The 72,089-nt window shown below is 35.0% G+C and overlaps 1 protein-coding gene across 2 annotated transcripts; it reads left to right on the top strand.

Annotated features, from left to right (window-relative positions):
* The first annotated feature begins 28,482 nt into the window (after positions 1–28,482).
* LOC129227727 (uncharacterized) lies at positions 28,483–63,575 on the top strand. Of its 2 annotated transcripts, XM_054862331.1 has the most exons (3): positions 28,483–28,761; positions 30,335–30,416; positions 61,731–63,575. In XM_054862331.1, the coding sequence occupies exon 3, from the start codon at positions 61,761–61,763 to the stop codon at positions 62,811–62,813; it is 1,053 nt and encodes a 350-aa protein (XP_054718306.1). In that variant the 5' UTR covers positions 28,483–28,761; positions 30,335–30,416; positions 61,731–61,760; the 3' UTR covers positions 62,814–63,575. The 2 variants fall into 2 exon arrangements, with proteins under 2 accessions (XP_054718306.1, XP_054718305.1); XM_054862330.1 differs by lacking the exon at positions 30,335–30,416.
* Positions 63,576–72,089: the final 8,514 nt, after the last annotated feature.

The raw sequence follows: 72,089 nt of genomic DNA, 5'->3' as shown, positions 1-72,089 counted from the left end.
AACAAAGTTGGGACGGGCCTCTAGATAATATGGTTAGCTAGCGAAGAATTTTCAAATCTGTCGAAAATGAGTTGTCCTATTTTCGTAAGAAGGATCCTAATATATTAAACCTCAGAGCAGGATTTAAAATGGAGGGAGCAAGTCCAATCGTTGGCTTTGCAAAAGCTGACCCAAAGACCCCAAGTCACGTGACTCGACAACGACGAATGGAAGGCACGTTTTGCGTAAAACAAGCGAAAGAAACCTGATTTATTTCAATGCTTTGCTTTCAAACCTATCGCGTGACTTGGGCTCCTGACTTCATGAATGAAAGTCTTCACTCTCTCCATTAGGTTTTTTTTTTTTTTTTAATATCCTTTTTTTTTGTGTGTGTGTGTGTGTGTGTGTGTGTGTGGCAGGAAAAACTTTTTGAAGGTTGTAAAAATTAACCATTAATCATAATCATGACATCATGATATCATCTCCTATACGGTATAAGAAAAAATTTTTGGTTCGGCCACATACTTTACATTTTGACTACCAAATCTTTAAAAAAATAAATATTTCACAATTGCTTGAAAAAAGACTAAAAATATTTCTTATGCAATTAATGAAAACAAAATTACCCCAAGTATCACGCTTCGTTTTCTAAACGTGTTAAATAATTGCTAACGCTGTGCCAACCATTTTAGAATACGATTGCATTCTGGGAAATTTAAGTAGTTTTGAGGTGAAAAAAAGCATTCAAATATTAAACAGTTACTATTATCAGTTGATTAGTTAATAGAAGAGACGAAGATTGGAAAAAGAAACAAAAACCGGAATAAGTTGTAATTTGTAATGACATATTAAGCAACTTATCTTAAGTTGACGTTACAAGCTAATTTTGCCTTATTTATTTTATTTGCAACTTTGTGCAACAAGCCCTGTTGTTTATGAGTAGAAGATGATGTACACGTGCCAAAGAAAAGATATCACGAAGCACATTTAAAACAAAAAGACTAAAGAAGAACTATTTCCAGTATTCTTGAATTGATCTGTTGTAAAACTCCAGCACGTAAAGTTTAATACTTTATTTTAGGCCGATCGAATGATACGAGAAATGAATAAATAATTGCGTTTCCTCGTAAGTTCGTAAAAAGCTTTTTGGAGAAACCGTGTGGATTAATTTTTAAAAGCATAGAAGATAGGCAGGTAATAGAATTTAGTCTTTCCCTTTCTTAGACATTTTGTATTCTATCAGTTGATAAGTGATTAGTTTTACGTGATACGTGGTTATTTCTGTTAGCGATAAACTTTATTATTGAAGTAGAAAGTCGCCCGTAAGGTATGACGGGGGAAAATTTCCTTCTACATTTGAACGCAGCAATTGCCTGTTTGTGATATTTTGATAGTTGAAATTGTAAACCTAACTCCAGTGGATTAACCCTAAACTCCAGTAGGTAGCGTTCACTGTTGACCATTTTTTCGTTTCTTCATTCCCCTGAAATGACACCAGTAAAACAGTGAAGTAACCGGATCGAGTTCAGCCTAGTCACGATAGAGACCTTCCCTGCGTGTCAAACATTACCAAACCATATTATCAAATTATCATGTCGTGGCGCGAGTTTCATGGTTGAAACTCGCGTTACTCGATCATTGGCTATTATATATATATATATATATATATATATATATATGAGGATAAAATGTTTCGAAAAACAAAGTGTTTTTGAAAAAATGACGATTGTTGATTACTATAATGACAAAGGAAATGTCAATGCTAATAACCTACAAGTGAAGGTAATATTTAACGTTGAATCAATTCCCATCGAAACTCGAATTAATAAGGTAAAATTTGATTTGAAAATCATCAATAGAAGTCAATTTTGAAATTTTGAAACAATTGAATTATCACTTGAAACCGGCTACGTAGCGAGGGGGGGGGGGCTGCTCCTTCAGAGCACTTGGCTTTAACATTTATTACTAATCCTATATATATATATGTATTTTATGCACATGCATGCACGGTTATGACCAATCCCCAACCCCCCTTGAAGGTAACATCTAGCTTCGCTAGAATTTGAAATCCATGATTTTTTGAAGCTTTTCAACGTCGGTTCTTTTTCACGATTGTTTTTATAATTCTTTTTCCAAATTTAAAATCCTCCTTCAAAATTTCGAAAATGCTTTTTTTTTGTAAACACTTACTTGTTTCTGTAAAAAACAGCAGGCTAAAGAAATAATTCATAGACGGAGTAGTAAAGAAATACATTTTGGCGCCTTGTCTAGCGTTCAGTGAAGTCTGACACCACTAGGGAGGTCCCGGGTTCGAATCCCATGCTCGAGCATGGTTGTGCTTTCCCTCTCCTGTCCTTCTCCTTTCTTTGTGTGAATGTGTTGTAATGCTGTGAAGGGTTGCCTACCCTATAAACTTGTCCTTTTAGCATGTGTGTGCTGTCAGACTTCACACTAAATTACGGTACAGTTGAAAAAGTGAAGCAGCGCGCGCAGGGCCGCAGAAAGCCAAGACGAGCCCCTTGTCAATTATGTCGCCGGGCTCCTCCTCCTCCCCCCCCAAAAAAAAAGAAGAAAAAGACGAAAAAAAAGAAAAAGAAAAGAAAAGAAAAGGGGTGTGGAAGAAGGAAAAAGAGGAAAGAAAATCGAAGGGTAAAAAGAAAAACAGGGGGGAAGAAAAAAAATCAAAACTGCTTGCTAGAAAAGAATTAACTCTATTTTAAGTGTCACAACAGTGAATACCAAAATAGTAAATTTTTTGTAAACTTTTCGTTTTCTCTTATTCGGACTCCCCCCCCCCCTTTTTTTTTTTCTTTCTTCCATTCTTTTTTTTTTTTTTTGAGCAATCACATTGCTTATTGTTCTCATATGACTGTTTTTGGCGTCCTATGATTTTATTTCCCCCCCCCCCCCCGCTTTCCTCTGCAGCACCATCATCGACCGGCCCATCCCGATGCTGCTCATTTAGCGAAAACCGTCTCCAGGTTGCGTCCATATCCTACACACGCAAGCATACACACACACACATACACACACCTACACACACACTCATACACACACCTACACACACATACACACACGCACACACTTACACACACGCACACCCATACACACACTCATACACACACCTACACACATGCACACACTCACACACTTACGAGCACACACCCATACACACGCACACACATACCCACACACTCATGCCTGCACACAGACGCAAATACACACGCCTACATACACATCACACACACTTGTGATTGCGAAAAACATAATTTGAATTCAAGATGTCAAAATTCAAATTATTTTTTCTTTTTTTTTTCTTTCTTTTTTTTTGCATCAGTGCGCCCCCCCCCCCCCCAAGGGCCCGGGCCGCCCCTTGTTTTCGATTTGACTGACATTTCCTTCCGCCGGGTCTGAGCACACCCCAAATTGCCAGCCTAGTTGGAACAAGACAACAACAACTATATATGCATTGCAAAAATATATGCATTGGCGTTGTGTTAGAATAAAACAAACAATGTATTTAAAAATATTTTTGAGGGGAAAAAAATGATTGCAACCATTAAAACGAAAAGTACTATTTTCTAAAACATTTAGGGGTGATTAGTTGCAAAGATTGGATTTAACTTTTTCTAGATTTGCCGAACAAATTAACCTAAGATGAAGAGATTTAAGTCTCAAAAGTAAAAATATAGAAAATAGCGTAATCAAAAATTTCACAAACCTGTACTCGAGATTTGGAGTAGCTCATGGCGGAGCTGTTTCAGGGACGTCCGCTCTCAGCGAGAGCTGGCATCAGAATGACGACCTCATCCAGACATGATCAGACTCTAATAGACTTCGACTGAATCGTTCTTACTTACAGTTCTCACATAGTTTTAACCGTGGTTGTTCAAATGCATCTGGAGCTTTCTTGGTAAATCCGAAGGTTCAACTCAATTACATTAAACCAACCTATTTTTTCTAGAAGGTTCCCATGACATGACTGGCTTCAATGGAGGAGAATTCCCAATTCTTCCGAAAGTTTCAAGGTTAATTTCAGAAAGATTACTGGTTTTTTTAAGATACGTTACTGGCGGAAATTGGGCACATCAGCTGCCTATCATTTTCCAGGAACTTTTCTGAATCGTTTTTACAGGGTACTGCAAAACAATTCAGAAACGTTCCTGGAAAATAATGGGCAGCTAAGATGCCCAATTTCTGCCAGTAACATATCTTGCAAAAGCCAGGAACGTTTTCCGATAATATTCAGTAACTTTCCTGAAATTATCCTGGAGTCTTTCTGAAGAATTCAGAAACCTCCGCAGTTAAAGCCAGTCATGAAACCTTCAGAGAAAACTTAGGTAGACTTACTAAAGCCAGTCATGTCTCTGGAACCTTCAGAGAAAACTTAGGTAGGCTTACTAAAGCCAGTCACATGTTTCTGGAACCTTCAGAGAAAACTTAGGTAGGCTTACTAAAGCCAGTCAAATCTCTGGAACCTTTAGAGAAAACTTAGCTAGACTTACTAAAGCCAGTCATGTCTTTGGAACCTTTAGAGAAAACTTAGGCAGGCTTACAATAATAGCTTGTCACTTTCCATGGCCACAGCTGAGACAAAATTGCAAGCAGATTCATAGCGTTCCACTTGTCTGCAAACGTTACGCTCTTTCATTGAGCGCTTACTCAATCTGTGCCGTCAAAATGGCAGCACTCAATGTGAATCCGGTACAAATGCACGCATTTAATCTTTAAACTGGTAGCTAAACATTTTTTTCTCAATTGTGTAACTCTCATTTGTGTAACGTGTAGCAATTCAAGAAACTTTTTAAAACAAATACTTGATTTTCACAGGAAATTGATAAAAAGTTGTGAAATCTCGAGATGTCTCACGGAAGTAACCAGTGACGTTTCGGGTTTTTTTACGTGAATTTAACTCACCTACCACGCGAGAAATATCGGCATTTCGATATTTCTGCTCCTGCCCAGGGACTTTACGAACCTTTCCCTGGAAAAAGAGGAGTTGTTTTTCGAACATAAGTAATCATTCAACATATTTTTAAGGCGTTTAACATACTATTTTTAAGGAGAAAACTTGAAACACTGTAAAAACGATTCAGAAACGTTCCTTTAAAATAATGGGCAGTTGATGTGCCCAATTTCTGCCAATAAGGTACCTTATAAAAACCAGGAACGTTTTCCGCCAAAATTCAGTAACCTTCCTGTTATTATCCCGGAAGGCTTCTGAAAAATTCAGAAATCTTCCCGTTTGAAGCCAGTCGTCTTCCTGGAACTTAAGAGTAAACTTAGGTGGATTTAATGTGTCACACTGTAAAAACGATTCAGAAACGTTCCTTTAAAATAATGGGCAGTTGAAGTGAAAATTTCTGCGAATAAGGTACCTTATAAAAACCAGGAACGTTTTCCGCCAAAATTCAGTAACCTTCCTGATATTATCCCGGAAGGCTTCTGAAAAGTTCAGAAATCATCCCGTTTGAAGCCAGTCGTCTTCCTGGAACTTAAGAGTAAACTTAGGTGGATTTAATGTGTCACACTGTAAAAACGATTCAGAAACGTTCCTTTCAAATAATGGGCAGTTGATGTGCCCAATTTCTGCCAATAAGGTACAGTCATAGAAAAAAAAAAGAAACACTTTTAATTTTTCGGCCATTATACATGATAGAAAGGAAAGAAAGGTGTCATCTGACATGGTTTAAAGTCTTCTTTAAAACTACGTAGGTAAAATTTTGATAAGGGACCATATACAAAGTAAAATTAGCACTAAGTCTTGATTTTCAAATAGGGACCCCTATTTTTTGCTACATAATTATGTTTAGACAGCAAAATGCAGCCCGGGTACGAAATTTCATTGCATTCCGTGCAGTAGAATAGAAGTTATTAACGAAAAACGATTTAGGGACCGTAACCATATTTAAAACGCTTCTTTCAAGGTCACGGCTTATCAAGTAGCGGAATGTAAACTAAGAAAAGATCGAGATTATCCAGCTCAATTCATTATTTTTTAAGTTCACCTTTTCTTTTTTCGTAACTCGATACTTTTTGGCCGATAATGTTGCGCCGAGGCGATTTAGGGTCGAAATCTTTTTTTTTTTTTTTGAAAAATAGTAAAATATTTACTGATTTTTGTCTGTCTGGATTAACATTAGAAAGACGGATGGGAACTGGCGAGTCCGTCGTATAGATCGTTGTGTAATAAATAACATAATAACTAATTGAAAATAATGGAATTTTTTGACTTTTCATAATATGAACCTATTGGATTGCTTATTTAATCATTCAGCCATTAGCTTCATAGAAATGTAAATATTGAACCTTATACCTAGAAAAATTACGTAAATATGTTTGATAAATGTATTGCACCTATGCTACTGGTTTATTTTGAAATGAATAGAAGATCTTTTGATGTAAAATGAAATTCGCGTTTTTTATTTCGTAGAACATCGGAAGAAGTATTATACATCGCATACAAAAATATAAAAAATATAACGCACAACGTGGGAAAACGCAGCATTAAATAGATTGGTGACTCGAGCGAAGCAAGACCCATTTATGACGTGAAAATTTGCTTTCAATACATAGAATGAACCAAGTATCCATCTAAAAAATAAACCAGAAACAGGAGAATGTAAATACCCGTTAATGCGCAAACCTTTCATACTCGAACTTTATTTAGGAACGTTTGACTATTTGAATTAACACAGTAAATAAACACAGTAGCGGCTTTATTTTAATCAAAAAACGCCATTTTTATTTTTAATCCAAATTTGATGCGAAAGATCACAATGCTTGGTATTGTTAAAACAGCATAACACAATCGGCGGTTTGGGTTAAACATGTAATGTTTCTTAAAAGCAATTTAGGTAAGTAATTTTCCAATGCTGTTTGTAGGAACGAGATTCGGGATGTACCCAACCCGTAATTTAAAAAAACTAAAGTTATTTTAGCTTAAACTAAGGTGAACCGAAATCCGACTTCTTGTCATTTCTCCGATTTTGTAACTTTGCACTTGCAAACAAAGCTTAGCATTATATGATTCTGTTTTGCGCACCATATACTTGCAAGCGAACATCTTCCATAGTATCAAGCAATAGGCTGTCGCATCTATCGTAACACCACTCGCAGCATACTTGCAACCGGGTTAGGCTATCCAGAGATCGCAATTTCGTCCCTGTTGCAGACTTGAGAACCTGGGTTCGGAACTAATCGTGCTCGAGGCAGAAGTCATGTCATTGAAACTGAGAGTGCGAATAAACTGGTAGGTAAAGTAAATTTATCTGCTGCATTATTTACGGCTTCTAGATGGTGAGATAAATTTTCTTTATCCACCAGTTTGTTGGAACTCTCAGCCTCAATGACATGACATCTGCTTCCTTGCTCGATTAATTCCAGTTCAAGTCTGTCATGCCCGGTAAGAAGTAGAATCAGATGGTCTTTGGATGGGGGAATCGAGCCTATAGTAAGTAATTGGCACTAAATGCACGGGCGACATTCGGCTCCACGAGTCCGACGGGTCTGTGTGGCCCGTTCTATGCTTAAAGTGAAAGATCAGAGAGACCATTATTCAGAAATTCGTTTCTGAAAAGCATGCATATAATAAAATAGGTATCCAGTAGTTGATAACTTTTTTATTATAACTTTCTTTTTCTATATTTTTCCATGTTTTTTAAAAAAGAAGAAAATATTTTGAAAATTTATCTTTGGCTTGCGAGAAAGATTTTAACGTGAAATGCACAGACAATGACAGAAAAAGTAAATAGAAAAATAGTACATAAATTACAATTAAAAATAGACAAAAACTGGGCCTTATCTTGCGCCCAAATTAATGTTTTGTTAAATCTTTGACGAAGTCAAATAATAATAATAATAATAATAATAATAATATAATAATAATAATAATAAATAAAATAAAAATAAAAAAATAAATGAATTAATTAAATTAAATAAAAAAGTTCACAATTAGTCACAACAACTACTTTGTGTGCATAATTTGGGTTCAAAGCATGCGGCTCACCACCGCCACTCTGGTGACTGACATGTCCTCTCCTAGATCTTAACACATTGAAAAGAATTCAAACACTTTATAAAAAAAAAAAAAAATCCGTTAAAATCAGCAAACTGATCTAAGAGCAAATATTATTTATTGACCCAGATGGAAAGTGTTAAAGGAGAAATTTCACGCTGTCATAATTTTTCCTTTTAGCAAATTATCATTGAGACAAGGCATTCTACTCTACCTATTGCAACATGACAAGCAAGACAGTGAGGTTTTATTGTAGGTTTCTGTAAAAGAATTGTGTATCTTAATTTTTTTCTTTTCAGAATTATTTTTTTACAAAAGGCATTGGTCAACGCAGAAAAAAAAAGTATTTTACGTGTAGCTTTTAATTTAAAATGTTCTGTAAAATATTCTTTTATTAGGCAATGAAATAATGTTTCACATTATTAAACGTTTAAACGATATCCACAAAAAACTGACGATTGCAATATTGTGTTGTTCTTCTGCAGAGACAGCGAATAAATTTATGTAGTAAAAAAAATTCATAGCCGCAATTCTAATGTAGAAAAACCACGTTATAATTTGCTTGCTTATTTTGTTGAACAATTTTTTTCTTTTTTTTACGAAGAAACTTACTTTCATAATTTCTGTTTATAAAAGGTATACGGTCCCCTAAAATGAAAAAAAAAAATGAATTTTTAAGCATAGCGCGAAAACGACTGAATATTTTAAGCTCAAATTATAGATTCCCACATAAAAGCTCATCTAGATTGTTTTTCTATTAAAATTTAATATGGTTTCAGACCATTTTTTTTTTCAAAAAATATTATCATAATTCATAAAAAAATCTAAATTTACATTTTAGCTGTTGTAAATGATGTTTTTAGTATTGGGCCGATTCATATTTTAATATAAAAAAACAATCTTTGCCGTTCCTAGCCTAGTTTATGTGTTATGTGCAAAAATATCAAAATACGTTTTAACATTACGAGAGGGATTTTTCAAAACTCAATTCTGAAGTAACGGCTGGATAAAATTAAACAAAGTTTTGTATACAAAGTTAAAAATGGATGCTGATTACAAATATGTGATAAAAAAGGGGGATTCTTATTGAAAATTTTGAAGTTGATGCTCGTTTTAATATGAAGACGACCCCTTAACAACAATTTATCAACATAATTATGTAGAACACATTATTCCTGAAAAAATACCACCTTATACGTGTCTCTAGCGCCAATAGTCTTCGAATACGAACGAGTGTTTCGTTTTTTTTTTCTATGACTGTACCTTATAAAAATCAGGAACGTTTTCCGCCAAAATTCAGTAACCTTCCTGATATTATCCCGGAAGGCTTCTGAAAAATTCAGAAATCTTCCCGTTTGAAGCCAGTCGTCTTCCTGGATCTTAAGAGTAAACTTAGGTGGATTTAATGTGTCACACTGTAAAAACGATTCAGAAACGTTCCTGGGAAATAATGGGCAGCTGATGTGCCCAATTTCTGCCAGTAACATATCTTGCAAAAACCAGTGACGTTTTCCGATAAAATTCAGTAACCTTCCTGAAATTATCCTGGAAGCTTCCTGAAAAATTCAGAAATCTTCCCGTTGAAAGCCAGCCGTGTCTCTGGAAAATTAGAGTTAACTTAGAAAGGTATACTATACTAGTTTGACATCTTCCTAATTTATCAAGGAAGATCCAATAGCATTATTGAAAACATGGCCAAAACTAAGCCAGAATTGCAAGTGACGAGAATTTCACTCACCTGCAATTCGCGCAAAGCAACGTAGTCCATACTTATTTGCTCCCTTTGGGAGCTTAAGTAGCATGGAACGACCGTAAGTGATCTGAAGCCGATGCACTTTATAAGTACGCTCAGTTAATCTTGAAACTGGAAGCTAAACATATTTTTCACAACAGTGAGAAGTCTGTATTCATGTATCTTGTAGCAATTCAGGAAACTTTTTGACAATGATACTTGATTTTTCCAGGAAATAGATAAATACCACTGAAATCCCGAAGCGTGACACGGAAATATCCAGCAACGTTTCGGAATTTTTTTACAGTGCAGAAGGAAGTCGATGATATTTGAAAACTCTGTTATTACCATTCTAATTGAAACTTTAGGGAATGTTCTTCTTTCCGAAACGTGAAGTTTTTTGTACTATTGTCCTCATTGAAATATGAACTTAAAAAAAAAAAAAAACTGTTGTGCTCACTCTGATTTTAATGATATACTTTTACTCTGAACTTTTTGATATTTCAAACAGGTCCGTTGACGTTGTTTAGAAACAGTTGTTTTCCTTATGATGGGGATTTTAAAGATTTGATGTTCTCACTCTAAAGGGACATTATTAGAAAATCAGTATTTGTAGTGACTGTTGACCCTATTTTGGGACGATTGCCATTTTATGCGTAATTCTCCTTAATTATTCAGGAGGGACATTCGTCACCTGAGCTCCGTTCCTTTCTCCGGCAAGAAGAATGTGCAATAATTTAGATAGCCGGCGTAGCGCTGGACACCATTTGACGGTGATCGGGATTATAAGGGAAATGTTTGACTTTATTTAAGAATAGTTGACCTCACTCGAATTAGAATTTTTTTTTAAAGAATTATCCTTACTAACATTTAGTACTTCTATACGTTTTCCTGATTTATACTGTGTAATTTTTGGTTGTCTTCCCAGTTTCGATGATATCCCCCCCCCCCCGCTTGGTTTTCAATTTTAATCATACCTTTTGATATATTGAGGGGGGCAGGAAATTTGAAATGTCGCCGAAACTGGGGACAAACCCATTTTTAGTAATTATTTGACCCTTGCTCTTTTGACCATTAACCTGAATCGATTAAAAAAATCTAGATCAACGGGAGCGAAACCGCGGGTAAAAGCTAGTACATACTAAAACACGAGAACAATGTAAATTATTGTGCTGATGCACAATGGGAATTGTGTATTATCAACAGTGTGACATTAATATGGTTCAAAGTATTATTTCTACAAAGAGAAGAGAAGAGAAGGATCAACCTTGTTCTTGAGCGTGTTTCAGTTGGAGCTGCAGTGCTGGTAAAAAAAATGCATCGCCCTAGCATTTTCACAGCAATGAGACTATGTGAGACGTTTTGGTCGACCGATTAACGATGAATGTATGTGAAATTCTGCAAAACTTATGAAATAGACATTAAACAGCAGGAATCCGATAATTGTTTACGTAGATCGGGGCTGTTTCCGGGCCAAGGCAGACTGCTGACCCCATGCTCCTTTTTTTTTTCATTTCTCAACCTGCGTGTGAGTTGAGAGAAAAAAAAATACTTAGCCCCATGTCAATTTAAGTCTAATGGCAGGATAAAGGTTTTTAAATTGTTACTTACCAGTTTTGCCCTATGGCACGGAGCAGAATCATCCTTTAAAATGACGTTTGGAACTGAAGTAAAGTGATCCCGGATAGTAGAAAGCAATGTGTCCTCCAAAATGCCAATATACACCTAAGCGCTTACTGTTCTTTGCACAAAGTGAAGCCCACCAACTCCTTGATCAGAAATACATCCCCAAATCATCTGGGATACGGGATGCTTGACTGTATGTTGAATGCAGCTGGGATGCTATTCCTCTCCTTTGCGGCGCGAGTGATGCAATTTTTTTTATCACCACTGTACTACATAATGCTGTTCCATGTTAAAATAAATTTTGTTTTTTAAAAAAATGTATTCATAGATTTTTTTTTTAATCTATGGGCCAAACGGGACCTTTTTTAGTATATTTCGTTTTATAAATACAAATATAACAAGCTAGAAATTTTATTTTTGATAGCTATTGTGAGGATTTGTCATAAGAATCCCGTTAAACATTTAACTTATCTTTTTAAATGAAATAATTGATGTATACCGTTCCGTTACGGTCATTTTATTGCATGTCGTTCAATTACTTTTTTCAAACTGACTAACGCTTGATGCTTCACATAGCTCCTATTACATATATTACTATTGCCATCAAAAATAAAATTTCTAGCTTGTATGATTTGTATTTATGAAGCAAAATCTTGAGACAAAAATACTTAAAATGTCCCGTTTCGTCACATAAAATCAGGGGCGTACGCAGAAATTTTGGGACCCGTCACAAATGACTTTTACGGACCTCGCTCCATGTTGTTTACCCTACATTTCACCCATCATTTTTTTAAAAATTTGATCTCCTTCAGGAACTGGCCCGAGACAACAGGTGTCCCTTCTCCCCCCCCCCCCCCGTACACGTCCCTGAATAGAATGGCCCATATATAGGTATTTACTTACCGCACAGCCCTCGCAAGTAAGTTGAATTAGCTGCAAAAAATGCAGTCTGCTACGCTACCAGTGCAGGTAAAAACGCCTATTAATACTAAGAAATATAATAGTAGTTCAAACGTAAAGCAGGTCTTTTTACACTTCTGCTCATGAATGGCCTTTGCAAATAAAGGGCTGACTATTCGTTCTTAGTATGCGAATTCGGTAGGGCTGAGGCCACTATATAAGGAGAGCTTACTCATCCGACATTTCATTCCAAATTTGTGGGGGCAGAAATTGTTTTTTGTAACAAAGCCTCGTTGCCGAAAACTGGTGCTTGAGCTTTAGTTGAGTTGCTTGATTGATGTTTGATCATTTTGTGTTGTAAATGAAAAAGATTTAATTAATACAAGTTAAAAATAAATTAGATGGGGAAATAACGTTCATTACAGTGAACATTTCTTATGAATTTGTGAATTAAGTTATCTTTCTAGATTGACCTTATAAGCGACATTTTACTCAACTAAACATTGTTTTACAACATAGCAACCAGCAAATGTTATAACGTATTTATAAATACGAGAAACGGGGCTGGAACAAAGCTGTCTTGGAACCGTAATGTCGGATAATTCATCCTCTCCTCTTAAAGGGGTGCTAGGTACGGTCTTCTATCGCGGTTTTTACGTAGAAGCGCCATGGGGAGTATTCCGACTTGTTGGAAGTTCCGAACTTCAAAAGACGCGCCGACTTGTTCAACACTTGGGTTTTGAAGTTGTCGAGGAGAAATAATAATATTTGTACAAAAGCTTCGTTGCAGAAAACTGGTGACCAAGCTTTAGATGTGTTGCCTGAATGATATTTGATTATTATATTCTGCAAATGAAAAAGATTTAATTAATACGAGATAAAAACAAATAAGCTGTGAACATAAAGTTCATTACAGTAAACATTTCCCGAAAACCTTCTGCTGAATTTTTGAACAAAATTATCTTTCTAGATTTACCTTAAGTCACTTTATACTCAACTTATCATCGTTTTACGATGATAAGTTGAGCGAATATTATAACGTATTTACCTAGAAACAAAGTACTCAATGTTTATCCGGAGACCAAGGATTTTTGTCAAAAAATTACGTGGATCTGCAAGAGGCCGAAAGATTTTGCCAACAACGCTGTGGATCATCCACGCTAATTCCGTAATTCTTTTTAATTGCTCAGGGCTTTCAAAATTAAAGGCGATATTCCAATAATTTTGTTGTATAACTTTAATTTGCCTAACCTATGCACTGGAATTAGATCCCAATTTAAATCAGTAAGGAATAATATGATTCAGAGTATCCTTATATATTATTTCTGTAGCTCGATTTTTGTTTCTACGCGAGATCTTCTTCAATTCTTAAACGATTGCTTTGATTTACACCTTATTTTAAAGCTTATCGTGCAGGCTAATGACGAAAAATAGATCCACGGTCTATTTTTTCTTTCTGTCAAAAAAAAAAAAATCTGTTTTAAAGAACCAGAATGAGGTTTTCGGTTAAATTTATAACTTTAACTTGCACTGTACCCGACAGAGCTCAATAGCTCGATCGGCAGAGCGTTCGACTGGTAACCAGAAGAATGAGTGTTCCGGCCCATGTCCGGACAATCTGCATCAAAAAATTAGAGAAATATCGCGCATTACATGAACACTTAATACCAATGAATAACAAATATCAGGGAATAGATGAGATAGGAACGCTCCTTGCTGTTTCGTGAACTTGATGCCCAACATGTAGCTTAATAGATTCTTCATTGTAAGGTTTGTTTTTGTTTTGTTTTGTTTTTAAAGCTTCGGCTCCGGTCAGAAAAATAAAGCACGGTGTAAGAGAAAATACAAGTATCAGGTTTAAGATTTCAGATTACAATGGAATAATTTTTGTTCAGAAAAAAATCGTATACTAAAATGTGGATCTATACTAAATGACTTTTTTTTTTTTTTTTTTTTTTTTGACCCTTTAGACGAATTAAAAAATTACTACCCCAAACTGAAATTACGCTTTTCACTTAGTTTACCTATGAATATTTATTAGAATACGAAGTAAAACATTAAAATTACTAACAACTTGATGGGTACAATATCGTTTTTTTCTTCTTTCAACAAAAAACAAATAGCCAGTCACATTTTTACTACGTTCGAATAGCTGCGCTTAGAAAACGAAGATAGTTCAACTGATTTTGTATTTTAACCGTTCGGTTAAATGATGAACACGTGCTGCCATCTAAGTCATAACAGTTCAAGCAGCCAGCGATAACAAATTGTATAAATTTCTCAAAATAAAAACAGTTCTCTTCAATATCTTATCTTATATACTATTTCTGTGGATTATTTTTCTGTCGGTATGCGAGTTTTTATTTCTTGAAGAAATTCCCCCTCATTTGAAAGCTTATCGAGCCGGCTAATGACAAAAATAGACCTACAGTCGAAAAATCAATTTTTCGGAAACGCTCCTTGCTCTTGCATAACCTTGATGCAGGCAGTAGTTCTTATGCAGATTTTTTTTATTCAAACTTTCAATACAATTTCAAAAATTTTTGCACCGCTTTCGGCGAAAAAAAATTCACAATGAAACCTGATTATTATTTATTATATATATATATATATATATATATAAAGCTCAAAAGCACTGGGCTTAGTTGTTCGGTTTTATTGATAAGTTTTTTTTTTTTTGGTAGAGCTTTCGGCTATAAATTAGCTGAACTTCGGGTCCGCCATTATAGCTAATTTAGATTATTATTTGCATTACAGATTAATATTACCATTACATGTATAGTGCAGCTCTGGTTAGTTGAGCTGTGACCTTGACCATGTTCACCTGTTTTAGGGAAATTTAGTGAAAAATAGACGTGTTATTGGTTTGGATTTTAGTTGGAATATTTTAGAAAAACAACTAAGAAAGTTTCTCAACTCAATTTAGTCCCAATTACCGCTCCCTAGTTACCGAAACAGAGGTAAACATTCTCATAGTCGGAGCTCAACTTTTCAGAGCCTCACGATACTCATTACAACAGATAACACACGTAAGGGAATAACATAAATGCGACGGGAATGCTCCTTGGCGTTCCAATTCTTTTATACAGGCTACAGTTACAGTGCTGGTAAAAAAAATTGCATCACCCTCGCATTTTCAAACAATGGGATTATGCGAGAAGTTTTGGTCGACCGATTAACGATGAATGTATGCGAAGTTCTGCAAAGCTTATGAAATAAACATTTAACTGCAGGAATTCGATAATTGTTTACGTAGATCGGGACTGTTTCCAGGCCAAGGCAAACTGACTCATTTTTCCATTTCTGAACCTGCGTGTGAGTTTAGAGAAAAAAAATGTACTTAACCCCATGTCAATTTAAGTCTAATGGCATTATAAAGGTTTTTAAATTGTTACTTACCAGTTTTGCCCTATGGCACGGAGCAGAATCATCCTGGAAAATGGCGTTTGGAACTGAAGTAAAGTAATCCCGGATAGTAGGAAGCAATTTCACCTCCAAAATGCCAATATACACCCGAGCGTTTACTGTTCCTTGCACAAAAAGAAGCCTACCAACTCCTGGATCAGAAATACATCTCCAAATCATGTGGGATACGGGATGCTTGAATGTGTGTTGAATGCAACCGGGATGATATTCCTCTCCTTTGTGACGCGAGTGATGCAGTTTTTTACCACCACTGTATTATTCAGATAAATTGACTATTAATGGAAGGATGTTCTTTCTATTTTAATCTTCGACTCCGTTTCAGATTACTAAGCATAATGGAAGCGTAGAAAAATATTAGATTTAAAAATTCAGACTTCAAGGGGTTCAAATTTCCTTTTGTATAAATAAAAAACTACTATGCCAAAGTGAAATTACGAGTCTCATCCAGTAAACCTTTAACTATTTATTCGAATACGAAGTAAAACATTAAATTTATTATTAACTTCAAAAGTAAGAAATCCTTTTCTTCAACTCTGCTTTTGGCGAAAAAAAAAGGCATATTTTCTACGTTCGTAAAATTACACTTAAACTAGTATGTTGTGGCCATCACGAAACTTTCTTCTATATTTTTCCTTTTTCTGATCCCTCCCCATGCTTGACGAGGAAGCAATATTCCCAACAAAAACAAAATTACACATGCAAAAACTTGACGACTATCCCAATGTCTGAATTATTGCAAAAGCAAAGCAAAGAGCGAAAATTGAAAGTTATTTTAAAAGCGTTGCTTGAATTAATTACAAATATTTTATTTGTTAACAAACATAAGATGGCAACAGTTAAAAATTTTAAATCATTGAGATAATATTTCCTATCATTTCCATACAATTAAAATCACGAGAAATACGCAGACGACAATCTATTACGATTTATCTTTCTTATTGTTGCATTAATAAAAATATTTTTATTCGCAAAAAAAAAAAAAAAAAAAATCAACACCTCTTGGAGCGATCGGCGTCAAAATAGAACCAAAGCCTGTTTACATATGGATTCACATATATTCCAAATTTCAACCAGAACGTAGCATTACTTCTTGAGATAGGGCACTCAAAATGGAAAAAAAGAACGGGTGATTGCGCTACCCCCCCCCCTTTTAGCTGTTGACACAAAACTAAAATCAGTTCTTATACCCACTAAGGGCTACTTGCCGATAAATTTTTCTTTCATTCCGTTCATTATTTCTTGAGATACAGCAGTCACAATTGACGACAAAAAACGTTCTACAGCTCAACCCCCGTTTGAGTTATTGACACCAAAATTGAATCAGCACCTGTTCCTGTTAATACCAACATATGGACCAAATTTTGTTTGATTCCGCCAGTAACTTCCTGAGGAATAGCAAGCACGCGTAACTCGAAAAACGTCCCATTGCTCCACCCCCCTTGGAGGAATTCGCGCCAAAAACTAATGGGCACAAGTTCACATAGGGGCACATATGTGTACTAAATTTCGTTCGATTTCATGCGGTAGTTTTTGTTGTAGAGCGGCCACAAAAAACTGGTCACACACAGACGTGACACACATACATACACACACACACACACACACACACACATACATACACACACACAGACAGACAGACATTTTCCAAAAATGGTCGAAATGGACTCAGCACACCTCAAAACGTTCGAATCCGTCAAAATTCGAAATTCGAAAATTTGCACGAATCCAATACTTTCTTCTATATATTAGATATAGAAGAAAGTAAAAACGTATTCAGTTCAACTGATTATGGTTTTTAATTTTAAGTGTTCGTAAGAGCCATTAATTCTACACTGTCTACTGCAACATGACTATCAAGACAATGAGGTTTTATTGTATGTTTCTGTGAAAATGTAGTGCATGTTATTTTTACTTTCTTCTATATCTAATACATAGAAAAAAGTATTGGATTCGTGCAAATTTTCGAATTTCGAATTTTGACGGATTCGAACGTTTTGAGGTGTGCTGAGTCCATTTCGACTATTTTTGGAAAATGTCTGTCTGTCTGTGTGTGTGTATGTATGTGTGTGTGTGTATGTATGTATGTGTGTGTGTATGTACGTATGTGTGTGTGTATGTGTGTGTGTGTGTCACGTCTGTGTGTGACCAGTTTTTTGTGGCCGCGCTACAGCAAAAACTACCGCATGAAATCGAACGAAACTTGCTACACATATGTGCCCCTATGTGAACTTGTGCCCATTGGTTTTTGGCGCGAATTCCTCCAAGGGGGGTGGAGCAATGGGATGTTTTTTGAGTTACGCGTGATTGCTATTCCTCAGGAAGTAATTGGCGGAATCAAACAAAATTTGGTCCATATGTTGCCATTAACAGGAACAGGTGCTGATTTAATTTTGGTGTCAATAACTCAAACGGGGGTTGAGCTATAGAACGTTTTTTGTCGTCAATTGTGACTGCTGTATCTCAAGAAATAATGAACAGAATGAAAGAAAAATTTAGTGGGTATAAGAGCTGATTTTATTTTGGTGTCAACAGCTAAAAAGGGGGTAGCGCAATCGCCCGTTCTTTTTTTCCATTGTGAGTGCCCTATCTCAAGAAGTAATGCTACGTTCTGGTTGAAATTTGGAATATATGTGAATCCATATGTAAACAGGCTTTGGTTCAATTTTGACGCCAATCGCTCCAAGAGGTGTTGATTTTTTTTTTTTTTTTTTTTTTTTTTTTGCGAATAAAAATAGCTTTATTAATGCAACAATAAGAAAGATAAATCGTAATAGATTGTCGTCTGCGCATTTCTCGTGATTTTAATTGTATGGAAATGATCGGAAATATTATCTCAATGATTTAAAACTTTTAACTGTTGCCATCTTATGTTTGTTAACAAATAAAATATTTGTAATTAATTCAAGCAAGGCTTTTAAAATAACTTTCAATTTTCGCTCTTAGCTTTGCTTTTGCAATAATTCAGACATTGGGATGGTCGTCAAGCTTTTGCATGTGTAATTTTGTTTTTGTTAGGAATATTGCTTCTTCTTCAAGCATGGCGAGGGATCTGAAAAAGGAAAAATATAGAAGAAAGTTTCGTAATGGCCACAACATACTAGTTTTTTTTTTTTTTTTTTCATAATTATTGTTTTACGAAAGGCAATTTGGCTAAACACAGGAAAAAAAAGTATTTTGTGTAGCTTTTAATTTTAAAAAATTATTTTATTAGACAATGAAATAGTCTTTCGCATTATTTACATATTGACGTTTAAACGATATCCCCAAAAAAACTGACGGTTGCAATATAGTGTTGTTCTTCCGCAGAGACAGCGAATAAATTTATATGTTTAAAAAATTCATAGACGTAACTTTAATGTAGAAAAACCGAGTTGTAATTAGTTTGCTTATTTTGTTAAACAATTTTGTTCTTTTTTTTACGAAGAAATCAGCTTTCATAATTTCTGTTTTAAAAAGGTATACGGTCCCCTAAATTGTGAAAAAATGAATTTTTAAGCATAGCGCGAAAACTATAGAATATTTTGAGTGCAAATTTTGCATTCCCACATAAATGCTCTTCTAGATTGATTTTCTATTAAAATTTCATATGGTTTCAGATCATATTTTTTCAAAAAATATTATCATAATTCATTAAAAAAATCTAAATTTACATTTTAGCTGTTGTAAATGATGTTTTTATTATTGGGTAGATTCACATTTTGATATAAAAAAACAATCTTTGCCGTACCTACTCTAGTTTATGTGTTACGTGTAAAAATATCCAAATACGTTTTAACATTACGAGAGGTATTTTTCAAAACTCAATTCTGAAGTAACGGCTGGATCAAATTGAACAAAATTTCGTATAAAGTTAAAAAAGGATGTTGATCACAAATATGTGATAAAAAGGGGGGGGGGGTGTCTCATTGGAAAATTTGAAGTTGATGCTCGTTTTAATATGAAGACGATCGCTTAACAACAGTTTATTAGTATAAGTATTTAGAACACATTATTCCTGAAAAAATAACTTCTTACACGTGTCTCTAGTGTCAGTAGTCTTTGAATACAAACGATTGTTTAGGTTTTTTTTTCTATGACTGTACCTATTTCTCATATAGATAGCTTTATGTTACTTGCTCAAAGTTGGGTAATTCTTCTTGCTGCTGGGAGGGGGATTAAGAACATTATTTAGGAGTAAGTTTTGAGTTAAGTTTATGGAATAGAAAAGTTTGAATTATTTCACTTTTAAATTTTTAGACTACGTTTCGAAACGAGGAAATACATTTGTGTGCTTTTAAGCTGTGGATAAGGGGAACAAAATATGCAACAAGCTTCTGTAAAATATAAACAAAAGATTTGTCAATTATACAGCTGTAAGTACAAACAAGATTTTTTTTTTTTTTTTAATTTCCTCGCCTGCAAATAATTTCAAAAAAAAAAAACTAACACGGATAGTGACCAAAATGCGCACGCCTACTTCTTTCTCTATAACGCAGTTTAGTTGACGGTTTTTAAATAGATCGTTCCATAAATTTGCTTCCACCTACTTCCATTTTCAATGTTTTACGAACCTAAAGTAATAACTGTAATACAGTCAGTGGACCCATTCCTATCTCTCACGACGAAAGTGTTTATATAAATTAAAATTTCGATGTTCTCTCTGAAATACTCTGTCTAGAGAAACAAACTTAAATACGTGCGCTCTCTACCTGCATCAGTGTGAGATATCATGAACAACATTTACGGTAAGTATTAGGTTTGGAAAATTTGAAATAGCCGGTGAAAAAGAAAAATTCGCTAAATCGCGAAATTCGTTAAATAGAGGTTCGTTAAATCGGGTTCCGACTGTACATTGAAACGGAATAGGCACACGAAAAATCTCTTTAGTAAACTGATTTACTTTTTTTTTCTTTTCGGAAAAATATTGAAATTTTAAATTGCACGGTAAGGAATAGGTAAGGGTGGTTTTTTCTCCCAAATAACAGTTATTAAACTTGCTGAAACAAATAAAGTTTCACGTCTATAATTAACAGATCATAAATAATTACCCAATTAAAGTATTCAAATAGCGGGGAAAATGTTTTTTTAATTTGAATTCGAATGTACCTTTTATCGCATTTGAAAACAACAACTTGCTTTTAGTGAAGAGAAATCGGTTTTTTATTCTGTTCTTCAAACAGTCGCCCTCTTCCTAATTTCCCTCTCTTAGAGACGTGTTTATTTTTTATTTTATTTATTTTTTTTAGTTAAATTATTTTTATGGTTTTAATTAGAGAACGAGAATGATTATGTTAAAGAAAAATTATCTTTTTCCAAGCAGGACTTTTTTTGGGAAAGTTTGAAGTCAGGTTTTCAAGGCGGGATATTTTTCAATACTTTGCAAAAAAAAAAAATAAATGATTATATTCATAGAAAATAATTTGAAAGAAATAATAATAATAATCCGCAATGGAATGGACGTTCGAATATTTTAATGTGAACTTGATTAAGTTTTAGTTCATTCAGTTCATTAGTCAGCGTAAAAGAAATCTCTTTTAAAGGGTGATAGCCCAGCTGTATTTTGTTGCTAACTTTGGCCTAATCAGGTGCTCATCAACAAGGGGGGGGGGAGGGGGGATCCTGGCACAGACTGCGCCATTGAAAAATTTTGGGGGGTTGTTTTGAGGGGAATTTTTCCTTTGGGGGGCCCTTGCTCTTAGGGGGGAGAGAGCACCCCTGGGATGCCTCGCTTTTATTCCTTTCAAGCCGCACGATTTCATATACCACACTAGTATAACCGAGCTTTCGTTTCAACTAATATATTAGTGCTCGATTTACTAGTATTATTCCACTGTAAAACATTTGGTGTAATCTTACTCCATAAAGTCGGTGGTAGCCTAATTTCTGCGTATGAATTTTCTGGCGCACTTTCAAGGGAAATTCGGTTGGTTGAATGTAAATGATTAGAACAAATTGTTGTAGACAAATTAGAATTTTTTCCCCAAAACTTTTTGTAGTTCACTTTTAATTAACTGATATTTTTCAGCACCGTTTTCATTTTGAAAATGTGATTGTCAGCAAACTAGTTTAATAACTTATATTCTATTGTATTTAGTAATTTTTCACCTGGCATTAGTTCATATGAATGCTAATTGTAAAAAGTAAATGAATAGGATGAAAATAATTCTTTTAATACTCTTTTTATGAATTCAGTTCTGAAATATTTTTTAGCGAAGGTGAATGAATACTTTCATCAGTTGAGGTCACTTTAACTTTTTTATCCGGAGGAATAATTTTACATCCTCCAAAACAATTCCCGAGATCGTTCAATATTTGTTATTTATTTCGTCCAATTTTTAACTACTCTTTTCATGAATCGTAGACCTTACATAATCTAAGTCTATTCCATGCAAATGCGCATTCTTTTTATTCAGACTAACCGAAATAAAAAAAACGTTAAACAATGCTACTTCTTTACTCTTGTCTCATTGAGAATTTTTATTATTACTATCAAATATAATCAATTAGAATTTTATCATATTTATGTATTGAAGAATTAAAAAAAAAAATTATTCAGCCATTTTTCTATGTGTAACCAAAAATAATACATTCATATCTTTCCTTTATAAGATTGCGCTATCTGAAGTAAATAATCATGTATGTAAATGAAAAAGTCTACTTTTTTTTTTTTTTTTTGCACCGTAAACAATATCTATTTAATTATTTAAATATTTATATTATTGATAATTATAAAGAACAAATGAATACAAAAAAAGAATGAAAAAAAAAAAGAGAACCTTACGTCAAGATGGCTTTCCAAACTTTTATTTTTATATATATTATTCTTTAATACTCACACAGTTGTTCACTAGATGGCAGCACAAACAAGAAGAAAATTAGGTCAAAAAAGCGGAGAGATATTGCACTATCTCTCCTGACATTGTTTGGCCCTTGACCAAACGTTTAAAATGTGTCGTTTAAAAAAACGAAACCATAAAGATCCGCACTGAAAGAAAAATACATTACGTGGCGCCATCTCTGAAGAAGTCATATATTTAGTAACATTAACGGAACTTTCAAATTAATTAAATCACAAACTTCCACTCTGGAAAGAAACTACATAACGTATCGCCATCTCTGAAGAAGTCGTATACTTAATTACAAATTTTGCGAATCAGAAAAATATTGAACTCTTCAATGTTTATAGAATGCCAAATCAATCCTTCCACAATATCTGCAGCAATCACGTTTGTTTATATTTTGTTCGCCTTATATTTAGTATCATATTATAAGTTTAAACATAATCTTCCTATAATTACATTTGAAATGGATCAATTACTTTTTAAACCAGTGCGCCTTTAGAATTGAGTTAACATGTGATGAAAATTATTTCTTCTGTTTTAGCTCTTTACTCCATAGAAGAGAAAATATTTCTTTATCCTAAGGTCCTAGAATCCAGTGTAGTCAGTGAATACTTTTTAAATACCGATTTTTAAAAATTTAAATGAGATTCTTTTTTTCATTTGCATCAAGATTCTTTTTATTTTAATAATTAAAATTTTTGCAACAAAAATAAATAAAAAATGGTCAGATAGGTAAATGGAAAACATGAGAGCATTGGAAAAAAATTTATCTCCCATTAGCTATCCTTTAAGCGTGAGGCCTTAGGAAGATCATGCATTTTCATAAAATGAGGGGGGGAGGCAAATCATATTGAAAAAAACTGTTCTGCCACACATATGGTGATGTTTAAATCGAAATCGTTGAAAGGGAACGTTATCAGAGAGGGATAGAGAAAACATTATCAGTGTTTAACCAAAATGAAAAAACGTTTAATAATGCTCCCTATTCTTGTCTCTTTGAATAATTTCATTATTACAAACAAATGTAAGCAATTTGAACTTTTCATGTTTATTTAAAACTGAATTTGAATATTTATTTCTTCATCCATTTATACCAAGTGCAACCAAAAATAATACATTCTTCTTCTATTTCCTTTATAAGATTGAGCTGTCTAATGTAAATAATCATGTATGTAAATGAAAAGCTCTTTTTTTTCCATTGTAAACGATAAATTTGACTTCTTTTTTTTAAATTTGTACATAATTGCAAATTATCTTTACAAATAATAAAGCTGAAAGCCTCCTCTGTCCGGATCTCTGTGATGCGCATAGCGCCTAAACCGTTCGGCCGATTTTCATGAAATTCGGCACAGAATTAATTTGTAGCATGGGAGTGGGCACCTCGAAGCGATTTTTCAAAAATTCTATTTTTTTTCCATTTCAATTTTAAGAATATCTTCCCGAGCAAAAATTATAAGATCGACGAGTAAATTAGCAAATTAATCTAACGTGGAACCGTAACATGGGCAAGCCAATTGGCGAGAAATGCACCATACATTATTTGTAAATATACAGGCGAACCAAAAGACCTTTTAATTTTCTACTACGCGCAAAGCAGTGCGGGTGCCACAAGTCATACATAAAGTGAAAACATTTAAATGTAATTCATCTTTCACAGGGTTGATTACAACTCGCAGAAGCGATTATAAAAATCATCGCCCCCCCCCCCCCTTTTTTTAGAGCGACTAACGCCGAAGTTGAATCAGCGATGCTTAAACTTTAGTACATTTAGATATTACTTTAGCACTACAGTAAGTAACTTGGATCAGCGGCAGTTTCGTTTCTACTACGGGCAAAGTCGTGCTAGTAAAAAATAAACGAATACAAAAAAAAAGAGAGAGAGAGAGAACCTTCATTAGGGAGTGCAACCTTATTCATTCTAAATGTCCGGAGTGATGTTTTAAGCGGGGTTCCTCAGGGATCAGTTTTAGGGTCTCTTCGTCTGTTATTATTTTTATGAATGACATTAAGATATTTCTGGAAACATAAATTGTTTAACTGATGATGTAAAAATTATGGAGATTGTAGGGAATGAAGATCAAGTAAAACAATTTCAAAAGGATTTAGATCATATTACTAAGTGGATGGCAATTAATGTAGGGAAATGTCAAGTGCTACACTTAGGTCATGGAAAAGCGTACAAGTTATTATTTATAGGGTTCGGTCATTAGTCAGGCAGAAAACGTTATTGATCTGGGTATCTTAATAAATCAGGATTTCAAGTTTAATCAACAGTGAAGCATTGCAAGATTGCAAGTAACAAAGCCAACAAAATGCTTGGGTTTATCAGTAGCTCTATTTCAAACAATTCAAAGAAGGTTCTTCTGCCTTTACATAGGAGTTTAGTAAGTCCTCATTTGGAGTATGCTGTTCAGTTTTGGTCTCCTTATCTCAGTAAATATATTTCTTCATTGGAAAGGGTTCAAAGAAGAATTACTAGACTAGTAAGAGGTCTTTCAGATTTAGACTATGATAACAGACTTAATAAGCTTAATATGTATAACATGGAGCAAAGGAGAGCCAGAGGGGACATGATTCAGTAGTTTAAATTCATCAAAATGAAAGATGGTTAAAGGATTAAATTTTCTCACGGAACGTAAGACAAGGGGACATTGTTTTAAGCTATTTAAATCTCAGGCTAACCTGGAAATAAGGAAAAATTACTTATTTAGTAGGGTCGTGTTCACTTGGAACAGCTTACCGGAAGAGGCGGTAATGAGCAAGGGGGTGGATAGCTTTAAGAGGGCCATTGATCTTCATTGGGGACTTATAAACTGGCTAGGACCAGCCTAGCTGGGCCCAGAGCTTGTTGCTGTTCGTCACATTTGTATTTGTATTTATATTTATTTTTGACTAATACTCGTTCTGCTATCCACTAGATGGAAGCATGAACGGCAAGAAAATCAAGCAGAAAAAGCACTAGCCAAGATATTGCACTATTTAACCTAACGTCGTTTCGGTCCCTAACCGGACGTTCTAGATCAATTCCCTCCTCAAATCCTCCGTTTTAGTACTAATGCCAAGCCCATAATCCCAATATGGTATTTCATTAATATATATTCAATTCACAAGTTAAAAATGCTTCTCAAATAATCTTGAAAAATTCTCTAGTGATAGCAGTATCAGTCCCAATATTGGCAGACCTTTTAGCAATGGGCCGTGTGACAATGTGTTTAATTTTGCAGGTGTTGCATGCAATTTCATAACTGTCTTCTTCACATGAAAAAACATTTTAAACTAACTAATAAGCTGTACCTTAAAGCTGAAAACTGTTACACGAAGATTCGAGTAAATAAATGATACTATTAATTTCTTTTATTGAAGTAAAAAATTTTTATTTTTGCAAGTTCCTGAGGTAGATGATGGGGCACTTGTGAACAGTACCCCTATGCTTTCCTTAATGTGAATGTCAGTGTAGGGTGTTAAAAGTATTAGGTAATATTTCTAAGGGTATCGTTCACAAAAATGTGCAAACATTTTCAATTGTTGTTTCGCAATGGTCATTCCATGAATGTATTGTTGATTCATTTTTAAACTATGACTATTTATCTTTTTTAAATATTGTATTCACTTGCTTTTTGTTAACAAATAGTTGGTGAATAATTTAGTATCAAAGAATAGTTACAGGAAAAAACACACACACACAACGTATTTAACTACAATTAAAAACTTACATTTAAATAGTTATAAATACATTTTCGTACCCTAAAGGAAGCATTAAAAGCAACATATAATGAAAAAAATCTTTACATTATAATATGTTCTTTGCAGATCTTTTTTTTCCCCCTGTCTTGTCAGAAAATGCTTCAAAACTTCAAAATTCAACAGTAAGCAGGATTATATATATGTTTCAGAGAAAAAAAATCTTACTGGCACATTACTGTACAATTTAAACTGGCACAGAATAGGTTACAAACCATTCGGTGTACAGGGTGTCCTGAAATAACCTGACAGATTTCAAAAATTTATAACAGTAAAACGGTTAATGATAAAAGACAAATTCTTGCAGAAAATCAGAAAATGATTTTTTTTCCTTCAGTCAAAAGAAGTACTTTTTGTCACTGAAATTGATAGAATAAGCAAAAAAAAAAAAAAAAAAAAAACATGAACCCAGAAAATACTTTCATTTTCCCAACAGTTATTCTTTAATTAATTTTTTAAAATGTCGATCTTTCAAACAAGGCGTGATCTTGATGACGTCACAAATGATGCTCCTTGGCACGTCTTCCTACTGCGTTTACACGTTATGATAATCAAGAAGCGAATTAAAATTGCTCTCTACGCTTGCTATCAACCATATCGTTGCCAACACACGTAAGTAAAGATGTGAATTACATATTTTTCTCTGTGAATGGCAACACGGAATGGCATTTCATCATTTGTGATGTCATCGGCAGAAGCTTAAACAATGAAAGCGCACCGATTTATGTAATTCTTTAAAACTATTAAACTTAAACAAATTATTTAAAAAATGGTCAGATCCTACGTATCTAAACGTGGTTTTTCAGAAAAAAATACTTTTAAATTTTTGAAAAATACCCCATTCATGTGACGGGCCGCAAATTTTTTCCCTACGAGTTCCAATTTTTAATTCAAAAATTTTTCAACAGAAGCCGTTTTAAATAGTAAGCTCGTAAATCAAAGAAGAATTTCACCATTTTTTTTCTCTGATTGCCACATGTATAGTACAGCTCTGGTTAGTTGAGCTGTGACCTTGACTATGTTTACCTGTTTTAGGGGAGTTTAGTGATAAATAGACGTGCTATTGGCTCGGATTTTAGTTGGAATATTTTTGAAAAACTACTAAAAAAGTTTCTCAACTCAACTTAGCGCCAATTACCAATCCCCATTTACCGAAACAGAGGTAAACATTGTCAGAGCGGAGCTCAACTTCTCAGAGCCTCACAATAATTGTAACCGACTACAGACGAAAGACGTTTTGAAAATCTTGTGAAGTAATTTTGTTCATTAAGTACTCTGTTTAAAAATGTATGATGAAATTTTCTATCTTTCTTTGATTTAAAGGGTATCTATCTGTAGCGCCATCTATTTGAAATTTTTTTAACGAAAACTTTCAACCAAGAAAAAAAAAATATGCAGTCCACCACATGAATTTTCTGTTGGAATTATTTTTTTTTATCATTTACCGGTTTCCTGTTATGAATTTTTGAAAACAGTCATTCTATTCAGGACGTATCTGTTTCATTTTACAAAGTTTTTTTTTTCTTTGAAGTATGATGATTGTCCTGTTTTTATATCCTGTTTATATGTGCCCTAGGCTTATGTGAACAATTGAGCTCTTTTATTTTCTTTAATGTACCTAAATTGAAAAAATATTTTACTTTTTTTTTTAATCTCAAAAAGTTCTATGACACAAAGAAAAATGTATTTAATTTTGGAGACATTTCTACTGGGAGAAATCAATAATGTTTTTCGAAAAATAAAGAAATAGAAAAAAAAATGTTCACATGTAGCCTCATTTCCCCTACTTCTAATTAAGTCAAATTTTAAAATAGTAGTTCTATAACTCCTGAATTAATCCTCATATTTTCCAAAAACCGTGGAAAAACTTTAATTTTTTGAGTTTTGCGAGAAGCAAAATTAAAAAAAAAAAAACTGAACTCTATACCTAATTCTTTTATTCACCGCACGAAATATTGTGCTGATGACAGTGCAATGACACAACGTGTTAATGAATCACGTTTCGTGCACCTGGGTTGTGACAAATAAAGAAAATTCTGTTTTTGATCCCAAACTCGCGCAGGATCCATTGTTTCAACTTCACAACAACACAACAACAGAAGCAGTTTGCAACAAACAGCTTGGGAAAAAAAATCTTTCGTGGCAATAAAAATTAACTACACGAGGAAACGAAAAAACCCAGCAATTCCATGCTGCAGACGATTATTTCCATTCCATTCCCTCCTGGAATTGAGACCGCATCAACAGGACCTTCACACGTGATCTTGAGGTTTGACGGACAAAAAGGAAACTAGTGAAACATTATAGAATTTCTATTAACTTTGGAATATAGAACAGTTGTTGTTGAAGCTGAGGAAACCGGTTTTTCTTTATGAGGACACTGCCTCATCGATGCCTTTTGGAGAAACAAACACGCTGTGAAGTAGTGCAATGAGGTTCTGTTTTGCTTTTTGTCCGAAGATGAAGTCCCGGTCATCGTGAAAAATCTTGGCGCAGTCTTGGGATCTAAGTCAAACTCTGTAAGTATAAAATTGAAATACAGTGGAATTCCACGAAAAGCACACATTTTTGTCCGGAACAGGACAAATGTATGTGTCGTTTCAAAACGTGTAATATGACAAATTTTTTTGCCTAAAAAATGACACGTGTATGTGTGGTTTCTTAGGCAAAAAATCTATGTTTGTTCTATTTTTAAAATATTATTTCTGGTATAAATTATAGAGCTGTCATGAGACAAAATATCTAATTTCCTGTGGAATGGCCCACTACTTTTATCTTTTCGAAATTATCGCTAGAAAGTAATTAGTAGGAAAGAAAAGGATATATGTAATATATTTTCAAAATTGAAATACAGTTGAATTCTACGAAAAGCAGACATTTTGTCCGGAACGTGACAAATACATATTTCGTTTCAAAACGTGTAATATGCAAAAATTTTTTGCCTAAAAAATGACACGTGTATGTATGGTTTCTTTGGCAAAAAATCTATGTTTGTTATATTTTTAAAATATTATTTTTGGTATAAATTATAAAGCTGTCACGAGACGAAATACCTAATTTCCAGTGGAATGGCCCACTACTTGTAACTTTTCGAAATTATCACTAGAAAGAAATTAGTAGGAAAGAAAATGATATATGTAATATATTTTCAACAACAGAATCGAAGGATATATTGCTGGAATCAAGATCTCTGAAGTTGATGTCCGAAATTATATGCCACGCATGACAGATAAACTTTATTGTAAAAAAACAATTAAAAAAATTATAAAAAGAAATTGCTTAGCAAATAGCACGAGTCAAGCAATTTCAAGTAGGTCAACAAATTTTTAAATGCCAGTCCTTACTAATTTGTGTGTAGATGAAATTATAAGGAAATTTTAGTCCAAACTGCCCCACATGGGACTGCGGACTTACCCTGCACTGAAATTCCGCCACAACAAACTTCAAGGGACCAACAAATTACGTTCGTTGTAGTTGTAACAAAATTTATTCGAAATGGAATTCAATGAATGTAACGGATATCAAATCGGTAATGAAATTTTATCTCGTTGAAACGTATTTTCATGGTATTGGTATTCGTTGAAACGGGATTTCACTCTATTGATTTTCAATTGAATTCTTATGTAATGTAGTTTGTTTAATACGATAAAAGCGTTTCAATACCTTATGAAGGGGCCACCAAAAATCGTGTTATAAATTAATTGCCGCGTCTAAAAATGTTTGGTCTGAAAAACAAATAAAAAATTGCAGTATCGCCTCAAGGAACAAAAAACAGATAATGTGTTTAATTAATTTTAATCACTGAGCAATTAATTAAATCATGAAGTAGTCAATGGGATGATTGTTATTGCTGAGTTCTAACCATTTGTTTAATATTAGGTGCAATGGAAGCCAACTCGCATTAACTGTACTTACAGTTTTAAATTTTTGTGATGCCTTAACTTTTTTAATTGTTATTTACATAAATATTTTCTGTTTTTACTAATTACTAAAGATTACCAATTAGGTAGTTGGACTTGATGCACAAGATTTCGTGAATAATTTTGTTTTTTAACTGAACAATGAGCCAATAATTGTATACTTATTTTACAGCTTGGAAAATCCCACTTACTTTGGGGGTTATCACTCCTCAAGTTCAGAGCGCTGTGTCGAATATTAAATCCACATGAATTAGGTAAAAACATCAAATTAATACTTTTTTAAAATAGTATAAAGGGTTTTTATTATTATTATTATTTTATTTTTTATTTTTTTTAGCGCAAAGCTGTTGACAATTTCAAGCTAACTTAAAAAGATAATTCACTAAGCTCAGCATAACATTGCCCATCTCTAAGGGTAATAGAAGCTTCAAAATGAAGCTGTGGAAATTTTTAGTATAGTCTTGGAATCTAAAATATTATTAGCATAAGCAAATTTTTTTAACCGAGAATCTTCAAAAATACATTTTGTCTCTTATGAGCTCCGTTAAAACTATTTTAAACTGAACAGTAAATAATTTTATAATGTTTTGAAATATTTATAGAATGACAAAAATTCTGGTTGTCCTAATATTTATTAAATTAAATTCAGTCCAGCATTACATGTTTTTTAATTAGCCACCAGTTTATATTTATAATCTACTGCTTATTTATTAAGCAAAACGATTTTTCGGGTATTTGCATTAAAGGCATTGATGACTGTTCATGCAAATCCCTATAGATAGTAAATAAAAGAGACTAGGTCCTTTGTTTAAAATGATATTTTTTAACACAAATAGTTATTTTAAGAAAATTGAATTATACAGTAAAACCTGTGAAGTTGACCACCTGTCTATGTTGACCGCTTTTGTCAGGAACGGAACTAGTCCTATCTTGTATAATGAAAGAAAACCTCTTTAACTTGACCACCTTTTTATCTTGACCACCTGTCTATCTTGACCACTAATGTACCCCAAATTTGGTTTGAAGTATTGTAAAAAACCCTTTGTAAGTTGACCACTTGGTTTATTTTTTAAAACTTAATTCAGCAAATTATTTTATCTTATTATTTTTTTATAGCTTTCCAAAAAAATTTTTGATGCCAGACCAGCATTTTACCAACTAAATAAAACAGCAGCATAACAAAACCTCCTTGTAAGTTTAACTACATTGGAAAATTACTAAGAACCCTTTTATTCTCCAAACTTGTTTTTCTTTTGTTGTTCTATTTGAGATTACCTTTTGTACTCTCTGTTCAATGAAAACATGTGTCAGTAGAAAAGTACAAAGTATTTTTTCCAGTTGCAATATTTTGTGGCAACACTAGAATTGTGCTGGAGTAAAAGTTACTTGCATTGCAGTATTTCTGGTGCAAGGGATTAAGAAATAGGATATTTTCATTTTCAACTGCCTTTTAGAACTATGAGAGTCCAGCTTGTTGCTCTTTGTATTATAGTTTTACATAAAATGGCTTCAAAAAGAAAGTTAGCTGAACTTGAGATTGATAAAAAGTATGAAGTATTAAAATTAATTGAAAAAAGAAAAATCCAGAGAAAATTAGCTGAGACATATGGAATTTCCAAAACTAGTATCTAATAAGTGCGCCAAACTTCAGTAAGGAGTTATTTTGTTGAAAAGTAGATCATCATGGTTATAAATGTATTAAATATATATGAGAAAAAAAATAAGCGAAAAATTTGTTATTTTTGATTCGCTATGAATTTTGAATAACTATTAATATCAAATAATTTTTTATAAACAATGAATCAATTGACTGAAATTTTAAATTTACATGACACATTATACGTCATTCTGAGAAAATAACCTCTAAAAATATTTGAAAAACATTTTAAATTATTGTTTCAAAGAAATGTTAAACAATGAAAGTGAGTTGAACGGAAAGAGTAAGTGTCAAATAGTCAAAAAATGAATACATGGTGCAAGAAATAACAAAAAAAAAAAAAAAAAAAATCATTACCCCCTTTATAAGTTGACCACCAATGTACTGTACCGCAAGTGGTCAACTTACACAGGTTTCGCTGTATAAGAAAACTATTTTTAAAAAAATTCAAAAACCGGAGGGGGGGGCGGGAGTGCACCTATAATCCGGCCCCTCACTTATTCACTGCACGAACCGCCACTGTGTAGCTTCAATGCTGCATTAGTTACTATTTTAAAATGCGACATGAATTTGTTTTCCAAATATAAACTTTTCAGCAACATCTAATGTTACTATATACATATGTAAGTTTTCACTGAAATTACCTGAGTTATCCCAGAAATCTGTCTGGCTTTGATTGCGAAGGTTTCTGAATTTTCCAGAAAGATTTCAGGTCTCTTTAGGAAGTCTACTAACTTTTAGTAAGAAACTTTCATGGTTTTCACCAGATATGTTATTGGCAGAAGTTAGGCACATTGGGTGCCCATTAGGGTGGTTCAAAAATGCATGTAAAAAAAGTTTCTGCTAGATAACGGGACACCCCTCAGTATTTTTAGACTTATGGATAGTAATATACTGGAAGAATTTTTGCTTCCTATTTCAACTGAAAGAGGGTGCTCAACCCCTTCCCCCAAACTTCATAAGTTTGGGGAAGGGGGTAAAAAAAATACTTTGAACGGAAAAATCAATGCTACACATTATAATATACGCTAGTAATATGCATTACATTGTAATGAAATAATTATTTACCAAAAAACAGTTGAGGAAACTAAATGTTTCTAAATTAGGGGCATTTTCTATGCTACGGCTAATGTTAAATTAAGGGGTCATTGAGCACCCTCTTAAAATTTGAGGAAGAAGCTAAAGTGAGCAAAGATATTTAGCGTAGTAATGATACCATCGTGTTGTGAACCATTTTTTTTTCTCTTTATTCCAGAACATTACCAACAAGATACGAACCAGTCGACCTTCAACCTGCCAGTGGTTTTTTTTTTTTTTTTGAAAGATTAAAAGCATGGGGAACTTTCTGACATTGATTGATTAACTGATTTAGAGAATAACACTTATTCTGAGCGTTATTTTCTGGTATTCAAATAGGGTTTCCAATCCTGCGCCGAATTCAATCCCGTGGGATTTCGAGATTGCAAGGAGCCAATTACGCGGGATTGACTTTACTTTTGCAAAAATTTAATTTTAATGTCAAATAGTATAAGCTGTGCTGTTTAGGAAGGACTTGTTGCTTGAATTAATAGTTTTTCCGAATTCCGTAAATCAATTGTCGAGTTGAGCATTTCAAAGTCAGATCCCAATTAGCAATTTCATTTGGTACGCAAACGTGTGACCGAAAACAGTCCAACGCGTGGAAACAGACTATTGCTCGTATGGAATGAGAAAGGATTTTTGCCCCCCCCCCCCAAAAAAAATGCGCTTGATGAAAACACGCGTATCTAGTGCAGTTGGTTTTACTGAGATTAAATAACTCTGGACATTTAGCAAAAGATTCCCATTAACTTCATCACCTAAAGTAGATTTTTCTTTTCTTATGCTTGGTTTTTGCTAAAAAAAACAGCAAATTTTGGACTAAACCGATGTCTATTGGACTTTTTTTTTTTTTTTTTTGCTATATCCAATTTCACTTGCACTGAGAAAACCCTTGAGCCTTCATTAACGTTTGTCATTGTATCAGTGCATTTGATTCATTACAGCAAGAGGTGAGTGCTCAGTCTCAGTAAAAGTTTTTGGATAACTTCTCTAATTGTACCTCACAATTTAAAAAGACATTCAAAAACTTGAGCAGCTTAATTTACTGCATAGTCAAGCGACTCATCCTGTGTTTCACCTAAGTTTCTGACGCCTCTTTTAGAGTCATGCTGAATATATAAATTAGAACCCATTGAAAAGGACAGGCTGACTTATCCGACATTTTATTTCCAAGACAGAATTAGATCCAAACTCGTTTCCAGTATTTAAAAATACGTTATAATATTTTTTGGTTGCTATGTCGTAAAAAAATTGAAAAAAGTTGAGTAAAATGTCATTTAAGGTGAATCTAGAAAGATAATTTAGTTCACAAATTCAACAAAAATGTATCGGGTAATGTTTCCTATAATAAACCTCATTTTCAAACTTATTCGTTTTAATTTGTATTAATTAACTCGTCTTCATCTACAGAATAAAATAATCAAACATCAATCAGGCAACGCATCTAAAGCTTGACCACCAGTTTTCTGCAATGAGACTTTTGTACAAATGCTATTTTTTCGACCCAAAAGTTTCGAAACCAAAATGTCAGAAAAGTCAGCTCCCCTTATATAGGAAGCTCAATATAAATAATGTCAGGTTTCTCATTGCTTTCTTCTTTGAAGAAAAATATTGCGCACTTTATGTAAGTTAACACTATAAAGAACACTGTGTAATTCAGAAACGTTACTGGAAAATAACGAGCAGCTGATGTGCCCAATTTCTTCCAGTAACATATCTTGCAAAAACCAGGAACGTTTTCCACTAAACATCAGTAACCTTCCTGAAATTATCCTGGAAGCCTTTTGAAATATTTAGAAATCTTCCTGCTTAAAGCCAGTCGTGTCTCTGGATTTTCAGAGTAAGCTTAGGTAGGTATAACTAGAGCCTTAGGTATAACATAACAGCTCGGCACTTTCCTACGTTTTCAACTCCAAAAGCAGTATTCTTAACATGACCAAACCTAAGACAGAATTGCAAGCAAGTATCAAAAATTTTACTCGCCTGCAGTTATTGCTAAGCCACGTAGTCCATGATTTGATTTGCACCCTTTGGACGCCTTATCTCTCTGGACCGGCCGCGCTCGAACTTAAGCTGATACACATTATGAATACGCTTAGTTAATCTTTAAACTGGGAGCTAAAAATATTTTTCACAGCAGTGAGAAGTTTGCATTCGGGCGAGTTGTGTCAACTCAGGAAACTTTTTGACAATGGTACTTAATTTTTCCAGGAAGTGGGGTAAAAAACCACTGAAATCCCAGAACGTTGCACGGAAATATTCAGTAACGTTTCAGAATTTTTTTAGTGAATGGTTATGAGTTCATTTCTTAAGCTTACAGAAGTGTTTCAACTCTGCATCCAGGCTACTGCAGCAGGTTTTACAATCAGTAATACACTTCCCTATTTTTTTAAAGCGTAATTTTCTGAACTTTAATGATGGTTTTCAAAACTGTTTTTAAAATTTATAAGCATTTTCGCAATCTCTGAGCGTATGGAAATTGAAACCTCGAATGGGAATACCAATTTATTCTTTTTTTGTTGTGTTTTTAGATGGTAAATCCACAGTTCATCATATGAAAGAGTTTTTTTTTTGCTCTTTCAGATAGACAGCCAGGTAGTTCAAACTTTGGACGATGCTTGTGAAAATAGTCGTTTTATGAGCGGCAAAAGTTTTAAAACGTTTAATGGAAAAAAATATCGAGATTGGTAATCCGCGGGATTTTACTAACAATCCCGCTAAAGATCATGCGGGATTCAGGATCGGGATTTCGGGATTGGAAACCCTATATCCAAAGCTTGTGGTAGTAACATGCCAACACATACATTGGCATCGCTAAAGAGTGGCAAAACGTAAGGAGCCACACATTCTTGCTGGTGATATGTAGCGTTTAAATTTTTATGCTGACATATATGTTTTGTCAACGTACTTACTATTTTCAGGTGGTTAATTTGTGAAGAAAATTGCAGAGGATTCTCATTTTGATCTCATAGATGAAGATTTGCTTGTTCTAAGCAAGTTTTCGTTTATGCATCCTATGTTATGCACAAATTAATTTGAATTGGATTAGATACATTCTGCCCTCCCCCCCCCCCCCCCCCCCCTTTTTTTTAAATTTGTTCTTATTTTATTATAAAAAGTATCAGTTGCTCATGTGAAAAAAAAATCAAAATTAGATGAAACAAATTTTTTTTCATGATGTTCGTGCTATGAACCAACAACTGTCAACTATGAAAGTCATTCAACGATTAAAGAAAAAAAAAAGAGCCATGTAATTTCTCAGAACGCTTTTGAAATAAAGACCGAACATTATAAAGCATTCCTACAATAAAGTATGATTTTACATAACGCATGGAGTTTTTGCTTTAAAAAAAAGTTCTCTTCTTTACTAATAATAAAGCTGGAAGTCTCTTTGTCTGGATCTCTCTATATCAGAATCTCTGTGACGCGCATAGCGCCTAGACCGTTCGGCCAATTTTCGTGAGATTTGGCACAAAATTAGTTTGTAGCATGGGAGTGTGCACCACGAAGCGATTTTTCGAAAATTCGATTTCGTTCCTTTTCTATTTCAATTTTAAGAACAGTTTTCCCCAGCAAAATTATCATAAGATGAACGAGTAAACTATAATGTGACTAGATTTTTCAAGCTAAAAATCAGCACACATAGTACAGTAAAAATAGGGGTCGGACCCAAACATCCAAAAAAAAAAAAGCTAAACCTGGTGCAAATTGTTTATTACCCTCCCAATAAGAACAGGTAAAAAGTCCCACCCCATTGTGCGTCGGGTTTCGGAATAGGGGGCATCTAAAAATTGCTGTTTTGGGTATTTTTCCAGAGGTTTTAGAGAAAATTTAAAGTGAGAATTTTACGTTATACTAAATTTAAAAGCATAAAATTAAAGGTGTTTGCCCCCCCCCCCCGAGAGGGATGACATAACCCACCAATGCTACAGAGCCCCCTATCCCCGTAAAACGAAGCAGTACCCCCGAACCCCCCTCCATACATTTCATATGGAAATATTATTTTACGCAAAGTTAAAGTTATAAATCAAACGTGTCCATCCTCCAAGTGCGATGGTGCACTTCTTCCCAAAGCTACAGCACCCCCCCCCCCCTCCGCCAAATAAAATAATACTTCAATCCCCCCCCCCCCCCTTCCATTTCAAGTAGAAGTATTATTTCATGCAAATCTAAAATGCATTAAATCAGGACTGTCCACCCCATAAGTACAGTAGCTCACCTCCCAAAACGAACTTGTATACTAAAAGACCCCCCCCCCCTCTGATGGCGCACATTTCATTAAATAGTCAAAAAAATTACACTGAACTTTTTTTTGGCTTTTAAATGATTTCTCCTAAGATTGTAACAAAAAATCTTCGTTATCAAGATCTTTTTTGGAATCTAGAAAGTGGAAAAATTAAAAATTTGGAGATAACCAGTACAAATGGTAGGTGAACCTCTCCTCTCTATTCGGGCAAGAGATGGTACTAGTAGATTTGGTAGTTGAGGCTATACAGCATGATTTCGAAAAAAAATCAATGAAAACCTACCTAGGAGCGTTTTAAAACGCGTTTTACTCAAAACTTGAAAATGTCCACTTACACCTCTTTGCTTCTCACTGACTCAGATATGACACCAGCTGTTTGTTCTGTGATGGTGGATGAATCTTTTGCTTCAAATAATAGCATTTTAACGATACAGGATATTTTTCCCTTCTGAAACCAGTCATCGAATATTGATGGAGGATCAGCGCATAACTCATACTAGAAGTTTTTAGCAATTTGTTATTACATCTTTACTGTTGATATCATTCGGTGTAAAAGATGGTTTGGGCTTACACATCTTTACAGATAGTAACTACTCCCGTAACAGAAGCTAAAGACATAACTGTTTACCTCCTTTACAAAGAAATGCCTCCAAATTGTTTGCATTCCATATCCTTTAATGTTATTACCCCAACGTTAAAGGCCTCGTCACAACTCACCTTATCATCAGCTACCGACCAGTATCAACGAGCAATACCAGTACCAACTTGAGTCAATACACATAGAGAGGGAAGAAACTTCTGGCGGCTTTAGAAACGGATTGTGATCTCCAAACTGGGAGTCAAAAAGGTGTAAATATTTAGCATTCTACTGTTGTATTGCTCATTGCTCTCATCAAGACTTGTTCTATCGTTGAATCACTACAGGTTCCGGACCACCTGAATTTGTCACTTCGTTAGATCGTTGGATAACTGATGTTTTAGCTGATGTTTGATGTGATCAAATTTTTTTTATCGCATAATGTACTCTAAAGTTTCAGATAGTGTTGCAAGTACATGCGCGCATATTTAGCATAATTCACATAACCTGCTGCGTAAAAGAGAGGCAGCTAGATGTTTGCAAATGAGAACCCCCACCGACTTAGAGGGTGCAGAATGGCAGCATTGCCCGTCTCACTATTGGCAATTTCGGTTTGTCCCCCCTTACGATGATGACAAAACATTGTAGAAAAATTGAAGCTAATTATTCAAGAAGTAGAGAAACTTTACTCAAATTTGGACTTTTTTATGCAGCACAGGAATTTGGTGTTCCAGCGCTCCAAACAGTTTTAACTCCAGTCACAAATAATTTGGTTACTGAGCTCGCTTAGATCCTTTAAAATTATCCTTCTGACATTACTATATCATTGTGCGGCATTTTGTACTTCGGAAAAGTTGAAATCAGGGAAATTGTTTCGTAAACTTAACTGCAATCGTTGATTTTAGAATGCAAATTCAGGGTCCCCCCCCAAAAAAAAAGCGATCTCGCACCCCTTAAATGTGACGTAGTACCCATCCAGAATAAAAGCCCTCAAAAAAGAAAGAAATACCCCTTGAAAAAACTGCCTTAAAAATTCCAATGACGCAAATCTGCTGGATGCCCCCTCCCCATTCCTCCCCCCCCCACACCTGTGCACTCCTGTTAATTAGAATTTTTTTCTGTGAGAGTTTATTATTTTACTATTATAGAGTGGTTTCTGCGAGGTTTGAGAATTTTTTTTTAAGTAATAGAAATTATTTTTATTAAAATAGAGGTTTATTTCGTCCCCCCCCCCCCAAACCCAACGCGCAAAGTGCTGGGACTTTTTACTCCTTCTTGCTGGAAGGGTAAGAAATAGTTTGAAACAGGTTTCACTTTTTTTTTTTTTTTTTTTTTTTGAATGTTTGGGTTTGGCCATTTTTTGGCCTAATTTTACTGTACTAACATGACGGGGGGGGGGGGGGATAGAGTAATTTTTTTTTCCATAGCCTTAATATTTTACGTAATAGAAAAATGCCAAGAAATAACTTAAATGTACCAATAAAGAACTCAAGTTGAAAATAATTTAATAGTATTAATGTAAAGAATATTGCATCACACAACAAATTTATTAATCAAAATTATTATTTTCAGTTGTACTTGCTGTTAGAAGCAATTTTAAGAAGCAAATTCTTGTTGCCTTTCAGAAAATCAAGGAATTCCTTGATTTACTAGCAAAAAATCGAAAAAAAAGCGTTAAAAAAAATCTAGATTGTATGTTATATTTCTTGTGTGAAGGAATTTAAACAAAAAAAAAACGGGACTTTTTCGACAAAGCGGGACACTTTGGCGGGACGTTTCCGCAGCGGGACAGTAAAACAAAAAGCGGGACGTCTGGTCACATTAGTAAACTACCAAGTTATCATAACAAGGAACCGTTACATGGACAAGCCAATTGGCGAGAAATTTATCCTACATTATTTGAAAATATACAGACGAATCAAAAGACCTTCTAATTTTCTACTACGGGCAAAGCCGTGCGGGTGCCACTAGTTTGAAATAATACAAAAGACCGATTATTCTAAAGCCTTCCTGCAACAAATTATATTTTTACGTAATTAATTATTCCGTATTACTACCATACTGTTTTAGAAATTATTGACAAAAGTATTACATTTGATGCATTTGGAAGTAATGCGTAGACTAAGAAAATTCCGAAACGTCGCCAATTATTTCCGGACAATGTTCCCGGATTTCGTAGCTTCTCACTTGTTTCCTATGAAAATCAAATATATTTACGAAAACACTTCCTCAATTGCCACAAATTTCACAAATGAAGATTTCGCAGTATTAGGAAAAATATGTTTAGCTACCAGTGTCAAAATATACTCAGAGTTCTAAAAAAGGGTATCGTCTTACATGATGAACTTATTTTGAAAGTGATAAAAAAAAGTAAAAAGAAAGGAAAAAACATGTTTCAGGCGTCTTAAGACTCTAACTACATGTCGCCAAGTCAAACTGACAAGCGAGATCTACTTCTGCTGCAAACAACACAGGTCTGATGGTAATTGAAACAATTACAGAAAAACTGAGCTTCCTACAATTTGAGCATGAACTTACGGATTTGGATAGCATTGTCCATGAAAGCAGTGCCAGCTACGTTTTCAACTTTTCCCAGTTGATTTTATCTCATATATTTAATCTTACCCTCTTTAATAAGATCAACTACCCGCTTTGGGTCTCCCCCACGGGGAAAGCGAGTTTTCGCGAAGGTTAAGTTTTTTAATGACTTTGTATTAAATACAAGTATTTGCCTGACTTTGTTCTTTAAAATATAAACTGGAAAGCCGCCCGTCAAGGTATGACCGGGCAAAATTGCTACTACATTTGTACGAAGCCATTGCCTGCTTTGAGATTTTTTGTTAGTTGAAATTGTAACCCTAACTCCAGTAGCTAGCGTTCATTGTTGACTTTTTTTCATTTCTTCATTCTCTTGAAATGACAGTCTTACCAGTAAAACCGTTAAGTTGCCGGATCGAGTTCAGCTTTGTCACAATCAGTGGCGTAGCTACACTTTCTGCCGCCCGGGGCGATTCCTCAATTTGCCGCCCTTTTGATGGGAAGTAGTTAATACATTAAAAAGTCAAAAGTATTTAATAAGATTTTTAAAAAGAAAAAAAGAAACGTATCTTTTTTCTTTCGTATTTTTCCTGCAGAAGAAAAAAAAAAGGAATTCAGATCCCCAACGAAATCTTCCAAACGTTAAGTGAAATTTGGAATTTTAAGCAATTTTAAGTAACGCTTATAGAAAAGGGGCTTGGAGCTCAATAAAGATTTTTTTTTTTAAATAAAAATCAGTTTTATGCTTTCTTTGGTGACGTTAGGGGGTCGGGACTTCTCAAGCAAATTTTCCGAAATTGAGATGTTAAAAAAAGCAATTTTAGGCTGTTTATAAATTCTTGAAGATACTGAGGAAGGTTCGGGGGCGCTGTACAGAAAGCTTTTTAACTAAACTGAAAAACGCGTAACTGTAGGCTGTATCTAGTGGTGTAACAGCCTCCCCAAACTCCAACAAAGATTGGACTTTTCCCCCGAAATATTTTGAACTTGAAATCACTTTTAGTCTATCTTTGATGGCGTTAAAGAGAATAGGGAACGTTCGGAAGCTCTCGGGAATTCTCCGATGCGGAAGCTTCAAAAACGCAAAGGCTATCTTTGTCGACATAAGTTCTCAAATGTTGGGAAGTCAAATGGTTTTCCCGTCTCCCCTTGAAACGTTTTGAAAATGACGTCCTAAAAACGAGATTTTAGCCGTTGTTTGGCGAACAACGTTATAAGAGAGAGTTCGGAGGGGGGTTTCTCACCCAAAATCTTTTTCGAAACTTGCTCATTTTTAACTCTTTATCAGTGAGAAAAAAAAGCTTTGTGGTCTTCCCTCAGAAATTTCTATAAAACGAAGTTTGAAGCCAACTGTGGTGACGTTAGGTGACTTCGTGCGCATTTCGGGTCCCTACCTTAGAATTTTTCTGAAATTTAACTTTCAAAACCCCTACTTTAAGCTATTTTTGGAGACAATGGATGAGCTGGGGATTTTAAAGTTCGAAGTTGATGTCCTAAATACACATTTCAGATTATCTTTACTCACGTTACAGAAGCTTCAGAGCTTGACCGCCCTCAGGAATTTGCTGGTATTGAAGTTTTAAAAACTCAATAATAGGCTAAAAGATGAGATGGGAAGGGATGAGGTGGGCATTATCCGTTGGAAATGTTTCGAGGCTCAAGGCCTAAAACTGCACTTTTTGGCTGCTTGGTGACGTTAAGAGATAGGAAGGTTCGGTTGCTCTTCCCGAAAAATTTGACATTTTTTGAGGGTTTAAGAAAACAATTTTAAGCTGTTTTTGGTGGGTCAAAACTCTCCGGCCTTAAAACACATTTTAAAGCTTTTTTTGGCAACGTTAGACAGCGAAAATGGGGAGGATTGAAAATGGAGCCCCACAAAACGCTGTTTTAGGCTATGTTTGGCCAAGTTATCGGAGAATGGGATGGTTAGTGGCTCTCTTCTGGAAAGTTTTCAAAATTCAAGTCCTGAAAATACATTTTAAGCTTTGTGACAGTATAAGAAAGATCTTAAACGTCGGGGAAATTTTCCAAATTTTAAGTTTTAGAAACGCTAATTCAGTTTCAATTTGGTTTTTTCAGGGGGAGTTATAATTCTCTTTTGGATCCGTGCTTCAGCAAATCACTTAATATTGACAAACTCAGAAGTTACCACCCAGGGTACGAGCAAGACTCATCCCCTCCTCCTTCCCTAGATCCGGTACTGTTATATTGCCAAATTTGGATGATTCTATTTTTCACTGATTGAGGACGATAAGATAAAGAGACCCTTTACATTCGATTCATCATACTGTGATTCATGAGAAGAAAAAGTTGAGCATCAAAAATCATTGCTTTCGATGTAAATGTGAAAGCCTTTGCCTAGATTACTGATTAAAAACCTTTTCTTAAAATGAATGACCAAATGAGTTTCTCACTGAAACTCATTTAACTCATTTGTTTAAAGGATTTTGCTGATATAAAACAGTAATACAAGCAATTATTATTCGAGTTGCGAATAAGTGTTTTTTTAAATGAACATAAAATTCATTCTGTCTTAATGAAAATTTTGTAATCAATGACCAATCAAAGCAATTGTTGAAACATATAATGCTTTCTTCAAAATAAGCGAGAAATCGCCCACCATTTGAGACCTCTCTCCTTTTATTCTTGTTGTCACTTTCCTTTTTTTTTTTAAATAAAGTGGTTTCTCCCGGGAACTTTCTTAGAATAAAGTGATAGCTTCATCATATAACGAAACGTTATGAAGTGTATTGTTTCTTTCGCAATAGTGAACTCTAACAGTAAAAGGAAAAAATCATGGTCCCTTGACTTTACACTACCACCTCCCTCAGTCTGTAGCTTCAGATGAAGGAAGAGAAAAAACAAATAATAGTGCGGAGATGTCCACAAGAAAAGCACATGTTTTGTATAAGAGTAATTTAATTATCATAGCTGTACCAAAACCTTACAATTTAAAGATTTTTTTTTTTTTTTTTGCCTCCAGTTATAGATCATAGGCATGATTTTCTTATTGAAAAAAGCGTTAAATTTTTTCGCATCATAAGTGTGAAATTGCCGCCCCCCAAAAAGTGCCGCCCGGGGCGGACCGCCCCCTCCGCCCCTCCCTAGCTACGCCACTGGTCACAATAAAACTTTTCCCTGCATGCTAAACATTACCAAAACATATTATTAAACTATCATGCCGTGGAGCAAGTTTCATTGTTGAAGCAGCGGGTTATTCGATGATCGGCAATTATTTATATGATGATAATGATTACTAAAGAAATTCATGAATGCTAGAAAACGTGCCTTATGCAAACAGAAAACTTTTTTTTTTACTATCAAAATTAACGCATCCACTTTGGGCTTACTTCCTCTACGTACATTTTTGAACCATTCTGTACATCTCGATATTCATTTTCATCAAAAAATAAAGTAGTATAATTATTTCTTCTTTGCGTTGAAACAAAAGTTTTAATTGTTGAAAAAATCAATGAATCCATTACTTAACAAATTTATCGATGACCTTTTAATAATTTTTTGAAGCAAAAAACTAAGTAAATGTTTCTAGCAGTAACATGTCTAAGGTTTTTTTTTTTTGTAATAAAGAAAATTTTTGAATGTTATTCTTTTTTAGATCAATTTGAAAGTTCTCCCGTAAATGCTAAAATCTCAACAAATTCTTAGTTTCTTGAAAATCACTCAAAAACTTATCGAATCATTTATGTCACTAGTTCTACATCAAAAATTCTTTCCGAAAAACTCTCATTCGAAAAAAAAAAAAAAACAAATATTACTTCAGGTGTTGAGGACTTATACAGGGTGTTCCAAAATGACCGCACAGACTTGGCACAGCTCGATTCCTCCTTGGAAGTTCATAAAAACAGCCTGAAGAAGCGTTTCTGTACGATCCATATTTTACGAGAAAAATACGAAAAACAAAGTATGGCGTCACTGCCGGTGCAAGAAAAAACACTTTATTGAACATATCAAAAGCAGTATACGTACATTACGTATAACAACCAATACGTATGTAATGACGTTTAAAACATTAGCGGCGAGAAAGCAAACTTCGCACGTCAAGCGCAGTTGCTGTGGCAAACTTGTGACATCCTCGATTTAACATCTAGACAACTTCTATCGCTATATTTTGCAAAAAATAATTATTGTTCGAGTTTTTAAATATTGATTTAGTTTAAGAAGAAACAAACTTCAACAGCAGTAGAAAAACTAAAAGTTTAAGTAGTATATTAAATCAATTTTAGACTTTCAGGGTTTACGTTTCAACTAACTACCAGTTTTATCCGTGAGTTTCTAGTTAGATATCATAAAAATGTCGAGACACGTGGTGAGTATAAAATGACTTTCCTGTTATCCGGTAAATCCTTTTTGCAATGAGCTAAGAGGGTTTAAGAGTAAATTTTGAAGTAAAAAATTAAGTAAATGTTTCTAGCAGTAACATGCCTAAGGGGTTTTTTTTTTTGCAATAAAGAAAATTTTTTAATGTTATTTTTTTAGACACAATTTTAAAGTTCTTCTATAAATGCTAAAATTTCAACAAATTCTTAGTTTCTTGAAAATCACTCAAAAACTTATGGAATCATTTAAGTCACTAGTTCTACATCAAAAATTCTTTCCGAAAAACTTTCGTTCGAACAAAAACAAATGTTACTTCAGGTGTTGAGGACTTATACAGGGTGTTTCAAAATGACCGCATAAACTTTAAACAGCTAGATTCCTCGTTGGAAGTACATAAAAACAGCCCGAAGAAGCGTTTCTGTACGATCCATATTTTACAAGAAAAATACGAAAAACAAAGTATGGCGTCACTGCCGGTGAAATAAAAAACACTTTATTAAACATATCAAAAGCAGTATACGTACATGACGTATAACAACAAATAACGACGTTTTAAACATTATCGGCTAGAAAGATATGCAAATACTGTTTGATGTTCTGCTTATATAAACAAACAACATGGAATCTTAAAACAGAAAAGCCCAATGAGCTAACTCACGCGCAGCTGCTGTAGTAAACTTGTGATACCCTCGATTTAACGTCTAGTCTACTTCTGTCGCTATATTTTTCAATAAATAATTATTGTCCGATTTTTTAAATATTGATTTCGTTCATGAAATAAATAACTTCAACAGCAATAGAAAAACTAATAGTTTGTGTAGTATATTAACTCAACTTTAGTCTTTAAGTGTTTATATTTCAACTAACTACCAGTTTTATCCATGAGTTTTTAGTTTGATATTATAAAAATGTCGACGAAGATGCTGTCTTCAGGATCTATATTTTGCACGTATTTAATCGCGAAAGACCCTCCTGTGATGAGCTAAGAGGGTTTAAGAGTAAATACGGTTTTAAACGGGTACACACGCCTGGGTCATTGGTCGTGTCTTAGAATAATCTTGCATCGTGACCAACGTAACTTTCTGAGACTCCTTTTCCCTGCAGAATTAGAGTTAATGCTAGAGAAATACACCGCCGGCGGTGTATTTCGTGTATTTCTGCCTTAGCCCTGGCTATAGGGTGGTAACTTACTGAAACGGTGATATTAATTAAAAACTCAGTTAAACGTCCACATGAACATACGTCAATGTCAAGAAATGATCCGATTTTTTCGGTTTTTGTACCGTTGGAAAGCCCATAAAAAATAATCATTTCGAAAATATCCGCAAGGACTAAGCCGCGGACATCGAAAAATGACTACAAAAAAGTTATAAGCGTTTGAAGTAAAAATTAATTTGTTTCAAAAAGAAATTTCTTCCTCCATTTTTTGCGTGAGATTAATTTTATCTTGAAGGCTGAACAATATTATTTGTTGCCATTTCTTGCTTTAGTATCTAGAAACAAAATTTCTTGCAATTGATTTTTAGTAAATTGGACCTTTGTCTGTAGCAGGACATTTGAAATATATTTCTCTTTTGATTAGGTTTTCGTAAGTCGATGTTTTCATGTACGAATTTAATATTGACCGTTGCAACAGAGAGCGCAGTAACGTTTTAATGGATGTGTAGTCTTCAAAAAAATCTGACTCTTCCTTTTTTTAACATTATTTTTAATGGTGAATGATATGTTTGTTTTAATGGCGATATTGAGAAATATTTCACTTATTTGAAAGGATGTTTTTTATGCTAGTAGACCCATTCCAATAAATATTTTCAAAACTATTCCAGCTGAGGATTTTAAAGAGGGCGATTGATGCTCTTTGAAAACTGCTACCTTTATTATATCTGAGACACGATTTTTCCTATTATAGGTACGTTACGGCACATTATTAATCTTGGCGATTATTTTTGTTTAGCTTATTGTTTGATTAAACCTACGTAGAATCTACTTATTTGGCAAAAGCATGCATTGTTTTGTCGGTGTCCTTTTTTTTTTTGAGCAATCACGATTGCTAATTGCTTTCATTTGACTGTTTTTGATGTTAGCTGATTTTTCCCACCGCCACCCTCTGCACCATCACCGTGGACAGGCGGGCTCCTCACGCTGCTGCTCCTATAGCGAAAGCCGTCTCCAGGTTGCATCCATGTCCTACACACACGCGCATACATACACAACTACACACACACACACACACACACAAACACATATACATACAGACACTTACACATATACACACACAAAAACCTACACACACACACACAAAACTACCCACACTTTCATGCCTGCACACAGACACAAACACACATATCCCCCCCCCCCCCCCACACACACTCGTGATTGCGAAAAACATAATTTGAATTCAAGATGTCGAAATTCAAATTAATTTTTTATATTTCCTTTTTTTTTTTTTTTTGAACAGGAAACAAGACTCGAAACAAGACTAATAAAATGAAAAGTAATTTTCCAAGTAGTTTAACCAAGCCATTTAAAGTTAAAAAGTCCGCCAAATGAAAAACCCAAATCTCCAAATAGGCTTTAAATGATCCTTTAACATGTAAAATTATTTGCTAAATGAAAATATCGAGTCATAAATAAATGTGAACGTTCCATGAAAATAGAAATTATAAAAGATGGAGCAAACATGTCAACGATGTAAGCATATTTTTAAACATTTCTTACATTTATGGGATTTCCTTTTTGTCCCAGGTGTACCGTGCTTTATAATTACGTTGTTTTTCTGCTAATGAAATTTCGTTTAAACTTTTTCTTTAGAAAACGTTTACGGCGGTTTTTTTTTCTTTTTTTTTGAGCAATCACGATTGCTTATTGCTTTCATTTGACTGTTTTGATGTCCTTTGATTTTATTTTCCCGCCAGCACCCTCTGCAGCATCACCGTCGACCGGCTTCTCACGATGCTGCTCCTCTAGCGAAAACCGTCTCCAGGTTTCGTCAAAATCCTACACTTACACGCATACATACACGCACCTACACACACACATACACACACACATACATACTCCTACACACATGTACACCTACACACACATACATACTCCTACACACATGTACACCTACACACACATACATACTCCTACACACATATACACCTACACACACACACACACACATACATACACCTACACACATATACACCTACACATACACACACATACATACACCTACACACATGCACAAACACATACATACACAAACACACACCTACACACTGACATACACACAACTACCCACACACTCATGCCTGCACACAGACACAAACACATATGCCAACACACATACACATACCCCCCCACACACACCTACACACATACCCCCCACACACAAACACACATACCCCCACACACAAACACACACACGCCTACATACACACACACACTCGTGATTGCGAAAAACATAATTTGAATTCAAGATGACAAAATTCAATTTTTTTTTTTGAGCAATCACGATTGCTTATTGTTCTCACTTGACTGTTTTTGGCGTCCGTTCCTTTTTCAGCTGGGACCAGGGCTGCAGCACCACCGTCCACCGGCGGCGGCGCGGCTGGTCCTGACCACTGTCCCCCGGAATCCACTTTTGCTGGGCGGTGGCGTCCATGTCCTACACACGCATGTCGCATGCTCATACACACTACACAGTCGCCTACGCGCGCACGCCTTTACACACATACACACGCCTACGTGCACACACGTAAGCCTACACACACACGCACACAACTATATACACGTAAGCACCCAGGAGGAGGGACATGCTTGGGCGGGGGAGCCATTTCTAGAAACAATGACTCTAACCAGTAGAGTCTTGTCGCAACTCGTGATTGCGAAAAACATAATTTGAATTCAAAGTTTCGGAATTCAAATTAGAGTTAATTTTTGAGCAATCACGATTGCTTATTGTTCTCATTTGACCGTTTTTGGCGTCCGTGCCTTTTTCAACTTGGACCAGAAGCCTTTGCAGCACCACCGCCCACCGTCTGCTGGCGGCGCGGCGCGGCTGCTCCGGTTTTGAGTTATCCGCTTCTCCTGGTCGGAGGCGTCCATGTCCTACACACACGCACGCACGTTCACACACATACACACGCACGACTTCACACACATCCACTCACACACGCCTACGTGCATACACACAGGTCTACGCACACACACAACTATGCACAAGTAACCGCCCAGGAGGAGAGGCAGACTTGGGGGGGGGGGACAGGAGCCGTTTCTAGAAACAATAACTCCAATCAGTAGGGTCCTGTCTCAGTTCTTGATTGCGAAAAACATAATTTGAATTCAAAATTTTAGAATTCAAATTAATTTTCTTTTCTTTTTTTTTTTTTTTTTTGTTTTTTATTCAACGGACTTTCCGCTTCACTCGCAAACGGGCTGGGTTCCAGTTGCGTGGTCCTTGGCGCGTTCGCGATGAATAATACAGTGAGAGGATTATTTTAAGGTTTAAAGCAGCAGTAAATCTAATTTAATGTTTTTGCGAATAGTTTTAAGTTCAAAAGAAACTTTAATAGTTTTTTTTTTTTTTGAAAAGGTTGGTATGCATTTTAGTTAAAGAAAAATGATCACTTCACATCAGTGGGAGGGGGGAAGGGGGCGTGAATTTTTTTTTTTTTTTTTTTAATTGAACGGACTTCCTTTAAATTCTTAGTCTGTATAGACAAAATAGCTTGTCCTGACTGGCAATCAACGCACAGCCAAAACTACTGATACGATTAGAAAGCTGAAATTTGGAACATAGGTTAATTTTATAATGTAAGCGCGTGCTAAGAAAGGATTTTTTGAAATTTCAATTTTAGGGGGGTGAAACGGGATGGAGAATGTTATGCACTCATATGCAAAATTCTCAAGAACGGGCTCAAGTTCAGGGTCGAACCAGGTATTAAAAAATTCGAAAGTTTACGAGGGTTACAAATATTCCAGACTCATCCACGTAGGATGCTAATTAACGGAGATACTAATTAAAAACTCAATTTTATGTCCACTTGCACATACGTCTATGCCAAGAAATGACCCGATTTTTTCGGTTTTTGTACCGTTGGAAAGCTCGTAAAAAATAATCATTTCGAAAATATCCGCAAGGACTATGTGGCGGACATCGGAAAATGACAACAAAGAAAGTTATAAGCGTCTGAAGTAAACATTAATTTATTTCAAAAAGAAATTTCTTCCTCCATTTTTTGCGCGAGATTAATTTTAGCTTGAAAAAAAGCTGAACAATATTATTTGTTGCCATTTCTTGCTTGAGTATCAAAAATTAAAATTTCTTGCAATTGGTTTTTAACGCATTGGGGTTTTGTCTGTGTGTGTGCGTGTGTGTCTGTATGTGTGTGCAGCATGCCATTTAAAATATATTTCATTTTGGTTAGGTTTTCGCAAGGCAAGAGGATATTTCGGTAATTCGGAATCTGGCGCGGTCGTCGCATTTTTGGCGTAAATGATTTTATTTTGGTAATTCTGCTGATTTATAGTAACCATATGTGAATTGATGTTTCCGATCTCTTTGTTTTGATTTGCAAGAAAACTATCTCGCGCAGGCGCAAGAGCCAAAAATTGACGCCTAAGAAGAAAGATCACCAGATTCCCAATGGGGTCTTTTCCAAAAGTTTAAAAGTTCTTTTTTTTTCTTCAGAAAGTACATGCGTAAAAACATAGGATTTGACCATTTTTTTAAATAATTTGTTTAAGTTTAATATTTTTAAAAAAATACGTAAATCGGAGCGCTTTTATTGCTTACTTTTCTTGCCGATGGCATCACAAATGATGAAATACCATTCTGTGTTGCCATTCACACAGCACAATATTTAATTCGCATCTTTACTCACGTGTATTGGCAACGATATGGTTGATAGCAAGCGTAGAGCGCAATTTTAATTCGCTTCTTGGTTATCATAGCGTGGAAACCCGGCACAAAATGCGCCAAAAAGCATCATTTGTGACGTCATCAAGACCACGCTTTGTTTGTAAAATCGAACATTTAAAAAAAATAATTAAAGAATAACTGTTGGGAAAATGAAAGAATATTCTGGGTCCATGTTATTTTCTTTGCTTATTCCATCAATTTCGGTGACTAAGTATTACTTTTGATTGAAGAAAACAAGTCCATTATCGAAATATCCCCCAAGGGAATATTTTCATGTACGATTTTAATGGATGCGTAGTCTTTAAAACAACTTGACTCTTACTGGTCTTGTTTACGTTATTTTTAAGGGTAAATGATATGTTCTGTTCTAATGGCGATATTAAGGAATATTTCTCTTATTTGAAAGGTGTTTTGGGGGATATTTCTATAATTGGGAATCTGGCGCGGTCGTCTCATTTTTGGCGTAAATAATTTTACTGTGGTAACCCTGCTGATTTATAGTAACCCTATGTGAATAGATGTTTCGGTTCTCTTTATTTAGATTTGCTACGAAACATACCTCTCGCGCAGGCACTAAAGCCGAAAACTGACGCCAATGATGAAAAAACGCCAGATTCCCTTTTTTTTTTTTTTTTTTTGAGCAATCGCGATTGCTTATAGTTCTCATTTGACTGTTTTTGATGTTACGCTGATTTTATTTTCCCGCCAGCAAACCCTGCAGCATCACCGTCGACCGGCCGCCTCACGATGCTGCTCCTCTTGCGAAAACGGTGTCCAGGTTGCGTCCATATCCTACACACACACGCATACACACACCTACACACGCACACACACACACACTCCTACACACACATACACACACTCATGCCTGCACACAGACACAAACACACATGCATACATACACACACACACGAACGCCTACACGTACACGCGCGTACACAACACTCACTCACACACATGCATACCTACACTCACACGCACACACACCCACACACACACGCATACACACGCTCGTGATTGCGAAAAACATAATTTGAATTCAAGATGCCAAAAATTCAAATTAATATAATTTTTTTCGTTATAGGTACTTTTCGGCACATTATTAATCTTGGCGATTGTTTTTGTGTAGCTTATTATTAACATGTTTGATTAAACCTACGTAGAAACTATTTATTTGGCGAAACCGTGCATTATTTTGTCACTTTTTTTTTTTTTGAGCAATCACGATTGCTAATTGTTTTCATTTGACCGTCCTTGGCATTGTGGTTCCTTTTTCAGCTTGATCCGTGCCTCTGCAGGCACGACTCCTCTGGTCCTGACCACTGTCCCCCGAAATCTGCTTCTCCTGGACGGTGGCGTCCATGTCCTACACACGCACACGCTCATACACACACACACACACATGCCTATGTGCATACACACAGGTCTACGCACACACACAAGCCTACACATGCACAAACGCGCGCCTACACACACACAACTTTACACACGTAACCACCCAGGAGGAGAGGCAGACCTAGAGGGACAGGAGCCGTTTCCAGAAACAATAACCCCAATGCATAGGGTCAAGTCGCAACTCGTGATTGCGAAAAACATAACTTAAATTTAAAATGTCAGAATTCAAATTAATTTTTCACTTTTTCTTAAAATTATTTCATTTATAACTTTTTTTTTTGAGCAAACACGATTGCTTATTGTTCTCACTTGACCATCCTTGATGTTCCGGTTCCTTTTTCAGCTTGGACCAGGGGCCTGCTGCAGCACCACCGCCCGCCGTCCTCCAGGCGCGGCTGTCCCCCGGTCCTGAGCTATCGGCTTCTCCTGGTCGGAGGCGTCCATGTCCTACACACACGCACGCTCACACACATACAAACACACGACTTCACACACTCCTACACACGCACATACACACACTCATGCCTGCACACAGACACAAACACACATGCCTACATACACACACACGAACGCCCACACACACACACGAACGCCTACACGCACACGCGCGTACACAACACTCACTCACACACATGCATACATACGCTTACACACACACGCACCCACACACATACACATGCGCTTACACAAACACACACGCGCATACACACGCTCGTGATTGCGAAAAACATAATTTGAATTCAAGATGCCAAAAATTCAAATTAATATATTTTTTTCTTTTTTTTTTTTGAGCAAAAAGCAAGAATTGAAACAAAAATAATACAATGAAAAGTAATTTTCCAAATAATTAAACCAAGCCACTTAAATTAAAAAAGTCCACCAAATGAGAAATCCCAGTAATTCGCCAAATAGACTTGAAATGATCCAGTTACATGTAAAATTATTTGCTAAATGAATAAATGGAGTCATAACTTATTGCGAACGTTCCATTAAAACAGAAATTAGAAAAGACGCATCAGACATGACGACGATGTAAGCACATTTTTAATATGTTCTTACATTTTACGGGGTACGAGATACAAGATTTTCTTTTCATCCTAGATGTATTGTGTTTTTTAATTACGTTGTTTTTCTGCTGGGTAATTTTCGTTTCAACATTTTCGTTAAAAACATTGGATCGCTAATTGGTCCGAGTTCGCTTCGCTCGCTAATTATGTGGGTTACTGTAGGGTGGTCGCTTGGCACGTTTGCCGATAAGCAATAGAATTGCGGGATTTTTTACAATAAAAGTTACTGTTAATGTAATTTTGATATATATTTTGTTTATTTGGCGAAATATTTAAATTGAGAATAATTGTTTTTAGCTATTCAAAGGCTGTTTTCGCATTTTAGTAAAATAAATTGATTATTTTACATCAGAGGGGGGAGAGAGGATTTCTTTTAATCAAGGAACTTTTTTTTCTTGGAACTTTTTGTTGCTAATCGGTCGGAGTTCGTATCACTCGCAATCGGCTGAGTTACGGCAGCTGGGTCACTTGGCGAATTTGGCGATAAACAATAGATTTGCGGAATTTTTTACTTTTGAAAGCTACTGTTTATGTAATTTGACGTCTTTTTCGTTTATTTGGCGAAGCGTTTTTGATTGCAAAAAAAGAAAAAAACATCCGCTTCACTCGCAAAAATGCTGGGTTCCGGTCTCGCGGTCGCTTGGCGAGTTTGGTGATAGTATTAGTTGGTAGATTATTTTAAGTTTCAAAGCAACTGTAAATGTAATTCAATGTTTTAGCGAATTGTTTGAATTGCAAAGAAACTTTTCATTTGTTTTTAACCGAATGAAATATACGACTTTTTCTTCTTATTTTTTTCTGACGCGATTTTCGAGTGTACCACGGCACTTTTACTTCTTTTTTCGTTATACAGATGAGATAGATAATCAATTGGAGTTCGCTTCGCTCGCTAAGAGCTGGGTTATGGGAGCGTGGTCGCTTGGCGGGTTTGGCGACAAACAATAGAGTTGCGGAATTATTTTACATTTGAAAGATACTATATGATGTCTTTTTTTTTTGGTTATTTGTTGAAACATTTCAAATTGTAGATAAAAAACCGTTTCATTCGCTAAAAGGCAGGGTTATCGTAGCGTGATTGCTTGGCGCGTTAAGCGATGAACTATGCAGTTGGATGATTATTTTGAGTTTTAAAGCAACTGTAAATCTTTTAAAATGTCTTGGTGAATAGATTTAAATTTCAAAGTCTTTAAAAGGTTTTTTTGAAAGATGATTATTTCACATAAGGGGGGGGGGGGGCAGGAATTTTTTTATTCAACGGAATTCCTTTAAATGCTTAGTACGGGCATCGCCGTGCGGGTACTGCTAGTACTTCATACAAGATAACAAAGTATAAATCACATAAATTGGTTTTGAATATGAAATAAACATTTAACAGCGGGAACGATAATTGTTTACGTAGATCGAGGCTGTTTCCGGGCCAATGCAAACTGCTGACCCCATGCTCATTTTTTCATTTCTAATCCTGTGTGTGAGTTTAGAGAAAAAAAATTACTTAACCCCATGTCCATTTAAGTCTAATGGCAAGATAAACGTTTTTTAATTGTTATTTACCAGTTTTGCCCAATGGCACGGAGCAGAATCATCCTGGAAAATGAATTGCCTTTTGAATTGCTACAAATTGCACAAATGCTGACTGTTTATTGCTGTGAAAAATATTTCTAAATACCAGTTTAAAGATTTTCTGAGCGTGTTTAATTATTGTATCGGCTCTAAATAGATTACAGTTCAACCAGACAAACTATATTTCCCAGTAAGAGAAGATAAGTCACTGGATAATTGTAGTTCTGCATCGCACAATATTGCAGGCTAGGTAGATGCTTGGTCCCTACTTGAATTTCTGTCCTTTTGGTCCATGGATGCATCTTGCGCTTTTTAGGAATTTCAGGAAGATTCTAATCAGATAACCTTCCAAATTTTCCTTTATAGTATCCGAGACATAACAGGCTTCAACATAGGATATTTCCAAGCTCTTCGGAGAGTTTCAAGGATAATTTCCGAAAGGCTACTGATTTTATTCGGAAAACGTTCCTGGTTTTTGCAAGATATGTTACTGGCAGAAATTGGACACATTATTTGTCCATTATTTTTCAGAACGTTTCTGAATTGTTTTTACAGTTCACTAATAAAAGCAGATTTCAAAAAAATAGCTGCTCCCGATTAAGAAATAATTTTTAGTAGTGCCTAAATGTTCTACCGATTTTAGAAATAATTTTTATTAGTGTCTAAATGTTCGATAAGATTTGGGGGAAATGTAAACACATACACATAAAACTGATTCAACAAATGCCTGATATTTTCTAACCCCAAATTCTTTTTCAATAAAAATGCTTAAACTTTTTGCTTAATTCACACTGAGTCTTTATGGGAATCTTAATAAGAGAAAAATAAAGGGAATCACACTTTAACTACACCACATTTTTATTATGCTCTCCTGGTGATGATTTTCTTACACACCCTTTACCCAGGACAAGAATTATATTTAAGGTAAAAGGTGTTGTTCTTTTATTCTTTATTTAGTTGAACATAATAGGTATAAATGAATTAAAAAAAAAAAACTTTTTATATGAAACACATATCTTGCCCTGGGGCGTGACCGTAAAACTGTTGCATTCAATTTCAAACTTTAAAAATATAAGAACACTAGGCAAATCGAATCTACAAAATACATGACGAACTTAATAAAATGGTGGGAGTAAATAGTATTGTTATATAACAGAGTCGAAATTTCTTTCTTTTAACAACGTAATATTGTTAAACACATTTCTAGTCAGCAGAGTGACATGATTACCATGGGACAAACTTTAATATGATGTACCTTGATTAACAAAATAATGAAATAGATAAAAACAACGGTAATTTATTTCTTTAGTTACATAATTCACTAGAACTAATTTGATTTGTGGTATGTTGATACAAAAATTTTAAGTTATTTAAGTACCTATGAAAAATATTCGGACACGCCAGGAGAGTGACTTTCTGGTACTTTAGAAATTCGTTTAGGAACAATAAAATAAACTATGCCTTTTGCATGAACGGAAATAAGTTGGAAAAAGTATTTCTTACAATTAAAAATTAACAACTTTCTGAGTGCAGCTGGGGTGCCCACATTGGGGGATTATGGCGCAAGTTGAGCCATCTAAATGGGGGGGGGGATTTTAAAAATTTTATTTATTTATTTGAATTTATTTATTGATTTTTTTTTATTTCGAATACTTATTTAATTTTATTTTATTCTGTTTACATTTTATTTTGTTTATTTATTTAGTATGTGTGTGTGTTTGTCATAGGCGTAGCACAGAACCTTTCTAATAAAGTAATAATAATAATAATAATTAAAAATAAATAATTTCATAAAAAATAAATAAAAAAGGGAGAGCAAAAAAATAAACAAGGGAAAGAGGGTTTAGATTTTTTTTGTGGGGGGGGGGGATTTGTGCCGTTGAACTTGGGGCGTATGGGTGCCCCTGGACTGCAGCAATTCTTTTCTTATTCTTTTATTCTTCCCTCGCATGACTTTGTTAGCTTTTTCGAGAATCACCCAGAAATACAAACTAAGAAACTACCTTTACTTTATAAGTATTTCATGCAGCAATAAAACTGAAAAAGAGAAAAAGCAAACAATAGTGCTACAAAAAATACAAGCTCATACTGTGCAAGAAAATTTTGTTCAGCACAAACAGTACAATGTATGACTTATCAGCATTCATTCAAAACATTCTATCAACAATGAATCACAAATTTACTTTGGTTTACATAAAAATAAGAAAAACTAAACAAAGACACGTAAAATTAGGATAAGTATTCAAGCATGCTGTCATTATTTTAACTCATTATATACTAGACAAGCTCAGAATGGCAGTATTCGAAGACTGCTTGTCTGAATGATCTTGAATAAAACTATAATTTTACATATTTAAGCGTATTTTAAAGAGTGTAATTTGCGGATAAAATTGCTATTGTTCGTTACACGCAAAAGGAAGCTTTTTCAACACACTCATCGCTTTTTCTTTTTTTTTTAAGTTTTAAAAGGTTTTTTTTTTTTTTTTTTTTTTTTTTTTTTTTTTTGAGCAATCACGATTGCTTATTGTTCTCACTTGACTGTTTTGATGTCCATTGATTTTATTTTCCCACCGTCACCCTCTGCAGCATCACCGTCGACCGATTCCTCACGATGCTGCTCCTATAGCGAAAGCCGTCTCCAGGTTGCATCCATGTCCTACACACAAGCGCATACATACACAACTACACACACATGCACTCAACCACACACACACAAACACATACACACATATACACACAAACACACACACACACACAAACACATACACACACAAACACACACAAACACATACACACACAAACACACACACACAACTACCCACACATTCATGCCTGCACACAGACACAAACACACATGCCTACACACACATACACATACGCCCTACACACAAACACACAAACCCTCCACACACAAACACACACGCCTACATACACACACTCGTGATTGCGAAAAACATAATTTGAATTCAAGATGTCAAAATTCAAATTAATTTGTCTTTTTTTTTTTTTTTTTGCTTATTTTTTTTTCTGATGAAGTGTATTGCTAAACACTCGAACTATACATATATGTAAAAGAGATCTGAGCCGTTCTTGGAAAATAATGAGCAGCTATTGTGCCTAATTTCTGCCAGTAACATATCTGGCAAAACAGGAAAGTTTCCCGCGGAAAGTCAGCGATATTCCTGACATTGTTATCTGTCTGAAGAATATTCATAAATCTTCTCATTAAAAGCCCTTCATATTTCTAGAAAAAAAAATCAGAAACCCTCACAGAAAACTGGGATAAAAAAAGCAAAGCTGCTACCGCATCTATGGACGAAGCTTAAGCAAGTACTGAACACCTTATTTGAAGAAATCAGAATCTTTCACAGAAAACTTGGATTTGATTATAATAATACCGAAGCTCCTTTAGCAATTATGGTCGGAGCTAAGACAGAATTGCAAGTAATTACTAAAAACCAAACCTGCCTGCAAGAGACAATAATTAGTCATTGTTTGGAGCTCGGACAATCTGAGCGAGCAAAACAAAGTTAATGTGAAAGCGAAATAATAAACGTGGGCCACCTAAATTGTTACACTGTTCCATTCCTTTGGTAATTTAACATTAATATATGTAATAAAGTAGACACAACCAATGCATAAAAGCTTTACAATGATACAATCAAATATAAACGACAGTAGAGAGTTTTTGCTTTACAGAAGATAATGTGTTAAAGTGCAGAAAAAAACCTGAATTTAAACGGTATTAACTATTGAAAAAAGAAAAAAATACGTGTATTAGTCAACGCCTTGAAACATGAAGCCTTCATTAACCAATAGACTGAAAATCGAGTTAAATCTGATGCGGGTATGATGTTGTGAAAAGGCAGTTAATATGTTTTTATTGAGTGAAAGACTGAATACGTCTGATATGCAAATGCGATGTTAGTAGACAGAAAAAAATGTAATTTTCCGGAGAACCTAATTCCCCGCAAGAGCAACTAGCAGAATCAGAAAGGTTAAATCTGTGAAGATATTGTGGGAATGGTCCATGGCCAGAAAGGAAAATTGTCTCAAACCTACTTTTAATGCGGGAAGAAAAACGAACGGTGGAGAAGAATTCGAAGACTACGTCCAGTATCCGCTTCATTCTACCTAAATTGCCAGTCATCTAAAGTTTGTTTTTTAATGTATGAAATTAGTGAAGATTTTGGAAGAGGAATAGATGAAGAAGGAAATTGCGGGTCGTCAGCTGCAGTTCTTGCTAAGCGATCAGCCAGATCGTTGCCGACGTCCCCAGAATGCTCTTTTACCCAAAAATATCGTCAACAGTCCCTATGAATCTTCTTCGGAAAGAAAGTCACCAAATAAGGGGAACACCCAAAAGAACTCGTTACAAAACAGACATTTGTCTAAAAAAAAACCTCATTAGCGTTAAAACCACAATCCCTGAAAACCCCAACTACCTAGATTGAGGACAATTAACTCTCGAAGTCCCAAGTAGCTGGTTAAAACCTTCGAGCTATGGGAATATCCCACACCCTTCTCTACAGTTTGGCACTCAATGGAAACTTTAAGAAAAAGGGATATTCGAATTATGAGGCTTCGTATTATCGAGAACTGACTGAATGTATGCATGTCCATACATACATCACAATTATTAAAAGCATGTGAGGAGTATCATTACTAAAAGAAAACATTTCTGAGGAAAATGCTGCGGGACACACTCACAACGTTTTCAGTAGCATTTTTTCTTTTCTTTATTTTGACATCTCAGAGAAATAAGAGGAAGTACTTAGCGGCAGCGGGCAGTTAATTACATGTGTCATGAAACGCTTAGGAAAAATCTTCAAACTTTCCCTTTCAATTTCTTATGTTATGTAACAGCACAAGACTCGATGCGGGAAATACATTTTTGTCTTCAAAAAAAAAAAAAAATTATTTAAATTTGTAATTTACTTTTATGAATCAGCTCTGGGAATTGAGGAAGCAAATACGAGCTCATTAGTTCTCTCACATATTGCCAAGGACTGTTCATAAAGATATTTTTCAATCGTGGTGTTTTTCAGGAGGCTGGAGAGCACATATTAAATTTAAGTGTTTTTTCCAAACTTGTTGTCACTTTCTAGCATAAAAAGATATTTCTGGACAATTGCGCTGTTTCTCAATATGCTAATGTGCATAGATTAAGGAATATGTGTTCCAACGCTCGTTATCCTTTTATATATTGTTCCTAGTTTGACATCTATCAAGAACTTACACGGTAGGGGGTATCGTACAAATAGACTGTTTCATTTGTGATCCGCAATTATTTTCTGTTTTTAACCTACTTTCTCATTAAAGTAAAAAAGAAAATAAAAGCATGAAAGAAGGCTTAATACTCTTTAAAAAATCGCTAAAAGCATAGAAAAGTCAAACGCAAATAAAATAATTGAATAAATATCGAAATATCAAAAGTTGTAAAGAAGGGTTTTGCAATGGGCAAAATGTGTGTCTGTCAGTATGTCTGTCTGCCCCCTGCCCCCCCCCCCCCCACTAATAATGCTTAAATGAATACTCCGTTTTCAAAAAACTTTTTTTGTTCTAAAGTTCTTGGCGATTACACCTCATTCCCATAAATTTCACTTTTTGATTTTAACAATTTTTCGTTCAAACAGTTCAAAAAACTTAGCATTAGCCTCTACAGGGAAATTTAAAGCAAATATAGATCCCAAACTTAAAGAGGAATTCGCTTCAAGCATTGTTGGTAAAACACTTGATAAAGAAGATGAATACAAAGATTTTTTTATATTTAGCTTTAAATGTATAAGCTTAAATGCAGATAAGCTTAAATTTGGATGCCATTTTTTAACAATTCATTTTTTTTTTAAAGATTGACTTCTATGGGAAAAGGTACCAAAATATTGAAAGAGTTATGCACATTCTGAACATGTTCCTAATTTTTGTTTCAAGAAATAGGAAAAAAGGTTTTAATAAAAATCGAAATACCATCTCTCGTAGATTTAACATTGGCGGAAGTCAGAGATAAATTCGTATGACTGAATCAAAATAAAACGATTTCAAAGCGCAAATATTTTTACTATGGTTACAGAGTCGGACCAGAATTTTAGGGCCTTCGACTCCAACTCTGGCTTCTGTACCCCAAAATGAGCCCGACTCCAACTCTGACTCCACAGCCTTGGATTTGGAGTGAAAATGAACGAGTTCGAATCTTGGAATTGCAAAGTCTTCGACTGCCAACACCGGCTGTTTTAACTCAAAATAAGTTCGGCTTGGACTCTGCGAGTCCAACTCCAACTCCGCAGTAGTGGTTTTTACTGTAAAATAATGATAGTTGACATGTTTTGCTTTTATTTTCAGTATAAAGTTTTAATTTATCTCTTTTATGATTGGCAACTGGACATAAAAGGAAATTCAGAGTGCTTTGTTTTTACACAGAAAGAAAGAGCTGTGCAGACGATTTATATACATATATTTATTTATTTATTTATTTATTTATTGAAAAAAATCTTTATTAAACTGGATATTTTATTATCTATTTATTTACTTTCTCAAGTATACTTTTTTCAATTTTTGACTACAGGGGAAAAATAAAGCCCGAGGCCTTTTATTTTTACCCAAAAGAAAGAGAAACATTGTTTAATTATTGCTATTAATATATTTGTTCGTATATTTATTTTTTACTGATCTATTTCATCAGATGAGAGAGGCATATTTTGCTTTTAGAAATCTTTTAAAAATGTTAAAAAGGTGTGTTTGATATAATTTGCAGTCTTAGCTAATTAAAAGAATATTGAGCAAATAAAGGAAAGTCGATGTTGGTACATGGGAAAAGTAGACTTCTTTAGTTATGGATGGAACTTCTTGCTTATAACAGAAGAGTGCTTTTTTTACTAGCTTGTTGGCACTCTCATCTTCAATCAACTGACATTTGCCTCCAGTTCGGTTATTCACTATTCAAGACTGATGCGTCCACGACAGAGTCGAAACTGCAGTCTCTGAATGTGATAACCGAGCTGTTGGTATATTGCACTGCATGACTCCTTCTTATCTCCTTTTATCCACATAGAGCATGGTAAAACTGATGACACTACAACTTCATCTGAAGCGAAATTATCTAGTGATGTCTCTCCGTCAGGAAACTAAGAACACATGTTAAAAATTTAATTTTTCGTCTCAAGTTGGCATATGTATTAATTTCGTATTGTTTTATATTTCAGCTACATTTCTGTCTACTATTACTCTTCATCATGAATCCAAGTATGTTGAGGCTCCTTTTCACTGTTGCCATCGCTGTCAACAAAATAAAAGCATTGGACGTCTCGGTAAAAGGAGATGGCTGCTCTACATTCGACAGATGCACAATTAAAGATATTTTCCGTACTTGCAGCTGTGATACCGATTGCCACGAGTATGGAACATGCTGCGTAGATGCAGAGAGCTTCCCCTTAATGTCTGCGAATGAAATGAAATATTTCTGCAGTTCTGAACAAGTTACCACACCCGTGTTTTCAAAACGATCGTGCTCCAAGGATTTCAAAGGCCATGTGGAAACCATCGGTGCCTGTTCAGACCAAGATCGCGATCCAGGTGACATGATGGGGAATTTGTTAATAACAAGTTCTAAGACGAAGATTACGTATGCCAACAAAAATTGCGCAATTTGCAATAACGAAATGGATGAAAATTTGCATTATTGGACCATAGAAGTATCATGCCCAGCTAGATTTCGAGAACTTTCTTTTAACCAAAAGTACATTAGAAATTTTCTGACTTTAAACGAGAGTCTAGGGAAATGGGGGTTAAAAGTTAATGATTCATTTGTGTCGTGTTCATTTTTGTTTTATCAACCTAACGACGTGTATGGTAAACTTAAATATTGTGCTCCAAATATGATTTCTCAGTGCCCAAGAAATTACACAGATAATGCTGTGTCGAAGATGTGTGGATACTACTACGGAGAAAGGAAAGAAAAGAATTCGAATGTGTATTACAAGAACGCTCATTGTGCTTTGTGTAACGGAGTTAGTTTGAAGGAAGTAGATTGTGTTGGGCGTACGTATGCACCTGTTGAATCAGATGAAAACCCTGAAGCGGTTAAAGTTGTGTTCTCTCGTGGATTTTGGCTTGAAAGAGAAGGGAAAGAAAAGTTTAAATGCAGTGAAAATTTCTCTTATGACCCTTTTCAAAAAAGATGTCGAAGATTTCTAGAAGAACAAACAGAAGCCAAACTTGTAAACTCTGCTGCGTTGCGTTTTATTCACCTGGCATTGTTTATTGCGTCCGTCCTTATTCATTTTTGATGCCAAACAATAACTGCCATGAATATTCTGTGAGTTTTTATATGTTTAAGGTTACTCAACACCTTGTATGTCACAGTAGAAGTACAAATCGATTTCTGTAAATACCTCTGTTTTTTATGGAACGAAAATCAGAATTACAAAATCGCAGAGGATACAGGAATCGCAGAGGATACATTTTTGTAATGTTTTATGTTTTGTATTGAGTGAAAAATCTTTTACTACAGCGCGAGTGTGACTACAGCGAGAGTTTAGACTTACGTCATTCTGGCTCTGAGATCCAACACTCTTCCTGTGGGTTCTCTAATTAGAAATAGTAGCAGTTTTACCATACAAGAAGATACATCGTAAACCGAGTCAAGCAGAATTTAATCCTAACTGGTCAATCAACACAGCAGAAACTTATTCAAACATTTTAACCGTAAATGAGCTATTTCGAATATTTTATCTGAAGTATATTATAAACATTTTTTATCTTTAGCTAAAACGTATTAGAAAAAAATTTTCCTTTGCCGCTTATTTGGATTGCAGAATAGAGAAACAGTTTCTTTTTTACTGAAAATTGAAAGTCTTCTGATTTATCTTTTTCTGAACGTAGATCAGCGTAATGAAAATAAACTTAGGTAGTATGACTTGAGATCAAAATTGTGAAATATGTAAATGTTTGAAATAATAGTCGCAATATCGATAACTTTTTGATCCAACCAAAGTGGTGGGGATCAACTGTTTAATCGGGAATTTTGTAAATTGGAAATTCACCAAATTTCTGATAGAAGCTAATGACACAATGATCATTTAAAAAAACTTGAATAAATATTTATGAATTATATATTCCTGCATTATTTAATAGCTATTTTTCTCACTTATCATTAGGAAGTCTCCAACTTGACTTGACAAAGTTTCAAATATTTATGCCCAAAAATCAGATTAGAAACACATTTCGTGGCTTTAAGTTTCCGCAGTCCTCCTGCTTATTTCATTTTCTTGTTTTCCGCGCACTACATTACGTTAAATACAGTTGTAAAGGCAATAGAAAAATATCTCTGCATTAGTAATATCATTTTGGTCTTTGCTAAATGAATGCAACATATACAGGGTGTCCAGCTGTCCAGCAAAGGACTCCCCGGTTTCAAAATTAAATATCTCGAAAACAAAGGACGATATTGGAATAAAATAAACAGTATGTTTATTGTGAAACCCTTAAAAATCATGTACGGAAACTTGGAAATTAGTTTTAAAAAGTGCAAACAGGTGGCGCTGCACACTGTAATTGCAATAGAGTGCTGCAAAGAAGTTGAACGATAATTTCTAGCGTATATGTAAGCATATTTGAGAGACTAAACTACTGCTGAAACAATTAATCTCTTCGCAGCACTATTTATAGAGACTCCTATTGCAATTACATTGTGCAGTGCTACCTGTTGACAGTTTTTAAAACTAATTTCCAAGTTCCTGTATATGATTTGTATGGGTTTCACGATAAACATACCGTTTATTTTATTCCAATTTATATGTTTATTTCCTTTGTTTCCGAGATATTTAATTTTGAAACCAGGGAGTCCTTTGCTGGACACCCTGTATTATTGGGTTTAGGGTCAAAATGTCGCACCGAAATGTCGCGGGACAAAATGTCGCTGCCAAAATGTCGCCGGCCTAAAATGTCGCCAGTCCAAAATGTCGCCGGCCTAAAATGTCGCCAGTCCAAAATGTCGCCGGTCTAAAATGTCGCCGGTCCAAAATGTCGCTTGCCCAAAATGTCGCCGGTCCAAAATGTCGCTTGCCCAAAATGTCGCCAGTCCAAAATGTCGCCGGTCCAAAAAGTCGCCGGCCTAAAATGTCGCCAGTCCAAAATGTCGCCGGTCCAAAATGTCACCTGCCCAAAATGTCGCCGGTCTAACATGTCGCCGGTCCAAAATGTCGCTTGCCCAAAATGTCGCCAGGCCAAAATGTCGTCGGGTCGAAATATCGCCAGTCCAAAATGTCACTGGTTCAAAATGTCGCCAGGCCAGTCTAGGAGGTCGCCGATTCAAAATTCGCTCATTCAGTCGGTAAGAAAAATGTAAATGTATAACAATGGTGTTAAACATCAAATTTGCGAATAAATGGTAACTGCCTTAAATGAATGTCTCCATTAAAAATGGAACTGAGAGAAATAAGTTTCTTGATAAATTCTAAAAACTTTCTGCCGTTTTGTTTCATAACCATTGGCTGTTTTTCAGCAAATAAATACAGACTACAAGCAAACGCACTTTTCATTTTTTATGTTATCTTATTTCTTGTGATTCGCTATCTACCAACTGTAAAAAGTTCTGACGGCGATCAGTTCAGACGTTCGCTGCATTGTTTTGAACTTTTCTTTAAGAATAGTACGTGTGTATGTTTCCGATTTTTTGCTGCCATTCTACCTAAAAACCTGTAGTAAGAATTCGAACGATGCCCGCGAGTACCCATGATTTAGGGCTAGGTGGTTTTTTGCGCCAATTGGTTCAAGATAGTGGAGCAACTGAACGTTTCCATCAATAATCAATATGCGTGACTGACATTTCTCAAGAATGATGCCCGGAATCAAATAAAATGTTAGGATGCAGCAGGTGGACAGAAGTCGGAGAAAATAACACCAGAGGGTGGTGCAATATAATGTTTTTTCCCTTTCTTTTTTATTATTTGTGACTGATATATCTCAAGAAGTGATACAAGGATTCAGACAAAATTCGGTCTACAGGTATATCTTAAATGGCGAGTTGCTTATTTATTTTTGGCTTCAATCATCCCAAAAGGATGGCGCACAGAATAATTTTCCGCGTTTTATGTGACTGCTATATCTCAAGAAGTAATGCAAGGATTCATTAAAAAAAAAGGTGGTATGCAAGTGAAACTAAACAAAAACAGGCATTGTTTCCGTTCTAAGTTGATTTTCGTTATCGTTTGCGTGAGTAAATGTAGTTAAATAAACGATGAAAAATAAACTAAATTTAAATATATCACTCAAGAGAGAGAGAGAGAAAGAGAGGGGGGGGGGGGGTTGAAAGAGAGAGAGGACTATTTTATATATCAGTGCTACACGGTTGGAGGGAAAATGGCTGACTCTTGCCCTGGGAGTTTCGGAGCCTTCGATTCCAACTCCTTCACCCCAAAATCAGATTGACATCTTTTCTAACACTGTAAAAAAAATTCAGACGCGCTGCTGGAAAATAATGAGCTACTAATGTGTCTAACATCTGCAAGTAACATATTTTGAAAATAACAGGCATGTTTTTCGCTAAAACTCAGTAACCTTCCTGAAAATATTCTGGCATCTTTCTGAAGAGTTCAGTAATTTCCCCGATCAAAGCCATTCGTGTCTTTGGAACCTTTAAAGAAAACTTTAGTAAGTTTAATATAATAGTTTGACACCTTCCTGCTTTTCCAAAAGATTGCCTAAAGCATTATTGAAAACATGTCCAAAGCTAAGACAGAATTGCAGGCAAGTACCACGAATCTAACTCGAAAGCAGTTCTTGCAAAGCTACTGAATCCAGATACTTATTCACTCTTATTCTGAGCTTTGTCAATATGAACGGGGCGTAATTGAACTAAAGCCAATAAAATTATTAAATACGCTCAGTTAACCTTTAAACTGGTAGCTTTAAGTATTTTTCACAACAGTAAGTAGCCTGCACTTGTGCAACTTGTAACAATTCAGGAAACCTTTTGACAAATATACTTGATTTTCTCAGGAAGTGGATAAAAACCTGTGAAATCCCGAAATATTCCACGGAAATAATCAGTAACGTTTCGGATTTTTTTTTTTTTTTTTTGACAGTGAGCTGCGCTTGCACTGGCACACCTGCGCCCTTTGAAGGAAAATGACCAACTCTGACTCTTAGAATTTCAAACCTTTGACTCCAGACTCCGACTCCGATGCTTTTACTTCAAACTTAGTTCGATTCTGACTTCGTGCGCGCAGCCTTTTTCTATAAAATTGTTCTTGTTTTACCAGGGGTTTTAAAGAGTTGTTGTCTGAATTTTGAAAAAAATACTTACTGCTAAAACTTTGTTTAAGGTTTCAAACTTAAATGATCCTAATATCAGGTTTCTATATTTTCATTTCACGTACATTATTATTGTTGTTTCTTTATCACGTTTGTCGTAAATGACAAAAACAAAGGGTACCCAACATTCGATGCTTCTGCCCCACAATTGAAAATTCCTTTAAAAGCTTTGCATACATGCTGAAATCAATTACAAATACTTTATTTGTTAAAAATACGACTCGAAAATGGCAAGAGATGCAAATTTGAATTTGTTGTGATTTTTCCAATCACCAGCCAACAATGAAATCGCAACAAACGTGAAAAAAATTAGACATCATATTAAAATTGGCTTAAAAAAGGTTATTATTCCAGCTCTATATATGGTTTGGTATTTCAAAAAGAACAATATATTAATGATGACAATCCTCATAGAAATAATAGCCAATGATCGAGTAACCCGCGTGCTTCAACAGTGAAACTCGCACCACAGCATGATAATTTTATATTATGTTTCCGTAATGTTTAACATTCAGGGAAAGGCTGAACTCGATCCAGAAACGTAACAATTTTAGTGATAAGACTGTTTCATTTCAGGGGAATGAAGAAACGAAAAAATGGTCAACAATGAACGCTACCTACTGGAGTTTAGGGTTAATCTACTGGAGTTAAGTTAACCATTTCAACTATCAAAATATCACCAAACAGGCAATGGCTTCGTTCAAATGTAGTTTCACCCGTCCTACCTTGACGGGCGACTTTCTAGTAATAATTAAATGAATAAATTGTTCTTGAAAGGAATCGATCTTTCGAGTAGCTAATTTTTACTGCAAAAATTGTGAAAGAATGCTAATTCAGTTTTTAATATCCCCGGTAATCAAAATTCTACAGAAAAAGAGGAAAATTTGACTAATTTATTTATTTATTTTTTGATATCTTGCTCAATCGCCCTCTTTCTCTATTGCCTGATCTTGAGACGATCTAAAGAAAATATTTAAATTTAATTTTTACTTAAGTACGCTATGACTCGCGCAATTAATTAAAAAAATCATTTTAAAACAGAAATAATAGTTCCTGTTTCCGTTTAGTTTTACTTCCATAGCAATTTTTTTGTCTGAATCCTTGTATTACGTCTTGAAATATAGCAGTCATTTTAAATAAGAAAGAGAATTCCGTTGCACCATCCTCACGTACGTTTACGTATGCACTAATATGCAGAAAAACGTATGTTTTCCTGCATATTATTGATTTTCTATAATATGTCTGACGTTTACGAACTAAGACAGAAGACAATTTTTGAAAATTTTCAAGGAACTTACTTTGAAAGGCAATTAGCATTCTTTCGCAACTTCTATGCTGAAAATAATCGACGTACATTTAAATTTTTCGTATCACTTGAACGAGGGAATTTGGCCCGGCGACATTTTGGACCGGTGACATTTTGGCCCGGCGACATTTTGGACCGGTGACATTTTGACCCGGCGACATTTTGGAATGGCGACATTTTGAACAGGCGAAATTTTGGACAGACGACATTTTGAACAGGCGACATTTTGAACAGGCGATATTTTGGGCCGGCGACATTTTGGAATGGCGACATTTTGAACAGGCGACATTTTGAACAGGCGACATTTTGGGCCGGCGACCTTTAGGACCGGCGACATTTTGGACTGGCGACATTTTGGACTGGCGACATTTTAGCTCGGCGACATTTTGGCCCAGCGACATTTTGGACCGGCGACATTTTGGGCTGGCGACATTTTGGACTGGCGACATTTTGGCCCAGCGACATTTTGGACCGGCGACATTTTGGGCTGGCGATATTTTGGGCCGGCGACATTTCGGGCCGGCGACATTTCGGGCCGGCGACATTTCGGGCTGGCGACGTTTTGAACTGGCGACATCTTGGCCGCGACATTTTGGCCGCGACATTTTGAGCGTATACCGTATTATTGCTTGAGAAGATGTCTCATAGCATTCTATCCAAGATTGAAACTTATACAGTATGAGGAAACAAGGCAGAAAAAAATCAATTTGCTCATTATTGTTATAACGATCATTGATTCCTATAATGAAGCTTTCCATTTTGCAACCTAAAATAGTTTAAAGCTAAGAATGCAACTAAATGAAGGTTTAAATTAATTTTATGCTAAGGGAAGTACTTTATAATATAGCTTACAATATGACTGGGAGCATAATAATTTTGGAATAAAATTAGAAAACCAAAATCACACGAAGAAAAAAACACTCATACAAGGATACATTAAGATGATTGGAGCATCACGTAAGACAATCAGAATGCGTGCAAAATTTGTCATTTTCCAATTCGATTCCCTAAGAAATGCTTCGTATGTCTAAGAAATGTAATGGGTGCAACAAAAAAGGAGAAGGGCTATAAGGATGGCGGCAAAAGTCGAGGTGGCAGTGAATTATTCTTCAGGTTTTATAGCAATGAATGTAAAGTAAATTCGCAGGAGTCCTCGACTGCAATGGTTTTGGTATTTAGTGGTTTCTAATCTACTTTCTTAGTTTACGCAATAGCTGTCTCCGAATGGCTTAACCAGACTTCCAGTAAAATGCAGTAGGCAACCGGCTCGCGGAGGAGAGCCGTAAGGTTCGTTGTTTTGTTTTAAATGGGGTGGTTTCCTTGAGTCAAAAGTACTACTTTTAGTCATTGAAATGGATTGAATGAGCAAAAAAAAATAATATGGGCCCAGAAAATACTTTCATTTTCCAAACAGTTATTTTTTTTAATTAGTGTTTTAAAATGTTCGATTTTACAAACAAAGCGTAGTCTTGATGACGTCACAAATGATGATTGGCGCATTTTGTGCCGCATTTCCACGTTATGATAACCAAAAAGCGAATTAAAATTGCGCTCTACGCTGTCTATCAACCATATCGTTGCCAATACACGTGAGTAAAGATGCGAATTAAATATTTTGAACCGTGAATGGCAACACTGAATGGCATTTCATCATTTGTGATGTCATCGGCAGAAGCGTTAAAAAATGAAAAAGCAGCGATTTAAGTAATTTTTTAAAAATATTAAACTTAAACAAATTATTTAAAAAATGGTCAGATTGTATGTTTTCAAGCATGCTCTTTCAGAAAAAAATACTTTTAAAATTTTGGAAACGACCCCATTATAAATCGAAAAGCAAGATTAGTGACAATGTCACTTTGGAGCCAAATATTCAGAAACTGGTTTCTACAGAACATGCATTTAATAGAATAAGCATCAAGTAATGGATAACAACAATTATTGATTATAACTTTCTTACTTTTTCCATATTTTTCCATGTTATTTAGAAAAGAAGAAAATATTTTCAAGTTTTATATGTATTCCGGCTTGCGAGAATCAATTTAATGTGAATTGCAGGGACTATGACAGAGAAAGTAAGTTGAAAAATAATGTTTAATTAATAATTAAAAATGTACAAAAACTCTATTCAAGCTTACATTCAAATTAAGGTTTGGTTTAATCTTTGACGAAGTCAAAAAAGGGTCATAATTAGCTACAGAAACTACTTTGCGTGCAGAGTTTGGGCTCAAAGTTTGCACCCCGCTAATGCCACTCTGGTAACTAACATTTCCACTCCTAGATCTTTACACATTGAAAACAATTCAAACACTTTACATAAAAATAATTCACAAAAATCATCAAACTGATCTAAGAGCAAATATTACCTATTGACCCCATCTGGATACTGTTGAAAGAGAAATTTCTCGGCGATTTTTCGGGTGCTTTTGTCCGATTGAGACAGAGCAATAACCTTTCTTTTTAGCAAATTATCAGTGACGAGCAGGGCTGGGCGATATACCGATATACCGTAAGATATCGATATATATTTATTATATATCGATATTCAGATCGCATTCCGCGGCAACGATATTCAGATTTCAATTTGTCTGATATATCGTCGGACCAGACTTAGCCAAGATCTAATTGAAATAATGACTTAAAAATACATATTTATTCATAATTCTTTGTGCTTCATGAGTGGATCATACCAGCCAACTCATTCAGATTTAACAGAAGTTTTACGGATTTTCATGTCTTTTTCCGTTGCTCTGATTACGAGCAAAACTTTCGAATATTCTCGTGCTTTGCAAAACAAAACAAAAGTTGTACCTCGCCAGTTTTGGCGCTACAAGAGTTTTCTAGAATGCAGCTCCGCGCCGAGTTGAAACCTCGAAACCAGGGTTGCCATAAGAGAATTCACTTGTTGCATTCAGAAATTCAGATAGAATCCAAGAGACGGAATTCGTTCGATTGAATGAATAATTCCGCAAATCTGAGAAGTTCCGGAATTGTAGGTTAGTTACGGATTTTGAGAAGTAAAGCTGTTTGCATATGTTTCGATTTCGTCGATTGCGAGTTTGCTTTCAAGGAAATACCGATTGCGTTTTCTTTCGAAATGGTACCGGAAGTAGCGGAGTTATATCTTTTTCGTTCAAGATCCGATAGTTTATTTTACATGAGTTATCAAACATAGGTTTCGGAATTAGGGTAGCATATATTCGAATTTCGGGTTTTCTGGGAAACATCGATTTTTATAGGAAACCGAAGATGAATTTGCATTTCTGAACTTGTATGGTTTTTGCAAATTATGTAAAGGAAAAATTTTTTAATGTGCAGATGATTTAAATATGGGTGTTCCTCCTCCCTCGAAAGCTTACACGAACCCCCCCCCCCCCCAAAAAAAAATGCGATTCACCGATATGTTTCATAAAGACTTGAAAATTTTCAAGCACCATTTGTAAAAATATCAACAATTTGTTCTGTGCTGTGACCCGCCTCACAATATGAGCGGGGGGGGGGAGGGTCTCTGTAGCGAATATTATTAGAATAAATTACTGGAATATTACTTATCAGGATGTCCGACGGCTTTTAGCAATTGCAGAACTTATTTGCATAGATATAGGTCCAAGTCCGCCCCATAAAAAAAGTGACCGCCTCCCCGAAAATAAACACGACCTCTCACAAAAAAGATTAGTGTCCGTTTAAAATAGCTTCATTAAAAATTTCAATGGCAAAGTCTGTTTTATGATCCCCCCCCCCACGCATGGGCATCCCTATTTTAGCTATTATTATGAGAATAAATTACTTAAATGTTTACTGATCAAGATTTCCGATGACTTTTAAGAGCTAGGAGCTCCCCTCCCCTCTATTTTACCAAGCCCCTCCCCCCCCCCCAAAAAAAACCCCCCAGGATCATCTATTAAAGACAATAAAATCCCTTTAAAAAAAAAGGCCGGTAATTTCA

Source organism: Uloborus diversus, chromosome 8 (assembly GCF_026930045.1).
Source record: "Uloborus diversus isolate 005 chromosome 8, Udiv.v.3.1, whole genome shotgun sequence".
Taxonomy (NCBI): domain Eukaryota; kingdom Metazoa; phylum Arthropoda; class Arachnida; order Araneae; family Uloboridae; genus Uloborus; species Uloborus diversus.
This window is presented reverse-complemented; position numbering and strand designations above follow the sequence as displayed.

Coding starts and splice junctions, on each gene's coding strand:
- LOC129227727 (XM_054862330.1), top strand. CDS start 61,761: ATGAATCCAAGTATGTTGAGGCTCCTTTTCACTGTTGCCATCGCTGTC.